The sequence below is a fragment of the Bufo gargarizans genome, chromosome 8, assembly GCF_014858855.1.
Source record: "Bufo gargarizans isolate SCDJY-AF-19 chromosome 8, ASM1485885v1, whole genome shotgun sequence".
In the NCBI taxonomy this organism is placed as follows: domain Eukaryota; kingdom Metazoa; phylum Chordata; class Amphibia; order Anura; family Bufonidae; genus Bufo; species Bufo gargarizans.
The window spans coordinates 33,599,964-33,660,911 of record NC_058087.1 but is presented as its reverse complement, the minus strand read 5'-3'; the positions used below and the strand labels follow the sequence as shown (position 1 = coordinate 33,660,911).

The window sequence follows — 60,948 nt, the reverse complement described above, 5'->3', positions numbered from 1 at the left end:
TTTCAGGGGGAGGATGACTGTAGGACAGGAGAATACAGTCTATTGCCCCCTGTTATCAGCCATTTCAGGGGAGAGGATGACTGTAGGACAGGAGAATACAGTCTATTGCCCCTGTTATCAGCCATTTCAGGGGAGAGGATGACTGTAGGACAGGAGAATACAGTCTATTGCTCCCTGTTATCAGCCATTTCAGGGGAGAGGATGACTGTAGGACAGGAGATACAGTCTATTGCCCCTGTTATCAGCCATTTCAGGGGAGAGGATGACTGTAGGACAGGAGAATACAGTCTATTGCTCCCTGTTATCAGCCATTTCAGGGGAGAGGATGACTGTAGGACAGGAGAATACAGTCTATTGCTCCCTGTTATCAGCCATTTCAGGGGAGAGGATGACTGTAGGACAGGAGAATACAGTCTATTGCTCCCTGTTATCAGCCATTTCAGGGGAGAGGATGACTGTAGGACAGGAGAATACAGTCTATTGCCTCCCTGTTATCAGCCATTTCAGGGGAGAGGATGACTGTAGGACAGGAGAATACAGTCTATTACTCCCTGTTATCAACCATTTCAGGGGAGAGGATGACTGTAGGACAGGAGAATACAGTCTATTGCCCCCTGTTATCAGCCATTTCAGGGGAGAGGATGACTGTAGGACAGGAGAATACAATCTATTGCCCCCTGTTATCAGCCATTTCAGGGGAGAGGATGACTGTAGGACAGGAGAATACAGTCTATTGCCCCCTGTTATCAGCCATTTCAGGGGAGGCTGTAATATTCTCCAATGAGTTGAATGATGGCAAAGCCAGGATCACAGCTTTACGCCTGATATCTGATATCAGCGGCTCCTCTTATGCTGCTGCCCTGTTCAACACTGAACAGATAGAGGACCTTCCAGTGTAATACAGGTCCGGCTATGACATGTCTGCAGCTTGCTATCATATGACTATTTTACAACTTTAATTGTGCAGTGAAGTCGCAGGTGAGTCACGTCGAATGAATGGAGTAATAATTCTGTGTGACCTGCGACGTGTGATACAAAATCTAACATGTCTGGATTCTTTGTGACTGTTGCAGTCAGTCGAAGCATGTTACATGTCCCAAGTTGCAGTGTAGCCAAACCCTAAAAAGTGCACCATATAGTCAGCCCCTTCAGATGTGGGCTGACGTCTTTTAGGCTACGTTGACATCTAGTGGTAAGAAACTAGAATGCAGCCATGCGGCTGGACTGCAAAGGACAAGCGGTCAATTCTTATTTTTTTTAAACTGGACAAGATAAGACTCGACCAGGCTCAAGGGGCACCAAATCAATCAAAGGGTTTTTTTCGGGGTGCAAATTCTTAGTCTTAAAATTTAAAGGGACATTTTATGTAAAAATAGAAATCACTGGCATCTATAAATATTAGGGCTCATGTACACGACTGTTGTTTGGATCTATATTCGAGCCGCAAAAAATGGCCCCCATCATTTCAACGGGGCCGCAAAAGATGTGCACAGAACTCCCTGTGCTGTCCGCATCCATTTCTCCGTTCCATTGGCCCCACAAAAAAATGAACACAGTTATTTTTTTGTCCGTTTTGCAGACAAGAATAGGCATTTCTATCATGGGCCACCCGTTACATTCCTCAAATTGCTGAACGCATGTGGCCAGCATTTTTGTTTCGGATCCGCAATTTGTGGACTGCAAAACACGGCACGGTGGTGTGCATGAGCACTTAAGTATATACACTTGAATGTTTGAATCAGACATGTTGGGGGGCAGTTTTTTCAGACTTGCAGTCAGCCAAGTTGCAGTTAGTAAATCTGGCGTAACCTAATTATCATAGCTAACCACGCCCACTCCCCGCCCCCACCTTTTCCAAAACGGGGAAAGTGGAGTAAAATTGTAACCCATTTTGCAATGGCAAAACAATATCTCCATGTAGTAGCAGGATAGTACCAATATAATAGTACCCAAATCGTAGGCAGTATTCAAATATTGCTGCAACGCAATTCACAAGTACTACAGGTATATGTCGCTGATTATCACCAGGTGGCTTTCATTTTCTACTGGGTCTCCGCCCTGGTAAATTTGGCCCCAGGCCATCGCTATTGGATCTTTTTTTATCTTAATGTTCATGTGTTAGGGCTCATTCACACGACCGTGTGCCCCCCGTGGCCATATTGCGGCCCGCATATGGCGGGTTTGCAATACACGGGGCACCGACCATGTGCATTCCGCATCACGGATGCAGACCCATTCACTTGAATGGGTACGCAAATCCGGAGATGCGGTGCGGAACGGAACTCCACGGAAGCATTACCGAGTACTTCCTGGGGTTCCATTTCGTGCCTCCGCACCGCAAAAATATAGAACTTGCTCTATCTTTTTTGCGGACCGGACGGATCGCGGACCCATTCAAGTGAATAGATCCGTGATCTGCATGCGGCTGGCCCACGGTTGGTGCCCCTGCATTGCGGACCGCAGTTTGCGCTCCACAGCACGGGCACGGGCGAACAAGCCCTTAAATTGTTATTCCGACATGGCGCCTTTCAGCGCTGCGTCTGCCGAGGCCTGCAGCCCTGCCCCGTCCAGGGAATCTGACTGTGCCGTGTTGTATGAACAAACGAGTTTTCACCCGTCGCAGATTCTATGCTCGTGTTGCTGGCCCTGTATCACCTCCATAGTTATGTGGCTGGGTTTGAACCCCACAGGCTTCGTTATGGGATGTATGAGGGTGCAGCCGCCATCTTATGTACTGGAATCACGTGGGGCGCCTCGTTCTCTAGTAAAGTGCGGTGATTCTAGGCTATTTTTCTTTATTTTTAAAAGTTTTGGTCACCGCCACATTCCACCTCCAGGAGCTTCTGGGACATCTCATTCTACATCCATAGGCATTAATATGGAGTCATTCCCCCTTTGCTCCTCGCGGAAGGCCCTTCCTTTTCTCCGGCCGTGTGGACCCCGCATCACGGAATTTAACCCAATCACTTGAGTGCTTCCGTGGGGTTTCTCACCGTGCCTCCGCAACGCAAAAATATAGAACACGCACTACTTTCTTGCGGTGCGGACGGACCACGGACCCATTCAAGTTGAATCGGTCTGGATCCGTCTGCAGAATTGTGTGGATGTTGCCCGTGCATTGGGGAGCGCAAGTTGCGGTCCCTAATGAATGGAACGGCTGCACAATGGCCGTGTGCATGAGCCCTTATAAGAAGACTTTCTACAAGATTTTGGAGGGTGTCTCCGGAAGATCATTTGTGAGGTCAGACCCTGATGGTGGAGGAGAGGGCCCGGCTCGCAGTCTCTGTTCTGGCTCTGCATTGGGTCGAGGTCAGGGCTCTGTGCGGCCAACCAAGTTCTTCCACACCAGACTCCCCCAAACCATGCCTTCATCGAGCTTGCTTGGTGCACTGGAACGTAGTCATGGAGGACCAGAAAAGGACCTTCCCCCAAACTGTTCCTACAAAGCTGCAAGCATACAATTGTCCACAATGTCTTATCTGCTGAAGCATTAAGACTTCCCTTCTCTGGAGGGGCTGAGGCCGACCCCTGAAGACCCCCATGCCCATTACTCCCCCTCCACCAGACTATAGCTGGCACAATGCAGTCAGGCGGGTAACGTTCTCCTGGCATTCAGCAGACTCGTCCGTGTGATTGGTCTCTCCACAGAAGATGTCTCCACTGCTCCAGAGTCCAGTGAGGGCATGCCTTACACCAGGGATGTCCAACCTGCTGCCCTTCAGCTGTTGCAAAACAACAACTCCCAGCATCCCTGGAAAGTCTACAGCTATCAAGTAATGCTGGGAGTTGTATTTTTGAAACAGCTGAAGGGACGCAGTTTGGACATCCCTGCCTTACACCACTCCATCCCACACTTGGCATTGTGCTTGGTGATGGAAGGCTGGCATGCAATGGACATGGAGACCTATGCCATGAAGCTCCTGTTAACATCAGAGGAGATGTGGACTCTGTGGTTATGGAGCCAGCAGACATTATGGCCGAGTTGCTGCAGTTTCAGCCACTTCACAATAATACTGCTCACATTTAACCACGGCATCAGACGGGATAAACGTCTGCGATTGGTGTTATTGCCAATTGCAACAGCAGAAACCAGTGGCTGCACTCTCGAGCGGGCGCCATTTGTAAAGACCGGACTTCCACATTACATGTACTATGGAGGTTCTGGAGGGGGTTAAACAATGTTCCTTCACTGAGAGCAAGCAGAGTTCTTGAAAATAGCAAGCAACTGAAACCCAAATTTTACTAGAAAGAATTACCGTAAAGATTTTCTGTATCAGGTGAAGATCATGTCCCCCTAGATTTTTTTGATTTTAATTTACACAGTAACACAGTTTGTAAGGCTGAAAAAAGACATTTGTCCATCCAGTTCGGCCCGTTATCCTGCAACTCCCTGGCATCAGAATGACTCCCTGGATCCCCGACCCCTCTCTAGTAGCTGTAGCCTGTAATATTATTACACTCCAGAAATACATCCAGGCCCCTCCTAAACTCTTCTAGTGACTCCACCATCACCACCTCCTCAGGCAGAGAGCTCCATAGTCTCACTGCTCTTACCGTAAAGAATCCTCTTCTAATTTATTTCACTACATTTCTTAACACCTGCCAATATTTTTAATGATAACTAATTAATGACTGATGTAGATAGTTTATTGCTGGTTTTATATTCCATTAGAAAATGTAGTGAAATAAAATAAATAATCCAGGGGGACAGCTGAAAGGGTTAATCCCATCTGGTGGTTTCACCTCTTCTGCTTGCCCGCTGCCTTCTCCCCGGTTCCAGGGGTGGGCAGTACTCATGTTTCTGATTGATAGATCAGATAAGGGGCGCGCTGAAGACAACCTTGTGCCGCTTGCCTGACGGTAGTCCTCTAAGGCCCCTTTCACATGGGCGAGTATTCCGCGCAGATGCGATGCGTGAGGTGAACGCATTGAACCCGCACTGAATCCGGACCCATTCATTTCTATGGGGCTGTGCACACGAGCTGTGATTTTCACGCATTACTTGTGCGTTGCGTTAAAAAAAAAAAAAAAATCACAGCATGCTCTATATTCTGCGTTTTTCACGCAACGCAGGCCCCGTAGAAGTGAATGGAGTTGCGTGAAAATTGCAAGCATCCGCAAGCAAGTGAGGATGCGGTGCGATTTTCACACACGGTTGCTAGGAGACGATCGGGATGGAGACCCGATTATTATTATTATTCTCCCTTATAACATGGTTATAAGGGAAAATAATAGCATTCTGAATACAGAATGCATAGTACAATAGCGCTGGAGGGGTTAAAAAAAATAAAAAAAAATGTTTTACTTACCTTAATCCACTTGCTCGCGCAGCCGGCATCTCTTCTGCATTCATTTTTGCTGTGTGCAGGAAAAGGACCTGTGGTGACGTCACTCCGGTCATCACATGATCTTTTACCATGGTGATGGATCATGTGATGGACCATGTGACGACCGGAGTGACATCACCACAGGTCCTTTTCCTGCACACAGCAAAAAAAATAAAAAAAAAAGACAGAAGAGAAGCCGGGCTGCGTGATCAAGTGGATTAAGGCAAGTTACATTTTTTATTTAATTTTTTTTAACCCCTCCAGTGCTATTGTACTATGCATTCTGTATTATTTTCCCTAATAACCATGTTGAGGGAAAATAATGCAATCTGCAGAACACTGATCCCAAGCTCGAACTTCTGTGAAGAAGTTCGGTTTTGGGTACCAAACATGCAGATTTTTCTCATGCGCGTGCAAAATGCATTACAATGTTTTGCACTCGCGTGGAAAAATCGCGCATGTTCCCACAACGCACTCGCACCTTTTCCCGCAACGCCCGTCTGAAAGAGGCTTAAGAGTTTGTTCACATGTTGCTGTTTCTTTGCTGAAGTTTATCCAAAGGCCTGAATCTTTTTCCAAAGTGTCAATAAGACAGCAGCACAAATCTGTGGCATGTGAATAAACTATATGGATAGAGCAATATGGGGCAGATTTGTAGCGGAAATTTCCCCATTCACCTGATTGGGGCTTGCAGAAATCAGATGAATAAAAAGGATATTGAATGAAATTTTTTTTTGCAATTTTTAGGAATAGGGCTCTTGTCACCCAGCAGTATTTATATTAATGTGTATCATATGTCAAAATATTCATCATATTCATTTTTTATAATATATATAATATTTTTTTTCTATTTTGCAAAGGTGTTTAAATAAAACCTTTTATATTTGATCAGGGGGTTAATTAAAACCACTTCTAAAATTGGTATCTGTAACTTTATTAAATAAATGCTTTGTCATGACAAAAAAAAAGACAAAGATCGAATGAGTAACATAAATTATACGATGAATAAATAGTATACAGCAATCTTCACTTCTGTAATAAAAAGGTGAGATTTTTTTTCTTTTTATTAAAGTACAAAATGTTAAACAGAACTTACAGTTTCCATCGTGTTCAGATTTCCAACTTAAGTTTTAAACTATAGATAGAGATTTTTGTCTTTTATGTTTTTTGTACACCGGTTAAATCTATGAATAACTGCAATGTAATGATGGAGCAAAAAAACAAAAACAAAACAAACAAAAAAACACATGAAATCTATACAGCAACCTGGAAAAACAACCATAGTGAATATTGCAGTACAAGGAAAAAAAATAAAAACAACAAAGAGTCTGGTTATTGAAAAAGGCAGAAAAGTGTTATGGATGAGTTGGCATCCAACACTGCCAAGTGATTGTGTTTTCACAAAAAACAAAAAAAAAACACTGACATGATATAAAGTCCACCGGCTGGAGAAATGTGAATGATTTTTTCTTTTAAAAAATAGTGCAAAAAACTCCTGAAGTAGTGGTTAAAAAAAATAAAACACAAAATAAAAAAAAAATAAAAAACACAAAAATGACATAAAAACAAAGGCTATATACCGCATTAGAAAAAAAAAAATATATAAAAAAAAAAAAAATCACTTTCACAAATTTTTTTTGCTACTCCACCTGGAAACATTCTTCAACTGGCTTGAGCACATTTAAAAATTTCGAAGAAAATATTTACACATTTTTATATATATTTCTTTTTTTAAAGATGCGCGACATCTATCTCATTGTTTACATGCTCTTTCCTCCCTACCACAGCTCATATTAAGAAAAAGGGTGACATGGCGCCAATTAGGGGTACTTGCAGTGGGCATCTGTGACAATTATTTCTAAAATAAATTTGCAATGACTGAAGTGCAAGAAGTCGCTGCGGGACTGGAATAAACTGCAAATTTTGACAATTATTTTGAAAGGACACAGTAGGTTCAGTTTTGCTGAGATTTTCCACTGGACATTTCCAATTCTAGTCCCTTTAGGCCTCATGCACATGACTGTATGCGTTTTGCGGTCCGCAAAAAAAAAAAAAAAAAAAAACACAACGGATGACGTCCGTATGGATCCATTGTAATAATGCCTATCCTTGTCCGCAAACTAGAAAAAAATAAATAAATAGGACAAGCACAATTTTTTTTTTTTTTGTGGGGCTACGGAACAGACATACTGATGCGGACAGCACATTGTGTGCCGTCCGCATTTTTTGCGGACCCGTTGAAATGAATCGGTCCTCATCCTATCAGCAAAAAAAACTGAACGGACAAGGAAACTAAATACAGGTCGTGTGCTTGAGGCCTTAGTAATAGATTACCAATGGCCCCTGGGTGGGTAAAGCCTCATGCACACGACACCCACAGACTTCTACATGGGCCCATGCACATGACCATTCGCTGTTTGTGGCCCGCAAATTGTGGATCTGCAAAATTCGGATACCAGCCGTGTGCATGCCGCGGAACGGAAGGCCTGGCTCCTAATAGAACAGTTCTATGCTTTTCCATAACGCGGACAAGAATAGAACATATTCTATCATTCTGCAGACAGCACGGAACGGACGAGCAATGTGGACAGAACAGCAGCCCCTTTGATTGAAAGGGTCAGAATCTGACCCACAAAAAAAATAAAAAATGCGTATCGGACGCGGTCCCAAGCCACCATTGTGTGAATGAGCCCTAAGGCTCTATGGTACCACTGTGTGCATTTATTGTTCTATGGAGGTGTGCTTGTTGCAATTTTGCAGAGGAATCCATAGCATTGCTTCTTTGGGAGGAGATCTAAAGGCTCAAAAAGTGTATGTTAGACCGCTTTGGCTTAGAGAAAAGGGGTGTGGATTGACAGGAAATGGGCGTGACTTAAAAGTGTCACTTTGTTGCAAAATCTTGGCACAAACCAAGAGGTGTCATAAAGAAATTGTTACTGTCTGAAGTTAAAAGTCAGTGTCTAAAAATGCGCCAAATTTATCATAAAGCAAGGTTGGCACATTTAGTCTAGTTATAAGAGAACTAAACGTAGGGCGGTATTAATATCTCCATAATAAGGTGCCATATGGCGGCACGTGAAGACATTTAAATTAGGCAAAGTATCTAGAGATGAGGCAGATTTATCATACAGTTTGGCACATCTAGTTAGAAGAGGTCTCCATTTAAGACTGCATTAATCCTTCTGCCCCAATATCTGCATACTAGTGCACCATATGGCGGCACATCAACAAATAGAATTCCTACAGCTCTGAACCTCAGGGACCATGCGGTCTGGTGTGAAGGCTTGGAGCCCATCTGCCATGTGCATGAGGACTAATACTATGCAGTAACAGACTAGGAACGGGCATACGTCAGTGACCACACAAAGTGATCGATTGAAGAGCAACGGATACGTTTTGATATGAAAATATGAGCAAAAGTGAATCTATGCTTTAACTCTATATTAGAAAAATATATATAAAAAAATAAATTACTATTTTTATTTTTAATAATGCTACTTTTTAAATGTAATTCTTATACTAGTGATTTGTAGAACCAATTGATGGGAATCTCTCATTTCTTCTAGATCATAGATATATTATTAATTTACTTATGTAAATATTTTCGATTCTCTTGAACTAAAGGATCAAAAAGCCCCCGACATTATTTTTAAAATGAATGTCATCACAGACCAAACTAACTATATTCCATTATTTTGAATACACTTACTAACTTGCTGCTGACAAAAAAGTTCATTTAAAAAAAATGACTTTTTTAAATTCATTTCTGATATTTTCTTTCTTCACTAATAAAACATCCAAAATTCTGGCATTTAGAAAGTGGCTGAAAAAAAATAAAATAAAAAAATCCCATCTTTCAGCACCCTAAGGCCTCATGCACACGACCGTTGTTGTGTTCCGTTCCGCAAAATAGGGTTCCGTTGTTCCGTGATCCGCTTCCGTTTCCGTTTCCATGTGTCTTCCTTTATTTTTGGAGGATCACCAGACATAAAGGAAGGTAAAAAAAATAATCTAAGACAGGTTTGCCATGCAAATGATAGGAATAAAACAGACGCGCGGACGACAATCTTGTGTGCCTCCGTGTTTTTTAGCGGTCCCATTGACGGGTCCGCGAACAAGAATAGGACAGGTTATATTTTTTTGGACGGACTGGAACCATGGATCACGGACGCGGATGGCAAACGGTGCACTATCAACGGCTCCATAGAAATTAATGGGTCCGCATCTGAAACGCTAAAATCGGCGGATCAGACGCGGAGACAAACAATGGTCGTGTGCATGAGGCCTAAGACTAAGCACCTAACCCTGCAGAAAAGCACTTTCTTTGACTAAAAAAATGGCAGCCATTTTCTGGAGGTTGTGATTTTTGGGATTTTGTGTGGTCTTGAATTATAATTCCCGACTTCAGGATCGCCCTAAAAAGTCCACAGAGACGCTGCATTTGCCTGCATACATGAAAACGTACATGAACCATCCATTAACATGACAGCCACCAGTGATGTAAAAACTGCTAAACTGTTTAAACAAAAATGGAAAAAAATAAATAAAATGAATATAAAAGACTAAAATGTAAAAAAAAAAAAATGCATGTGAAGTTTCAACTTTTGATAATTGTTGAGGGATGGGTAGATAATTCTTAATGATATTTTTGCCATGTTTTTTGGACATTTTAGTTATCCTTATGCATAAAGATGCATTAAAGTCAAAACAACAACATAAAATTTGCATTTTCCCACTCAGTACTGTAGATATACAAAAACATTTGTAAAATTATTCATTATGACCTCTCAGGTTATGTACTGTCAAAATATTGTGTACCTCATTCAGCCCAAAGGAGGTACCCGGCACCGTATAGGCTCTGACTTGTCCATAGCCATAATAGAGGTATGTCCGTGAGCCCATCGTGTACTCAGGGGCCCAAACATTGCGGCCGGCTCCATTGGATGCTATATTTCAGAGGGATTTTCCACCAGAAGGATAAGTTTTGGGGGAGAATATCTCTGTTATACCTGGCAATACAGAGGTACAATATGGCGACCGTGTGCACATGAAAGATTTCATCACCCTTCTCATCCATAACAGTGCAAGAGCAGAAGCAATGGGATTTTCTAAATGGGTAAAGCCAGCGGTTTTAAAGCAACACAGATCAAAAATAACACTTTGGATTTTTTGTTGTTGTTGTTGTTGCCAGGAGTAATACAAAGCTTTCAAGAAAGGACGCGTCACTCAGAGAATATTCATAAATTCCAAGGAAAATGAATGAACATCTATCAAGAGTCCCGAAGGCCACACTGGGCGTTGGGTTCAGTCAACGTCTTTTTTTGCAAAGTCCACATAATAACTCTTTGTCTTGCATTTTCCATATAGAGATTAAAAGGCAGCAAATTAAGGAATGCCAAGTGTAACCATCAGCAATTCCACTTAATGATACTGGTGCCAGTCACTTAATATCGAAACACGGTGACTTGACCACATGGAAAACTGAATTATTGAATTTTTTCTTTTAAACGTCCCACTCAGTCTCAACATCAATCTAAAGACATTCATATCAATTAAACATGTTCTCCATTTTGCTCTTCGGTCCATACCAATAGCCCATCCGGCAGTGTGGTATAATTATATACTTCTGTTCCTTTTTGAAACAAGTGGTAGATTCCATGAGGCTTGTCACCATGTTGGTCTGGTCTTCTCAAGCTTCCTGGCTTTTTTTTTCTTTATATATAGTTCTCTCTTTGTTCCACCTTTTTTAAAAAAAAAAACCCTAACGAATTCAGCATGAAGTGTCTCAAAAACTTCCCTATGGCTTTGTAAGACTTAGAAAAGTGGTATCTAAAGCCTTCATTTATTTAAAGCTCGAGTCGTTTGACCTTCTCAGAACTCACAAGCCAGCAGGTGACCGTCTCTGACTCGAGGAGGAACTGGGAGAAGATAGACTCAACGAAACAAAAAGTTGCAGCTTATAGCTTATCTTTTTCAACAAACTATTGAAACGTCATCAAGAAAAAACAAAAAACAAAAAAACAAACAGCACCAATATCTACTTTAGTGCCCGATCGCCCTTTAATAAGTGAAAAGGAACCTGGACCAGCGGGTGAAGCCTTCAACAAGAAGCTGATAAAATGGGCAATTTGAAAATGGGCAAAAAATAGTTGGCAAGATGCTTTGGCAGAAGAAGGGGAGAGGTCAGGACACAGTTTAACAATCTCTTGCTACTACAGGAATAGAAGCAAAAAAAAATATATATATATATATAGTTATAAATTAAAAAAAGTCACAGTTTTTTTTATGCAAATAAGGCATGGGATCTACTACTGTAAGGTAAAAAGCACTAAAAGAACCTGGAAGGATTCTCTACAGACCCAGCTGTGATCAAATATGTAAGTGACCCTGTCATTTTTTTTTTTTATGTTTTTAAATGGCACAAAATATAAAGAGGGTCTTTGTGAAGAGCACCAGGAGTCACCTATTCCATGCACGGTGTGACACTGAGTCATTCTACGAACAGATAGCAATGCTTTACATATGGAGTGCATTTTCACAAGTGTCCTGTGCCCGTCAAAAAAAAAATAAAAAAATGAAAGTAACAAGCTAGCATTTTCTAGAGCGTCAGTCCTCGAAAAACCAGCCAGAATATCACCTCCTCCTCAATTATCTTTTGCCACTAGTGACGTGGTTGAGATGCAAGATACCTGCTGGTTGTCTGTAGATAATGACTAATTGGTCATCCCTCATAAATCATTTTGGTGGTACAAGCCCATCGGGTTATAGGCAATAGAGTACAAGAACCATACTGAAAAAAATATTTGTGTGAAGGTACAGGTTTCAAAAATAATCTACATGTGCTTGGACTTAGTCAAAACCAACAGCGTGGAGCCAGCGTGAGCTTCTGGGACCTTTCCCCATTGTCAAAAATAAAGCAAAAAATAAAAAATAAAAGCAACAGAGCATCTTCCACGGCCGGGCCGGCTCAGACCTTCTATCTCTACTCTAGAAAAACGTTTCGCTTCTCTGTTACCTCAAGCTTTACACTGTGTTTCGTACATAGACATCCTCCTTTCCTCAGTTTCTTCATCATTGTCTTTTTTTATAGATATCTTCCAAAGCTTTCAAGATTTTTAATTTGTTTGCTATCGCCGATGAGATGAGGAAAAAAAAAAAAAAAAATAAGAAAAAGGAGAGATCCTTGTGGACATCCCAAGACAAAAGTAACAAAACAAAAAAAAAAACACAAGTGATCACGTCCATCCAGCCATAGGAGGTCAACGACTAGGGAATCATTCAATGTTGCTACTGTCGAAGCTGTGGCATTGCAGATCACCAGTGGCATAGTCACTACCTGGAAGCTTAAGTCCATACTTGTCCACGCACCAGCAGATTCCACGTTTACGGCCTCTGGAGGGTTTGCACTGTAAGAAGGAAAAACAACATTTCAATGTATGAACACAGGAGTCTGCCAGCGTGCTCAATGTGTTCATGTAGTGCCCAGCTCTTTCTACTATCATTATATGACATCCCACTGGCTACTATATTAAACAGTATTAAAATAGTATACAACTACTATAATTCTTCCTCCTATGTGCAAGAATATAACTACTATAATACTGCCTCCTATGTACAGGAATATAACTGCTATAATACTGCTCCTATGTACAAGTATATAACTACTATAATACTGCTCCTATGTACAAGAATATAACTACTATAATACTGCCTCCTATGTACAGGAATATAAATCCTATAATACTGCCACCTATGTACAAGGATATAACTACTATAATACTGCTCCTATGTAACAGAATATAACTACTATAATACTGCCTCCTATGTACAAGAATATAACTACTATAATACTGCCTCCTATGTACAGGAATATAACTACTATAATACTTCCTCCTATGTGCAAGAATATAACTACTATAATACTGCCTCCTATAGTAGGAAGGCGCAAGGGTCCGTCATTGACGGTAGGTATGTGTCACAAGGTTCCTGGCCTCGGTGGAGTAAGAGCCAGTTTTCATGTGTCAGCAGCAGTTTCTGTTTGACACCAAGCTATTTTGTATAGCTGTATAGCTGATCTGGGACGGCTCTTACTCTGAGTAGTCAAAGTGCTGGGTGGGTGACTACTCCGCACGTTCCAGGTTGGGTCTTGACTGGCCTATAAAAAACCCAGCCGGCAGTGTCAGCTGGGTGTGATTACCTCTCTCTGACAGAGGAGCGCTGGCAATCGCTGGATTGGAATCTGAGCCGTGTACTAGGCTGGAGGTCTGAGTTTGGGAAGTCTGCTCTGTCTTAAGTAATGCTGATCGGGTGTGAACTAACACCTAGGATAACAGGTGACTGTGTTGCTGTATGAACTATCTAGGTGTGAGCGAACACCAAAACTGCAAATGGACTGTCACACTGTTTTGTTGCCATAGGTGTGAATAAAACACTAAAGTTTTTTGAATTACAAACTGGTCTTTGCCTCTATACTGCGTCTGCTTCTCCTGTCTACTAGAGCGAATCCCCACACTATGTACAAGAATAAAGGCATTATAATACTGCCTCCTATGTACAAGAATATAACTACTATAAGGCTAGTTTCACACTAGCGTTCGTCGGTCCGCTCGTGAGCTCCGTTTGAAGGAGCTCATGAGCGGACCCGAACGCCTCCGTCCAGCCCTGATGCAGTCTGAATGGAGCGGATCCGCTCAGACTGCATCAGTCTGGCGGCGTTCAGCCTCCGCTCCGCTCGCCTCCGCACGGACAGGCGGACAGCTGAACGCTGCTTGCATCGTTCAGCTGTCCACCTGGCCGTGCGGAGACGAGCGGATCTGTTCAGACTTACAATATAAGTCAATGGGAACGGATCCGCTTGAAGAGGTCACCATATGGCTCAATCTTCAAGCGGATCCGTCCCCCATTGACTTTACATTGAAAGTCTGAACAGATCCGCTCAGGCATCTTGCGCACTTAGAAAATTTTCTAAGTTATTAATGCAGACGGATCCGTACTGAACGGAGCCTCCGTCTGCATTAATATGATCGGATCCGTTCAGAACGGATCCGATCAAGCGCTAGTGTGAAAGTAGCCTGACACTGCCCCCTATGTACAAGAATATAACTACTATAATACTGCCTCCTATGTACAAGAATATAACTACTATAATACTGTTCCTATGTACAAGAATATAACTACTATAATACTGCCTCATATGTACAAGAATATAACTACTATAATACTGCCTCATATGTACAAGAATATAACTACTATAATACTGTTCCTATGTACAAGAATATAACTACTATAATACTGCCTCCTATGTACAAGAATATAACTACTATAATACTGTTCCTATGTACAAGAATATAACTACTATAATACTGCCTCCTATGTACAAGAATATAACTACTATAATACTGTTCCTATGTACAAGAATATAACTACTATAATACTGCCTCATATGTACAAGAATATAACTACTATAATACTGCCTCCTATGTACAAGAATATAACTACTATAATACTGTTCCTATGTACAAGAATATAACTACTATAATACTGCCTCCTATGTACAAGAATATAACTACTATAATACTGTTCCTATGTACAAGAATATAACTACTATAATACTGCCTCATATGTACAAGAATATAACTACTATAATACTGCCTCCTATGTACAAGAATATAACTACTATAATACCGCCTCCTATGTACAAGGATATAACTACTATAATACTGCCGCCTATGTACAAGGATATAACTACTATAATACTGCCTCCTATGTACAAGAATATAACTACTATAATACTGCCTCCTATGTACAAGAATATAACTACTATAATACTACTCCTATGTATAAGAATATAACTACTATAATACTGCTCCTATGTACAAGAATATAACTACTATAATACTACTCCTATGTATAAGGATATAACTACTATAATACTGCCTCCTATGTACAAGAATATAACTACTATAAGGCTAGTTTCACACTAGCGTTCGTCGGTCCGCTCGTGAGCTCCGTTTGAAGGAGCTCATGAGCGGACCCGAACGCCTCCGTCCAGCCCTGATGCAGTCTGAATGGAGCGGATCCGCTCAGACTGCATCAGTCTGGCGGCGTTCAGCCTCCGCTCCGCTCGCCTCCGCACGGACAGGCGGACAGCTGAACGCTGCTTGCATCGTTCAGCTGTCCACCTGGCCGTGCGGAGACGAGCGGATCTGTTCAGACTTACAATATAAGTCAATGGGAACGGATCCGCTTGAAGAGGTCACCATATGGCTCAATCTTCAAGCGGATCCGTCCCCCATTGACTTTACATTGAAAGTCTGAACAGATCCGCTCAGGCATCTTGCGCACTTAGAAAATTTTCTAAGTTATTAATGCAGACGGATCCGTACTGAACGGAGCCTCCGTCTGCATTAATATGATCGGATCCGTTCAGAACGGATCCGATCAAGCGCTAGTGTGAAAGTAGCCTGACACTGCCCCCTATGTACAAGAATATAACTACTATAATACTGCCTCCTATGTACAAGAATATAACTACTATAATACTGTTCCTATGTACAAGAATATAACTACTATAATACTGCCTCATATGTACAAGAATATAACTACTATAATACTGCCTCATATGTACAAGAATATAACTACTATAATACTGTTCCTATGTACAAGAATATAACTACTATAATACTGCCTCCTATGTACAAGAATATAACTACTATAATACTGTTCCTATGTACAAGAATATAACTACTATAATACTGCCTCCTATGTACAAGAATATAACTACTATAATACTGTTCCTATGTACAAGAATATAACTACTATAATACTGCCTCATATGTACAAGAATATAACTACTATAATACTGCCTCCTATGTACAAGAATATAACTACTATAATACTGTTCCTATGTACAAGAATATAACTACTATAATACTGCCTCCTATGTACAAGAATATAACTACTATAATACTGTTCCTATGTACAAGAATATAACTACTATAATACTGCCTCATATGTACAAGAATATAACTACTATAATACTGCCTCCTATGTACAAGAATATAACTACTATAATACCGCCTCCTATGTACAAGGATATAACTACTATAATACTGCCGCCTATGTACAAGGATATAACTACTATAATACTGCCTCCTATGTACAAGAATATAACTACTATAATACTGCCTCCTATGTACAAGAATATAACTACTATAATACTACTCCTATGTATAAGAATATAACTACTATAATACTGCTCCTATGTACAAGAATATAACTACTATAATACTACTCCTATGTATAAGGATATAACTACTATAATACTGCTCCTATGTACAAGGATATAACTACTATAATACTGCCTCCTATGTATAAGAATATAACTACTATAATACTGCTCCTATGTATAAGGATATAACTACTATAATACTGCTCCTATGTACATGAATATAACTACTATAATACTACTCCTATGTATAAGGATATAACTACTATAATACTGCTCCTATGTACAAGAATATAACTACTATAATACTACTCCTATGTATAAGAATATAACTACTATAATACTGCTCTTATGTATAAGGATATAACCACTTACAGAAAAGGTTTATCTTTGCTACATTTTACGAACAGAATATTTTAATGCCTTACTTGTTTTCTCTTGAAGAATCCTTTCCGGTCACAGTTGGGGATATAGAAAGCTCTGGGGTACACACGATGAGACACTTTCATGTCTTGCATGACAGTTTCCATTTGTCTACGGCAGGGACCCTGGAAGGAAGGTGGACTATTAGAGAGTGCAGCAAACAGAGTAGACGTAGAACAGTTGATGATCGTTTATCTGTTGGGCACGCATCTTTATCCAAAGAGTTCACCACACATGGTGAGACCTGTGGACAGGTAGATGTCTCCTTATCCACTGGCTGTCCTTGGTCAGCAGCACTCACCAGTTCAGACTCTATGTTGTACTCAGGAGAGGAGATGGTCTGGGCCTTGTTCTCCACTGGTACAATCCTTGCGGCTGACTGCTTCTTCCACTGATAGGTGTTCAGGGCTCGGACTTTCTGCTCAGAGACTGCAGGTACTACTTTACGGGGATTTTGCTTTGGGTGGTAATGGTCGTCGGTGTCTGAAGTGGTCGGACTTTCCTCTCTTGATTCCCGCTCTGTAAGAAAAATGTAGTAAACAGTCATGATTAGAGTTTTTTTTAGCATATAGACCCATAACATCGTAAAAAGTTAGATAAACAGATATCAATATCCAGTCATGCTGTAAGACCACCTAGAGGAGGACACATGGTAGACTAATAGTCTCCCTAGTATCTGGTTGTTTTGGTTTTTGACCACTTTTCAGACCCCTCTCCGTGATCTAGATTAGAGAGACAACATGTAAGAATGTCCCCTGAATCTTCCTTGTCAAACTACTTGTAAGCTTGGCTGCCCGGCTGACCACAGCTTTTCCCTCAGAACCAGCAGCCGTTTGCTCGCTGATCCAGTCTCAAAATGATAGGGGTTATCTTGAATGCTTTACGTTAGTTTGTTGATTGATCAAAACAACCACATTAAAAGGAAATCCTTTAGTTAATACATTGATACTTAGTATCAGATACATCAGTCTTTCTTACCTCCCCATATGGGGAGCTCACGATCTAACTTTCTCACAAGTGCGCGATTCAGGGTCAACTTCTTGGAAGTCGGATAGTCTTGTAACACAAGTTTATAAACTTTGAAAGGAAACCCCAACATACTTAGGGGGAAATATAGAAACCCTGAAGCGTCCAGTGACCTGACTGGACTGAAAGCCCCGGACTGCATTACATCATCTCTAGGCAGAAATTTTTTTTATAAAAAAAACTGCAGCCGATGTTGATACCACTAGAGGGAGACAAATCCTAACAGTTCACACAACTCGCCCTCGCCCTCCGCACTGTATACACCCTTTGTCTCAACTTTCTGCATTTTTCCCTTCCTCCAGTCCTTTTAGTTTTTGGGAAAGTTAACTCATTGGGGAGAATCACAAATGCAGGAACATTCCGAAAACCATCTACAGCAGGTTGTGGGCCACAGACAATCGCTCATAGGATACTAGAGCTGAAGATATTCCTTTAGGTCTCACATGCTATTATTTTAGAGATCATAAAATTACAAGACTTTGCTACACTGTTCCCCCTTGCAACTGTGTGTTTTCTTGAACCTCCTTACCCCAACGCTCTTTGACACCAATAGTGCATCCTTCCATTGAACCTGTTGCCGAGACTTACATGACTTCCATATGAGCAGCTGATAAGATGATCTGCCCAATAGATTCAACCACTATAAAGGCCACTTATTAAAAAGCACCTGCCAACATGATCAACCCAGCCATGCTCCCTGGTAGGGTTGCTCCTGTTGATTCAAATGATACCAGTCTTGTGAAAATCCGTTGTGGGGTTCCCAAGATATAGACTTATTCTTGATACAAGTGCAGGATTCAGTGTAACAAAGGGCGGGGCCTGGCACCGCAGTGCACCTCAGTGCACCTCAGCTGGCCACGCCCCTTGGTGCACTGAAGCCCTCATTTGTATCAAGAGTAGAAGTCTTTTTCTCAGGAACGTCAAAACTGATTTTTACAAGACAGATATCATTTTAATCAGCAGATTCAAATCTACCATGCAATATCTCTGGTTTAATAGGCTTGACCCTGCTGACAAGTGCCCTTTAAGCCCACCACAGGAAGCTCAATTTTCCTTCCAACTACAAATGACCAAGAAGGGAGGATTTGTTGAGGACTTCCAACATTTGACACACATTGACACAGAATTTTGGAAAAGATACATTTCCTTAAGAGTTGTTCTATTTTGTGAATTAGCCACCTGAGCACCGCAGGACCTCCGGTGGAGTCCAAAAGTCCAACAGAAGTCATCCCCATTTGTACCCAGCAGGTAAGCCATTCAGGAATGTAAAAAAGGTGGAAGAACCCCCATAGGAGCGGTAAATTAAGGCCATGTTGGTGGTCATCCAAATTTCTAAGGAAATGGTTGACTAGAATCTTTAATTAGAAGACTTGTCAATCATTCAAACTTAAAGGAGTACAGCACAATAAAAAAAAAAAAAAAAGTCTATTAACAGCATCACACCTGTGCATGGGTTGGATCTGGTACTGCCGCTCAGAGCCACTGAAGTAACACCTCACTCAACCTGTGGTCAAGGATAGCGCTACTTTAGATAGAAAGCAGCCATGCTTTCCTAAGACAACCCCTTTATAATGTCAGGAGCCAGGCAGAATATCCGCGATGCTAGTTAAAGCCAAGAAGAAGAAAAAAAAAAAAAAGGAAGAAAGCCTAAGACCGGCGTCTCAAGGTGTCGACTAAAGCCAAATCTCCGTCAACTTTTTAAACCATATTTTAAGATTGGATTAAGAGTCCCGGCTGCTAGACCGGTATTCCCATCGTCAACTATAGACCCCCTCCGGACTCTCCATTCTCCTGTCACCATGACCTCGCGGTCAGCTATTCAATACTTTCTGAAAAGGCCGATGACATTCACACAGCCCCTTAAGTATCCAATTCTGCATCGCTACCCCCAACCACAAAGCCAAGCGAAAACAAAACACAATTACGGCCGCTCCATAGACCTGTAGGCATTAAGGTCCATTGTTCACACGGGGTCTGGGGTTTAGGACGGTGAATGGTGCAGAAGCCGCTGTAATGAAGATGACACTTGAGAAGGGAATGTTTGAGTAAACATTGGTCTGCATTCCCTCATGTCCACCTGGACTCCTCAGACAAGTCATCACAGCTGCTGCCCACAGGCCGGACATCTGCTCATCAGTCTGCAGCTACCTGCCTATGAAACGCGTGGGATCCCAAGGCGCATACGCTCTATGATGTCACCGTTTTTGAACGGTAGCAGAAGGCGACTTTTATTCAGAGCCTGTATGTATTGGGTACCAATGGAGGGGTCGGGGCGCCAGCAAATTTATGTCCGTATATTATCAGTAGCTGCTGTTTCTCTGGACTCCCCCATACACATGCATGCTCAGCTTCTGCAAGCATGTATCTTCAATGGCAAGAGAAAAGACACCTATTATATATTCAGTATAGTGGGCAGACTAGATGGGCCAAATGGTTCTTATCGGCCGACACATTCTACGTTTCTATTATCTTCTGCCATAACAAAAAGGATCAGATGTTAAACTTCCCCGATCCTCCTTTTTCTCCGACATCATCTGTCGGGGAGCCCCCATACATATTCAATAGTCAGCCGGTCCTGCTGCTTTTGATTGGTGGGAGGTTCTAGAGATCAGATAACTGCGATTTATTGGAAAACTTTGGCCGATTTCTGCTGGACCGGTCGACCTTCTCATGCATATTAGACTATCATTCAAGGTTTTTTCGGCAGATGGGTCAGAGAAAAAGGTTTGGACATTTCACCATGTCTGATACTCTTGTTTTCTGGGGAGATAACGCACCACCAGAAATGTCTGGCAGTGACTTAACCCCCTCTCTTTATTCAAAACACTTGCATGCTCTGTCAAACTGAGCAAGTATATGTATGGAAGAGTCAGAAGGTGGGGATCGTTCAGTCGGAAGCTATGGAACTAACAGGGACGTTCCAGCATTCAATGAACTGCATATTTCTAGTGGGTAGAGATGCCCATGCGTTTCAGATCCTGCAGAGTCATAGTAAAATGTTGCAATTTCTCTTGGATTTTTCAATGGGTGCTGAAACTTTGCTGCCGTTGTATCTCGTGCTTCTCTGCACTTCTGTGCGTGTGGAGAACTAGATGCATACTCCTCTATACACTACTGTATGTGCATTCAGGCAGGACTCTACATTGGCGGCAACCAGGATTATGAAGTAGCAGAAATCTTTGGATCGCAAGTAGCATGTGAACCCAACCCAAGCCTTGCCAATCGTTTCTATATATTTCAATATCTGGTCCTAAGGATCTGATATAAAGACACATTTGTTTAGCTCTCCACAAACTCTGGAGCTCCTGCCAGTTGCATCCTGCCTGGATTTCCATCCTCCCCATTGGTTTACCTTGATTTCAGCACCATACCCATAAATCCCGGCTGACGTTGGAGCGGTGCATTCACTTTAGGATGTTCTCTCTCTGTTTTATATTTGAGAACACTCCAGATTCCTTCTCTGAGGATCACAAACCCTTTAGTTTCCAGGGGGACTGCAGGGCCCTGGATTTATGACACCTCTGGGAGAGAATGGGTGAAACCACAGTTGGTCCTCTATTACACAACCGTGACCCCGAACAGAGACAAGTAACCTTGTTACACGTGCAGCCATGAGGCACACAATCCCCCCTTGTTCAGGACCTGGCCTCCATTCGCAATTACGTGTTGAAAAGCATGGACTGTTTGAGACATACAGGATTTGTCTAGCTTTACATGGGAGTCAGAGTAATAGCCTGTGTGTTCTGGCTTCTAACCAGTCCCGAGCTTCCATTTGTAAGATCGCAGCGCTGCTGAGCACCCCCCTTGCTACACCATTTTTTAAAATAGGAGGGAGTCACTTGGGCCAGACGCTCTCTAGAAAACCAAAGCACTTTAGGAAATCCTTAACCCTAGTGCTTCATTCCCTTTGAATCAAGTCCTCGATACTAGGCACGTAACGCGGTGGCCAAGTGGATTTACAGATGTAGCACAGCCATCTTCTTAGTGTTTTTAAGGGTGGTTCCATTCAGTGACTTTTAAAATACATTATTCTGTCATATCAAAGGGGATGGCCAACATAGATGGTGAAATCTAGAATGTGGCCAAATGGTCCATACAAAAAGCACTGGTAAACTCAGCTCTGCTACATCTTAACAGCTGGTTAGCACAACCAAAGCTTAAGGGGACGGATTCAAGGGTGCATACACCATGGAGATGCTGTGGGGTGCAGCTCAGGATGTATCATCCTGTCTTCAGTGGACGGTATGAAGACATGCAAGTTCCTCTCCCTTTCCATAGGTGCTGCAATGCTAGCAAACAAGAAATGAGAATTTGGTAAGTGTCACTCTGTCCTATCCTTTGAGTAATAGTAAGGATTAAGGGTATACAAACTTTGGCATCCAAACACGTGGGGCTCAATAGCCACATAATTTTGAGGGCAACACCCCAGTTGTACCTGCAAAATTGTTAGGCCATTGTCCATCACATGTGCATGGGAGTTTTGGCCAGTACTAGATGGGACTATGTTTGGATTTTATTTTAAGGTTGCTTCCCTTAGTCTGATAATTCTCCAAGTAAAAGGGAAAGTTTGTGTTCTTCCATAAAGAATTTCCAAAAACGTTCTCAACCTTCAAAAGTTCTTGACCCGATCCTTGCCTGGCTAACCTATGATGTTTGGTTCTCTTGGTTTCATGATGTCTACGTAAGGTGCAGCCACAAATCCACAGATAGTAATGGACTCCTATCTACCATATCTTTGATCTCCTGTAGAATTAAGCAGGGAAACCTAAAGACCATGCTGGTTCCAAAGTAGCAACAATTGTTCCATGTTCTATCCTGGCCAAGTTCACTTAGTGGCAAAATGAGGCCATAAAAAGTCAAGTATCCATCACTCATCTCACCACTTGAGAAGACTCAAGGCAAGAAAGTAAATCATAAAATGTGGTGCATTGAAGGCAAAATGTATCAGATCTATGAAATATCAGGAGACAGAAGAGACAAAACAACAAATCCTGACATCTACAAACAGCAGGCTGCTCTGTGCTGGAACAAAGGATGTGAACGAAGCCTAAAACAAAGGCTTCTCCTGGAGACAACACCAGTTCAGCCTTTAGGCTAGGGCTAGATGACGACAGAAAAGTTGCACAAATTTTTTTGTAATAATTGTGGCACTGTGACATGCATCATGCTGCGACTGAGACATGACCGTCGCCACAAATCCATCCAAGCTTTATTTTCATGTGACTGTTCTTTCACGGTCGCAGCATGTCACAGTGCGACACCATTGGTTATTATTACAAAAAATGCAGCGCAGCATTGGCGTGACACATGGCCCAATGTAGTTGAACCCTTTTTGTCGCCTTAGCTTCGAGATCTTAATTTCTCCAAACTAAATATTGACATGGCTCCCAATGGGGTTGTAACATGAGGGTCAACTCCATTGAAGCATCATCAATGTTTAAGCTGGCCACACAGTTTCAATAACTAAGCTAATTCAGCTGAAGGCTATCCCTAAGGAACTTCCCATATCTACATGACTGATCACAAAAACATATAGGGTTGGCTGGTCTTGCCTAAACTGATGGGTTTGGCCAACATAATCCTAACATATATGGCCACCTTTAGACCTGATGAGTATAGGAGATATGGAGGTCCAAAAAAGCTAAATAGGAGCTTATAAGGGTACAGTACATGTTGCTTCCTTTGCTGGCCGGATTAATTTTTCCATCACATTATACACTACTCGTTTCCATGGTTACGTCCACCCTGCAATCCATTAGTGGCGGTTCATGCTTGCACACTATAGGAAAAAGCGCCGGCCTCTCTGGTCTAAACTGTGGAAGCGCACAATCCGCACATAGGCTGGTGCTTTTTATTAAAATGTGCAAGCACGTCCACCACTCCTGCATTGCAGGGTGGTCATAACCCCTGGAAACGAGCCGTGTATAATGTGATGGAAAAATGAATCCAGCCAGAAAAAGGAGGCAAAGATTGCTACATCTGTATCCTTAGAATGCTGGGAACCTTTGTTGTAGCTCACAGAACCCACCAACATTATCTTTCATCTTGTTCTTATGAGGGCTCAAGAGTTTCATCAAATGTGGTTGGGGGCCACACTACTGTCTGAGGAGCAGAGGACACGCACCCTCAGAACTTTGCATTTGATACCTTTGCCATTACATTGCTCTATGGAGCTCTCATCACCTTAAATCTTGTGACTCTCCAATAAAATAAAGCTCAGGGCTAATCTATATACCCCCCCCCCCCCTTCCTTGAGTTAACTTGCAGATGTTCCCTGGCAGGAAGGAGTTTGCACAGAGTCCCCCTCTCGGTGCACTAGATTACCAGTGCAGTTTTTAAATAGCCTCTGTGACAGCTCGGGGGTCAGGTCACTGGGATGAAATCAAATAGACTCATCTCTGTATGTCGAATTTCACCATGGATATCAGCTGTGGAAACATGACCTCTAGGATCTGAGAGGCTCTCAAACAAAATCAGGCCTCAATTGTCTTCTCTGCATACACACCTGCTGCAGCTCAGCCCCCTCCACCCCCATCAACAAACACCCGCGCTCTCATGACCGCCATCCTGCAGCATAAGCAATAAGCCGTCAGGCTATTTATTGCCCCAGGAGCCCGGGGATCTCCAGTGAAAACCATTCCCTTCACGCAGAGGACGGAGCAGTTGCAAGAACCTGGAGCTCCTCAGCCGCCGGACCAGTCTGTTAAAGAAATAGTCCGATAGTCACATGGCCAGAGGGCGCTTTATAACCGTATCCATGGGGTATATATATACTGCGAATCCGGTTCTGTAGATGGCACTGTACACGGGGGCGGATTGGGAACTTAAAGTGGCCCTGGAAAAAAATAAAAATAAATAAAAGTGGCCCCATGTTGTAGGTGGGTTCACACTGACAGAAGACGGGCCGAAACAAGCAGAATACCGCGCCGGACAGTAATACCAGTTGAGTTCAGGAGAGCACCTGTGGCTGTTGAGCATCAGATCATTATGTACCTGGTCTGCGGCCATCAAGAAGGCTTGGTCATCGGCCCACCAGGAAATTTCCCTGTAGGATCTATGGCCAATCCGCCCCTGACTGTACACAATGCCCCCTACGGGCACTGAGGCCCAGGAACTGCAAACCCCAGACCATTTTCTGAAAATTTCAATGAATGATTTTAAAAAGGGAGCCTCTCAGGTTGGACCCCCCAAGGCAGCAGGTTATAGAGCAGGAGGAGCTGAGCAGATTGATATATAGCTTTCTGGGAAAAGATTCAGTAAAGCACTAAAATTTCAGCTCATTCTGGGCTATCCGTGATTGACAGCTCTCTCTGTATGCACAGTCATAGAAGGAAGGCTGTCAATCACTGACAGGACCGCCTCCTGGACTACAAAGCTCAGAATGAGCAGAGATGTAAACGTATACGTAAATTACAAGTTTTACTGAATCTTTCCCATGAAACTGCGCATCAATCTGCTCAGCTCCGCCTGCTCTATAGTATACTGCCGGTAGCTTTTACTGCAGGTTCCCAATAAAGGGGTTGAAGCTTCTGCTTTTTGTAAAGTACCATGTTGTAGACTTCTTCCCACTGGCTTAAAATCAGGAGTCTCCCAGTTTTTATTTGATTTATAAAAATCAAGTTATTGCCATTGCAGCTGGGGGCGCCATTGCATGGAAGCTTATGGAAATTATACGCTGCCAGTAGTGGTGGAAAGTGGTACTGCAAGTCATCTGCATGCAATTTTAGGAATAATAAATAAATCAGAATTCTTCCAAAATGTTAGATCTTCTCAATCTGGCCCTTTATATAGCCAGATAGTGTAATATCCTGAGGAGCAGCTTTTAACATGCCTATTGGAATTCAGGACATCCAGGGGTTAAATAGCAGCGCTCCACAGCCCAGTTTCCTCTTTGGAACTTAGCTCATTATCATATTTTTTTCCTGACGCAGCAGTTTCTGCACCTCCGCCAGCCCCCTCTCCCCACACCTCATTCTTTCAAGGAATGAAAAAAAGAAAAAAAAGCTAGTCTGCAGACTGTTGAGCCTCCACGCCGTTCCCCTATTTAATGCAACCAAAACAGGTGTTGGCTCCCCTTATATTCTGCAGACAATAGTGGTGACCCACTACCCCCCCTCCACCTCACCAGCTGATCCTGGATGCTAGGGAAGCACATGGCCATGTCTTGTAGACAGTAGTCATGCAATGTCCACGTTGCATCACAATACTATCCATAATTCATACCACAGACGGTATGGGCGGAGGTGGAATAAAGAGGAACTATCCCTTTAAGAGATAAAATGTGACCTCTCTGTGGCTAATGGTTATGTATCAAGAGGATATGACTCCATAATATAGTACCAGAGGCCAAGTTATGGAAAATCTGTACATACAATATTCATGCTATTAATACTGCCATACAGCTATGGTAGAGAAGGGGTTAATAACAAAAATACAACAATGAAGATCCAAAAGGAAAAAAAAAAAACAGGTTAAACGCCTTCTGTGTAATCTTCCCATCAAATCTTCAGTTTTGGCAAGAACTTGACTAATCCTTGATTACTGATACAAAGTATGAGCTCCAGGCGATATTTTGTGTTATTCAATACAAGCTTATACTACCGCAAGAAAAAGAAGAATATAGGAAAGAAAGTGGATCCCGGTGAGTGGAGAACCTGGCCGAGATCACCTGTAATCCAGGATCCAAGAACTGACAGCCTGCTATAATACATACCGAGACATGAAAGGCCATCAGATAGGGGGTGACAGTACAGTAGTTATATTCCTGTACATAGGAGCAGTATTATAGTAGTTATATTCCTGTACATAGGAGCAGTATTATAGTAGTCATATTCCTGTACATAGTAGGCAGTATTATAGTAGTTATATTCTTGTACATAGGAGCAGTATTATAGTAGTTATATTCTTGTACATAGGAGCAGTATTATAGTAGTTATATTCTTGTACATAGGAGGCAGTATTATACTAGTTATATTCTTGTACATAGGAGCAGTATTATAGTAGTAATATTATTGTACATAGGAGCAGTATTATAGTAGTTATATTCTTGTACATAGGAGGCAGTATTATAGTAGTTATATTCTTGTATATAGGAGCAGTATTATAGTAGTTATATTCTTGTACATAGGAGCAGTATTATAGTAGTTATATTCTTGTACATAGGAGCAGTATTATAGTAGTTTTATTCTTGTACATAGGAGCAGTATTATAGTAGTTATATTCTTGTACATAGGAGCAGTATTATAGTAGTTATATTCTTGTACATAGGAGCAGTATTATAGTAGTTATATTCTTGTACATAGGAGCAGTATTATAGTAGTTATATTCCTGTACATAGGAGGCAGTATTATAGTAGTTATATTCTTGTACATAGGAGCAGTATTATAGTAGTTATATTCTTGTACATAGGAGCAGTATTATAGTAGTTATATTCTTGTACATAGGAGCAGTATTATATTAGTTATATTCTTGTACATAGGAGGCAGTATTATATTAGTTATATTCTTGTACATAGGAGGCAGTATTATAGTAGTTATATTCTTGTACATAGGAGGCAGTATTATAGTAGTTATATTCTTGTATATAGGAGCAGTATTATAGTAGTTATATTCTTGTACATAGGAGCAGTATTATAGTAGTTATATTCTTGTACATAGGAGCAGTATTATAGTAGTTTTATTCTTGTACATAGGAGCAGTATTATAGTAGTTATATTCTTGTACATAGGAGCAGTATTATAGTAGTTATATTCTTGTACATAGGAGCAGTATTATAGTAGTTATATTCTTGTACATAGGAGGCAGTATTATATTAGTTATATTCTTGTACATAGGAGGCAGTATTATAGTAGTTATATTCTTGTACATAGGAGCAGCATTATAGTAGTTATATTCTTGTACATAGGAGGCAGTATTATAATAGTTTTATTCCTGTACATCTAGGACAGTGTTATAGCATTTATTTATTTTTTTACAGTTAATGCCATATTTGTAAAAAGACCTTTCCTGAAAACAATTATTGGCCAATCAATGCTGGATTATAAAATTCATAACCAGCTCTATAATTTACATCCAGAAAAATGTCCTGAAGACTGACAACAAGAAATAAATGTATCACTTTGCTTTGGGGAACTCAGCTGCAGCGCTGCCCCTAGTGGCGAGACTGCATAATGCAGGAGAATTGTTCCAAAGTGTAGAACAAACTACTGGACTATTTATGCACATGAACAATTAACCTACCAAGCTGCAGTAATAGGTGCGCCCTTTAAAGAAATAAACAGCAGTTTACATGTTACAAAGCCAAGTCGACCATGTAATAAGGAACAGGCTACATGTCCAGTCCTGTGAATAATACAATACACAATGGCGGGATGTGAGACAGACCTGAGAGTTGTCAGCATTATCCCTGACTGATACTATTCTGCTTTTTATTATAAATACAGAGTTACATAAGCAATTCTGTGCCAGCTATACCTAGCAAGAATTGCCGGGCTTTGCAGGGCGGGCTGCCAGCAATAACGTAGGTGGAACACTTGTAGCTGAGAGGAGTAACCCTTTAATTACTGTACAACCACATGTTGCCTACCAATAGTAGAGAAAATGTATCTGCCGCATCAGGGGCGGACTGGGAACTTAAAGTGGCCCTGGAAAGAAACCTAAAAAGTGGCCTTGTTTTGTAGTCAGGTCGAGACTGATGGAAGGCAGGGCCAGCAATACCATATTGTGGCAGATAATACCGACCCAACAGAGCCAAATACCACAGTGCATCACAAAATACTGCCGCCAGCAGCGCAAAATACATCCCCAATAACTTCCACTGCGGCCCAGGAGGCTCCCTGGTCATCGGCCCACCGGGAAATTTCCCTGTAAGGTCTATGGCCAATCTTCCCTGTGCAGCATGTAAATAATGGGGGTCATTCACAAAGACTGGCTTTTTACACCGGCCTTTGTTTCCATTTTGCGCTGGCAGGGGATGCGTCTCATCATAAATTAGGCGCATCCTCCTCCTGTCATGAAAAACTGCTTCATTCTCTGAGTGCAGTTTTTTTTGGCTACTTTTATGCCAGTAAATATGCTGGGGCCGATGGCGCGGCCCCAGCCCCCGACACACCCTCGTCACTCCCTCTCAGGTGGCAAGGATGGAGTAAAATGCCCGTACGACACAATACTTTCACCTGGGCATTTAAAGAGTCACAAAAAGGGGTCTTGCGACTTTGGCGACTTGTGCATCGGCATGTTAGTAATTGACCCCCAATATGTATCGATTCAGTTATATATCACCAATGTGCTGTACAGAGAATGCATTGTATATAAAGGGAAGTATAATGGAACATTGTTGCCAGGACAATTGCACAGTAACAAGGGTAAAGAAGTACAAATAAAAACAATGTTGCAGTCGCACCCACCATATCACCTAAAATCTGTTTTTGGACCCAAATCTCTACTGCTGTGGGACAGAGGGAACATATCAGGTAGGTCCAGCCATTGGGCACCTCTTGGCTTTGCAGAGGTCTTTGTTATTGGGGCGGGGGATTGAGGAACATGGGTTTGCAGTAGGTTGGACTTACAGTAAGTATCATGAGCCAATTTTGATGGGGCGGGGACCCACACAGTAGATGATTCCTAGGCAAGGACCCTGATAGGCGTGGACCCTCCTTTCCTCCAGGGGTGCTGACAGTCCAGAAATGGGACTTCTCGCATTAACAGGTTATTAACCAATTCTTTGCCCCCTCTTCATGAACCAAGATTTGTCATTTTTTTTCGTCACCAAAATGACCCTTGGCAATGACAGGTTGGCTATGGAATGCATACGTTGTAATGTGCTTGTCTGCTTTGAGCGAACAACATTCCACAGGTCTGAGGTTTATGGGTCACAAAGAGTTAATCTAAGTCCATCACCCCAGGGACTGGGATGATTATTAGCACTGTATAAAAGTCTGACAAATTCATCATGTGCAAGTGGTGACAGCGGTGAACACTCCTTTCAGTCTGACAGACAGTTAAACATTGCTAAAAAAAAGTCCCCCCCCCCCCCAAAAAAAAAACCAAAACAAAAAAAAACAAAAAAAAACAAACATTCTCAGTCTTTGCATTTTGGGAATGGGGGACGACGACGACGACGACGACAACATGCAAGCTAATGCTGCAAACTGGGAGCCACTCACCATCAGCAGACATCTAGCAAATAATCTACATTGCAAATATGAAGCATGCAAAGCAAAGTGAGGTCATTACCTGGTGTGTGTGTGTGTGTGTGTGTGTGTGTGTGTGTGGGGATTAACCCTTCAACCTCCCAGAGGGGACAGTACATGGAGCAACAGAAGGGGGCGGGGGGCACCCTGGGAGATTCTGCTACCTCATGAACTGGAGGAAGGGGATGAGAAGGTTGTGGGAGGTTACAGGCTGGTATCTGTATGGACACCATTGCAAAAAAATAAATAAATAAATCTAAAGCAGTGTCTTGATTGACAGCTGTCAATCATTGCAGCCCAGCTAAACACACAGCCATGATTGACAGATCTGATAGTGCTGAGACAAAAAAAAACAACAGAAGAACCCAACAGCCCAGGTAAGAAATCCAGGTGCACTTACCTATTTTGACCTGGTCCCTGTAGATCTTCTCATTGAGGCAGACCCCCCTACCATGGAGTAGGGCATGCAGTGGCTTTTCTTCCCCTTGCTTGGGAAGACACCGGAGCCCCCCAGCACAGCGCTCTGTGTAGACCCCACAGGACTGTCCCTCCGCCAGGGCACAGGTCATACAGCAGCCACAGCCTGGCTCCTTCACCAGCTCGCAGCCCACAGGGGTCGGTGGGCACATGGACATTGCCTTTTCATCACAAGGCTCACAGTGCACGAAAGAGCCCAGACACTGGCAAAGCCCAAGGCACAGGGTCAGGATGAAGCAGGCAGACAGGATCATTGTATAGGAGATCTGGGGGTACAAAGTGCTCAAAATACAGAAAATAGGGGGGGTGTCCCTGCAAAATAATCCAAAAAAACAACAACAATGGCAACCACCAGCAATGCAGTCCCTTCACTGGCACAACATAGGGATGCACTGTAATATTGTGTGCAAAAAATAAATAAAAAAAATGCAAACTGCTCACACCCAGGTGGCTGCTGCTGTCCCCATACACAAAGCAACAAGCACTGGGATAATACCTGTTGCTGCAGCCAAATCTATGGTGCAACCGGTTAGAAAAAGAAAATGTATGTGTTCTAGATGGTGAAGCTTCTCTCCTTGTGTTTCATGCACAGTAATCCAGTAATATTGCTGCAGAAAAAAGTGTCCTGCAAATCCTGAAAATTCCTGAAATCCTGCAAAAAAATAAATAAACAAAAATAAAATATAGATAGAAAGAGAGAAAAGCCTTTATCTTTTGCTAAACCTGCAGCCTGAATAAATCTTTACTGGGCAGAGGATTCCCCAAAAACGTGAGCAAAAAGGGAAAAAAAAAAAACAAATTGCAAAAAAGTCAGAAGAAGGAAAAATAGTTTGTAAATCTCCCAACAGTTGTGCCCTGCAGAACTTTCTAAAGAGACTGATTACTGAGAAGCAAGCTGTCTTTTAAATAGACTTCTCCTGGCTGCCTGCCAGCCTTAAACTGCAATTCGATATCAGGACAGCCAGGCTGAATAGCTGCCAGTAACCAGGCAATATAGTGGAGCATAAAATGACCAGGTCTCTCATTGTGGATTAACCCCTTCTCCCCTGCAGCCAACAATGAGACTACAGGCTGCTGCTGGCAGACTTCAAGATCTTTAACTTCTCATTCTTTTGACCACCATATTTTTCAGACCCCTCCTCCCTTCTTTTTCTTTTTAATGTCTCTTTACTTAAGGGTGGAATTAAAGTTTCTTAGAAATCACAGAACTGTTTTATGGGAGCAGAAAGTTTATCCCCCCCCCCCCAAACTTGGAAATCCTGAGTGCAATGTGTTTTCCCCCCTCAGCAAAGGAATGTGAACATGTGGACTGGGTGGTGGGAAGGGGTTAACTCCAGGCAGAGCTGTGCAGGTTTCATTGTGCAGAGCTGCAACGTTTTGTTTTATTTGTTTCTTTTTTCCGTCTGTGAGTTTTCTTACTTTGTATCCATTTGTTTTGCCTTCTGCAGTTTGCTATTGCTCTGGGGGGCAGAAGGGGTTAAAAAATCCAAAAATCCCTTGTGATAAGCATTCCCATAGCCGGTGGGCATCTGAAAATAGTGCCTTAATGTAGCATTATTGGCAGAGGTGCTGGGCAAGGTGAAAAGTACTGGGCTGGCAGTAAAAAGATAATGCACAGAGCAGGGTGCCAATTTAGGTGGAGGAATTAGCCCAAGTCCTTTTATGTGGATCTGCTGCTCAGTTACAAGACATAAGGCTCCTTATTCCTGAGGTTATTAAAAACATGGTGCGGCAAGTTCCAGAAATGAAGCAGGTTTGCTCTTAGGGCTGGGGGTGACTTTGACAAGTGAGTCTGACAGACCCCTGGAAGAAGGAGCTTGCACAAGGCGGCCGCACAGTCAGTTTGTATCAACGCTGCCCCACACTAAACAATGGGCAGATGCCCCCGCCGCCATGGTCCTGGATTCTGGACAATGATGCTTTGTGGCAACAGGGGCAATTGCTGGGTATTTCCCCTCTAAGGCACCTCGCAGAAGATCGTGTGCGGATTAGGTCCGTATGCGTTGCGAATGCGTTCAGTGAAAAAATGCACGATTTTGCGTTCAGTTGTTCAGTTTTTATCGTGCGTGTGCAATGTGATTTAATGTGTCTTGATAAAAAACTGGAATGTTTACAAATAACATCTCTTAGCAACCATCCGTGAAAAACGCATCGCATCCGCACTTGCTTGCAGATGCGATGAGATTTTCACGCAGCTCAATTCACTTCTATGGGGCCAGCGTTGCGTGAAAATCGCAGAATATAGAACATGCTGCGATTTTCACGCAACGCACAAGCGATGCGTGAAAACCAACGCGCATGTGCACAGCCCCATTGAAATGAATGGGTCCGGATTCCGTGCAGGCGCAATGCGTTCGCATCACGCATTGCACCCGCGCGGAATACTCGCTCGGGCCTAATTCCACTTATTGCCATGTGGAGGGTGGGCAGAAAGAACCACATGAGTGACCGTCCATCCAGAGATATCACCATAAACCAAGGGGAGCCCAAAATAATGGACTTTCTCTTTATAGGGGCTAAGAATAGTCACCCATCACTGTGACCGGTTCTGTCCAATATCACAACCCAAACGAAGGACTCCCTTAGAGCGACAGATCGTCCTGGGGCTGGGAGACCTTCATCCATTGCCCAGTCTGCAAACTAAGGGTACTTTCACACTAGCGGCGGGGGAGTCCGGCAGGCTGTTCCCGCAGGTGAATGCAGTACTTTTAGTCCGGCTGCCTCTGTGCTGCCGCCAGAATTCCGCCCCCGCCCTCATTATAGTCATTGGGAACAGAGCGGCAGTCTGGGGGCACACATGAACTAGCGACAGGACGGATCCGACAGGCTGTTCACCCACCGGAACTCTGCCCCCGCCCCCATTATAGTCAATGGAGACGGAGCGGCAGTCTGGGGGCACACATGAACTAGCGGCAGGACGGATCCGACAGGTTGTTCACCCGCCGTAACAGCCTGCCGGACTCCCCGGCCGCAAGTGTGAAACTAGCTTAAGCTCTACGCCTCTAGTGATGGCCTAATTCACATTTCCGTTTTTCACAGACGTGTGCTATCTGCATTTTCCATGGACCGCACATGTGCCCATTGATTTAATGTGTGTGTTCACACATCAGTGCACGAACGTAAGAGCTCCGTGCCCACAAATAGTAGTCCGCAATGCATGAGCACTGGCCACGTGCACTCCGTGGTGCAGAGGTGAACCCATTGACATGAATGGGTCAGCGATCTCGAAAATACGGCAAAAGATAGGACGAGTCTTATTTTTTCTGGTTCGAAGGCACAGACCCGAAAGTCCATGGAAGCGATTTGTGTTACTTCCGATCCGTGCCTGCGCTCCGTAAAGAATAGGAAGTGTCCTATCTTTGGTCGTATCTTGCGTATCGCGGACCCAAGTCAGTGGCCGTTTGCGGTCTGCAATATGGACCTGCACAGCTTGGGTGGATATTGTGGACTGCACATGCCCATTGAAATCTATGGATGAAAAAACACTGACGCAACACGAACGGCATCCGTGTTCTGTCAGTGTTTCATGGACCATTGGTAGGGGATCCTCTGGAAATGAATTTTCCGCCTAGCAATGTCCGTGGAATACGGAGGACATACAGAGGGCTACAAACATACACATGGACAAAACGCGGATCCACAGATTTTCCATGGGCGTCAAACAGGGAAATGTGAACTAGGCCTAAGGTCCATCCCTCCATCCACCAAAATGGAAGGAGCTATAAACAGATGGTCCCCAGTTCTGTCAGGTTTTTTTTTTACAAGACTGTTTCTCAGCGCTTCGTTTCTTTTGTGTTTTTTTTTAAATCCCCATTTATTAGGTTAGTGTCCCTTTAAAATACACCTGTCAGGAGCAGATGCACTTAAAGTAATGGACATCTGTAAGACTTTGCTAGGTCTACACGACGACATTTGTGGCGCGACAATAATGTGCGCGACACATAGGGCACAACTACACTGCAACATGTGTCGTTAGTCTATGGTCTCGCACTATGACACCCGACATGCTGCGACTGCGGATGGACAGTCACAGAAAAATCCATCTTGAATGTTTTTTATAGACTACCATTATAAAAAATGTCGCGTGACAAAAGACGTCGTGTAGACGTAGCCTTAGTTAGCAGGGTGGGGTGACAGCCTTCAGGGTTGGGGGTCATTTACTCACAGCACTACTCCAATTTTTGGATAAAAAAAGTGGCATAAAAAAAGTCAGTTTTGTGACTTTTTAAATGCTTGTGAGACAATATTTTGTCTTATGGCTTAGTCATGTTGGGACGTGTAGTGTTCAATGTATAGAGCAGCGGTCAGCAACCTCTGGCATTCCAGCTCTTGTAAAACTACAACTCCCAGCATAGCCCATCCACTTACATGGTAGTTCTGAAAAAAGCCAAGCAAATGTGCATGCTGGGAGTTGTAGTTTTGCAACAGCTGAAGGCACACTGGTTAGGAAACACTGGACTCTAGGGCAGGCGTGCTCAACCTGCGGCTCTCCAGCTGTTGTAAAACTACAACTCCCACCATGCCCTGCTGTAGGCTGATAGCTGTAGACTGTCCGGGCATGATGGGAGTTGTAGTTTTGCAACAGCTGGAGAGCCTCAGGTTGGCCATCCCTGGTCTAGGGGCTTTCTTCTTAGAAGTAGTCTCTAGTGGCAAATGGATTATCTCCGACAAGAATCGATCTTCTTGATGTCCCGTTACTGTCAGCGTTTGCACCCTCTGGAGAATCTTCTAGTCTGGACGATCAGTCGAACCCTAACTGGGTAAACTTGGTGTCAGGAGTCTTTGATTTAAAGCTTTTATCATAAATAAGGTACCATATGTGATCTATGAGACGGAGAGCAGAGTCCCCGGAGGACGTCGATTAATGTAATGACTGCACCAAAATGCATATTTTTGGTTTTCTTGATGACTGTGATCCTTAAACCTTGACTTTTGTTGTGGCTGATATAGGACATTGCTCATCCGGACCCCTCATCTATCTCCGCTGCCGAGGAGTAAAACTTCCTGAGATTATCTCATTATATGTAATCTGCAGCCTCCTCGGCGCCTCACTTTAAGGCCTCTTGCACATGACCGTGTGCTGTCCGTGCCTGTGCAGTCTGCAATGCACGGGCACCGACCGTGAGCCAGCTGCATGCGGATCTGTCCGTTCCGAAAAAGATAGGACAAGTTCTATCTTTTTGCGCAACAGAAGCACGGAACGGAACCCCACGGAAGCACTCCGTAATGCTTCCGTAGGCTTCCGTTCCGCATCTCCGGGTTTGCGGACCCATTCAAGTGAATGGGTCCGCGATCCGTGATGCGGAATGCACGCGGTCGGTGCCCCGTGTATTGAGGACCTGCTGTATGTGGGCCGCAATACGCCCACGGGGGGCACACAGTCGTGTGCAAGAGGCCTAAGGCCTCATGCACACAAACGTATATTCTTTCCGTGTCCGTTCTTTTTCTTTTTTGCGGACCGTATACGGAGCCATTCATTTCAATTAGTCCGGAAAAAAACGGAAGTTACTTTGTGTGCATTCCGTTTCCGTACGTCCGTATTTCCATTCCGCAAAAAAATAGAACATGTCCTATTATTGTCCGCATTACGGACAAGGATAGGACTGTTCTGTTAGGGGCCAGCTGTTCCGTTCCGCAAAATACGTAATGCACACGGATGTCATCTGTATTTTTTGCGAATACATTTTTTGCAGACTGCAAAATACATACGGTCGTGTGCATGAGGCCTAATGCAGACTTTGAGACATAATTCATATACTGTATACGTGCATTAAGCAGAAAAGCTAAAAGTCCAGAGGAGTCTTCTGCTTAATCATGGCGTCAGTCACAGCCGGGAATAATACGTGTATGGTGGTTAATGGGAGAGCCCAGACTGGGACATCATAGGGCAGGGGCTTCTATTAGCGCAACGTTGACGTGGCCATTTAGTGGACAGAACACATCAGTGGCAAACTTTTTTCTTTTTTTAATGAAAGAGAAATACTTCCTTAAACAGCGCCTAAATAATTCTACCATCATGCCGCCGTATGGTGCCTACGTACTAGTGCCACACCTAACAGTGCTAATAAAATAGTGCTGCATAATACCCAAAGAAAGTCTAAAATAACACTGCAGTGGTCAATAGGACATATGTATAAAGCACAGCAAGGACAGGGAGGTCGATACCGCCAAGAGGTGGTACTCCCATGGCAATCTAGCTGTGGTCTAGCTTTGCCCATAGATCATGGATGGTGTGAACCTGCCCATCTCAAGAGGAAAGCAAAAGGAAGGGGCAAATTCCTGTTCCAGGATGAGGCCATACGGCAACGGGGTCAATGCCTATTCAGACCACCACGTGTTGGCTCCCGGCATATGTCTATGATTTACGGTGGTTCCCTGTCCATCCCACAAGTTCATCCCATAGACCCTGGCATCTGCCCACTTTTTCTGTTGCGGGTGTTGGCACCTAGGGCTCCCCTAGCCCAATCCTGAGGTCCTCGAGCCTGATGTTATTGAGCGTTTAGGAAGTTTGGTCAGAACTTTCTCATTCTGGGACTTTGCAGCTATTTCTTTTTCTCCCTCTGAGCTGCATTTCTCGGATTTCAGCACTAGACGGCAGTCTTATCTATGCTAAAAGTTTTCCAAAAGCATCTTAATCCAATGCTATAAAGTTTCCGCTGTAAACTTTTCTGATCGTTGCCTAATTCTGCAAGTCTCTTATCTTAAAGGGTAAGACCAGATTCTGTATGCGGCGGATGTGAGGTGCAGTGTATGGTTCTGTGACCGGCCCGCTATTATCTCGTGTATTTGGTGTGCTAATCTATGAAGTGTGTCCTTACCGCTGCTGCTGATCTGGTTACCAGCGTCATTCATCCGCTCACTTTATCGTTGGGCTGTTGATGTATTTTCTTAGCCTATGTGCTGCATTGTCGAGGATCCATGCAATGATGTGGAGATGTGTCACCCAAACATCGGCTCCGAGATTACAGTATGCGTGGACGAGCCCATCAGTACATGTCCTTGTCCCACTCAGCAGCGCACACGATGAGAGCATCGGAGGAACTGTACAGTCAGTATGAACCTCTAAATCAGGCACTCAGTGGAGCAGATAATTATATCGTGTCCCTGATGGACAGAGCCTAAAGATAAATCACTCACCTCCAGGGTTCTGAAGGTATACAGCCACCCAAAGAAGTGTCTGCCATATGGAAATGAATCACAGTGTTCAGATGAATGTGCAGGTGCAGTCATAATTGAAGGGGGATCAAGGAATAATTCTATAAATGTACAGTATATGATCTATGTAGAAATTAATACCACATCTAATATACAATTAAATATAAGGAGCTCAGCAAATATATTTTAATCCAAAAATATCTGGGCCCATCAACCACAGCAAGGTGACCTCAGTGCGGATGGGATATGAACAGTATACCTAACCCATCTAAATTCAAGAAGTATGGAATCTGTAAAAACCTTGCGACTGCTACCATTGTTGCCTCTCTGGGTGAGCAGGGCATGACCTGTTGCGTCACTCTGTGTCAGCGAGCCTTCTACAAGCAAGGAGAGCAGACTCAGCTATACGCGACATGCTAATTAAAAACAGCATAGAACTGCACATTTATAGAATGCTGCTATGCCTTGCTTTCCCTCTGCACCTAGGTATTCATCTTAGGCTAGTTTCACACTAGCGTTAAAATCTTCCGGCAGAGGAACAGCCTGCCGGAGTTCATCGTATCCAGGATAGCCAGATACTGCCTTTCCCTGCTGAAGCCCATCGACTATAATGGGACCAGGTTGGGATCCGGCCTGTCTCTGGCATTAGTGCCAGGTGCTTACAGTGGTTTTTGTCTTGCTGAATCTCAATTCTAATTTTGGAAAGAGACCTGTCCCTGCCGGTCCCATTATAGTAAACGGGGTCTTGTGGTACTCTAGCCCCTCCTGGCCATGCATGCGTCAGGATGTAACGACTAGTTCTGTTTTTGTTCTTTGAGTTTGTAGAATGTATCTGAGTGGTTGCCTCCATTTTGGTTGCTGACCAATAGAAACATAGAATGTGTCGGCAGATAAGAACCATTTTGCCCATCTAGTCTGCCCAATATACTAAATACTACGGATAGCCCCCGGCCCTATCTTATATGAAGGATGGCCTTATGCCTATCCCATGCATGCTTAAACTCCTCCGCTGTATTTGCAGCTACCACTTCTGCAGGAAGGCTATTCCATGCATCCACTACTCTCTCAGTAAAGTAATACTTCCTGATATTACTTTTAAACCTTTGCCCCTCTAATTTAAAACTATGTCCTCTTGTAGCAGTTTTTCTTCTTTTAAATCTTCTCTCCTCTTTTACCTTGTTGATTCCCTTTATGTATTTAGCAGTTTCTCTCCTCTCCCCTCTGTCTCGTCTTTCTTCCAAGCTATACATGTTAAGGTCCTTTAATCTTTCCTGGTAAGTTTTATCCTGCAATCCATGGACCAGTTTAGTAGCTCTTCTCTGAACTCTCTCCAAAGTATCAGTATCCTTCTGGAGATATGGTCTCCAGTACTGAGCACAATACTCCAGATGAGGTCTCACTAGTGCTCTGTAGAGCGGCATGAGCGCCCCCCTCTGTCCACTGGTAATGCCTCTCCCTATACACCCCAGCATTCTGCTAGCATTTCCCGCTGCTCTAAGACATTGTCTGCCTACCTTTAAGTCTTCTGAAATAATGACCCCTAAATCCCTTTCCTCAGATACTGAGGTTAGGACTGTATCACTGATTGTATATTCTGCTCTTGGGTTTTTACACCCCAGGTGCATTATCTTGCACTTATCAACATTACATTTTAGTTTCCAGATTTTTGACCATTCCTCTAGTTTTCCTAAGTCCTTTTCCATTTGGTGTATCCCTCCAGGAACATCAACCCTGTTACAAATCTTTGTGTCATCAGCAAAAAGACACACCTTACCATCGAGGCCTTCTGCAATTTTGCTGATAAAGATATTGAACAATATGGGTCCCAGAACAGATCCCTGAGGTACCCCACTGGTAACAAGACCATGGTCTGAATATACTCCATTGACTACAACCCTCTGTTGTCTGTCCCTCAGCCACTGCCTGTCTACTGCACCTCCGCCATCTATTAATTTAGTCACCCAATCAGAATAATCAATAAGATTAGTTTGACATGATCTCCCTGAAGTAAACCCATGTGGTTTTTCATCTTTCAATCCATGGGAATTTAGATGTTCCACAATCCCTTAAGTATGGTTTCCATTAATTTCCCCACTATTGATGTCAGGCTTACTGGCCTATAGTTGCCCGATTCCTCCCTACTACCTTTGGGCACAACATTTGCTAATTTCCAATCTTCTGGGACGACTCCTGTTGCCAGTGATTGGTTAAATAAATCTGTTAATGGTTTTGCTAGTTCACCGCTGAGCTCTTTTAATAGCTTTGGGTGTATCCCATCAGGCCCCTGTGACTTATCAAAAGATTCATTAGTCTTCCTTCCTAACTGAGGTCCTTTTCCTTCATTTTCCTTTGTAAAAACTGAACAGAAGTATTCATTGAGGCAGTCAGCTAGTTCTTTATCTTGTCATCTCAATGGTTTAATGAGCGCATCGCGCATAGCTGAGTCTGCCCTCCCTGCTCAGAGAAGGTTCACTGGCACAGAGTGACACAACAGGTCCTGGCCTGCTCACCCAGAGAAGTGACAATGGTCGCAGTCACAGTGTGTATGTGGCTTCCGCTCTCCTTGAATATAGATGGTAGCGAGTGCTTTGGGGCCCACAGTGGCAAGGGGGCACAGGCCTTTAGTCCCAGCTCTCCCCTGGCAGACTAATATATATATATATATGTATATATATATATATATATATATATATGCACATATACAGTGGATATATATATATGTATATATATGTACAGTGGATATAAAAAGTCTACACACCCATGTAAAAATGTCAGGTTTCTGTGATGTAAAAAAAAATGAGACAAAGATAAATCATTTCAGAACTTTTTCCACCTTTAATGTGACCTATAACCTGTACAACTCAATTGAAAAACAAACTGAAATCTTTTAGGTGGAGGGAAGAAAAAATCCAAAAATAAAATAATATGGTTGCATAAGTGTGTGCACCCTTAAACTAATACTTTGTTGAAGCACCTTTTGATTTTATTACAGCACTCAGTCTTTTTGGGCATGAGTCTCTCAGCATGGCACATTTTGACTTGGCAAGATTTGCCCACTCTTTTCTGCACAAACACCCCAAATTTGTCAGATTGCGAGGGCATCTCCTGGGCAAAGCCCTCTTCAGATCACCCTACAGATTTTCAATCGGATTCAGGTCTGGGCTCTGGCTGGGCCATTCCAAAACTTTAATCTTCTTCTGGTGAAGCCATTCCTTGGTTGATTTGGATGTCTGCTTTGGGTCGGTCTCATGCTAATAGATGAAGTTCCTCTTCATGTTCAGCTTTCTATTAGAAACCTGAAGGTTTTGGGCCAATATTGTCTGGTATTTGGAACTGTTCATAATTCCCTCTAGCTTAACTAAGGCCCCAGTTCCAGCTGAAGAAGAACAGCCCCTTGGCATGATGCTGCCACCACCATGCTTCATTGTGGGGATGAGGTTCTTCTGGTGATGTGCAGTGTTGTTTTTGCGCCAGACATATCTTTTGGAATTATGGCCAAAAAGTTAAACCTTAATTTCATCAGACCATAACCGTTTTTCCCACATGCTTTTGGGAGACTTCAGATGTGTTTTTGCATAGCGTAGCCTGGATGTTTTTCTTGGTAAGAAAAGGCTTTAGTCTTGCCACTCTACCCCATAGCCCAGACATATGAAGAATACAGGAGATTGTTGTCACATGGACCACACGGCCAGGACTTGCCAGATATTCCTGCAGCTCCTTTAATGTTGCTGTAGGCCTTTTGGTAGCCTCCTAGACCAGTTTTCTTCTCGTCTTTTCATCAGTTTTGGAGGGACGTCCAGTTCTTGGTGATGTCACTGTTGTGCCATATCTTCTCCACTTGATGATGACTGTCTCCACTGTGTTCCATGGTAGATCTAATTCCTTGGAAATTCTTTTGTACCCTTATCCTGACTGATACCTTTTAACAATGAGACCCCTCCGATGCTTTGGAAGCTCTCTGTGGACCATGGCTTCTGCTGTGGGATGCGACTAAGAAAATTTCAGGAAAGACCAACTAGAGCAGCTGAACTTTATTTGGGGTTAATCAGAGGCACTTTAAATGATGGCCGGTGTATGCTGACTCCTATTTAAAAGGATCGTGAATGTGATTGCTTAATTCTGAACACAGCTACATCCCCAGTTATAAGAGGGTCACATTAAAGGGGGAAAAAGTTCAGAAATTATTTATCTTTGTCTCAATTTTTTACATCACAGAAATCTGACATTTTAACAGGGGTGTGTAGACTTTTTATATTCACTGTATATCATAAGACTGCTCTACTAATGGGTGATGACAGCCATTAGCAAGGGCTGAAGGACCTATGATGATGTCACCATCATGTGATCACTGCAGTATGGACAGAGCTCAGCAGTAGAGGAGTGGTGAGAAGGACCTGTGATGACATCACCATTATGTAATCAGTGCAGGATGGGCAGAGCTCAGAAGTAGAGAGGTGGTGATAAAGGACCTGTGATGAGACATGTGATCAGTGCAGGATGAGCAGAGCTCAGAAGTAGAGAGGTGGTGAGGGACCTGTGATGAAGTCATGTAACAAGAGGGGACCGAGCTTTGTATGGAGGAGAACAAAGTGAAGCAGGAATTCAATGTAAGAGCCAGGGAAACGCTAGAGTTGTAGTTTTCTCCTTTTATGCTTCCTCCTTCTAATGTACTCTGAAATCACATAATAACTGGGATGTGATACCCTCCTTCTTGGGGTATGGTGTCCTCCTTCTTGGGGTGTGATGTCCTATTTTTGGGAGTGACATGTTGTCCTTCTGGGGGGGGTGATGTCCTCCTTTTGAGGTGTGATGTCCTCCTTCTGGGGGTGTGATGTCCTTCTTTTGGGGGCATGATGCTGGTCTTCTGGGGGTGTGATGTCCTCCTTTTGGGGGGGTGATGTCCTCCTTTTTGGGGTGTGATGTCCTCCTTTTTGGGGTGTGATGTCCTCCTTTTTGGGGTGTGATGTCCTCCTTCTGAAGGTGTGATGTCCTCGTTTTGGGGTTGTGATGTCCTCCTTCTGTGAGTATGATGTCTTCCTTCTGGGGGTGACATGTTGTCCTTTTAGGGGTGTGATGTCCTCCTTTTGAGGTGTGATGTCCTCCTTCTGGGGGTGTCATGTCCTTCTTTTGGGGGTATGATGCTGTTATTCTGGAGGTGTGATGTCCTCCTTTTTGGTGTGTGATGTCCTCCTTCTGAAGGTGTGATGTCCTCCTTTTGGGGTTGTGATGTCCTCCTTTTGGGGTTGTGATGTCCTCCTTTTTGGAATGTGATGTCCTCCTTGGAGTATTATGTCTTCCTTCTGGCAGTGTGATGTCCTCCTTTTGGGGGTGTGATGTCCTCCTTTTGGGGGTGTGATGTCCTTCTTTCTGGGGGTGTGATGTCCTTCTTTTGGGGGTGTAATCTCCTCCTTTTAGAGGTGTGATGTCATCTTTCTGGGGGTGTGATGTCCTCCTTTTAGGGGTTTGATGTCCACCTTTTGGTGGTGTGCTGTCCTCTTTCTGGGGGTGTGATGTCCTCCTTCTGGGGGGTGATGTCCTCCTTTTTTTGGGGGTTGGGGTGGGTTGATGTCCTCCTACTGGGAGTGTGATATCCTGCTTATGGGGGTGCAATTTCCTTCTTCGTGGGGTGTGATATCCACCTTTTGGGGGTGTGATGTCCTCCTTCTGGGGGTGTGTGGGATAGTTTCTGACCGGTCCTCATTACTTCACTGCATGGCGCCTGCTGGGGAGAGCAGGATATGCTCCGATCATCAAGAGAATTATAGATTTTTATTTTATTTACACCACTGGAGGCCTTCACGTCATATTAGGTGAAGCACTACTCCTTTAGGGCATTAAGGGGGAGCACTACTGTGTGGGAGCACTAAGAAGACATAACTACTGAATAAGGTGTTTTGGAAAATGTGGGCGGTCTTGACTAGCCATGGGAGGGAAGGTGGCTGGAAAGCTGCTTGTGGAAGGGGCCCATTCAAAAATTTGTTGTGGGGCCCAGGCTTTTGTAGTTATGCTCCTGGTGATACAAATAGAGTTAATTGAGGTCACTTTGCTGTGGTGGATGGGCTCAGATATTTTTTTATCAAAATATATTTGCTAAGCACCTCATGTTTAAATTTATAGTAAATGTGGTATTAGTTTATACATAGATAATATACTGTACTGGTATATAATGATGCTAAGCTATGCTTTACTTCAGTTGTGACTGTGTGGACCTGCATATTCATCTCACCCTGCAGGATGTACTGACTAATTATGTTTCTAGTCATGCTGGTATAACCTGGGCATCTCCTGTATATAATTATATATGTACAGCTGGTATAAGTTATACATCATCTTGTATATAGTGATATGGAGCATGCTGGTATAACCTGGGCTTCTCCTGTATATAATTATATATGTACAGCTGGTATAAGTTATACATCTTCTTGTATACAGTGATATGGACCATGCTGGTATAACCTGGGCATCTCCTGTATATAATTATATATGTACAGCTGGTATAAGTTATACATCTTCTTGTATATAGTGATATGGAGCATGCTGGTATAACCTGGGCATCTCCTGTATATAATTATATATGTATAGCTGGTATTATTTATACATCTTCTTGTATGAAGTGATATGGACCATGCTGGTATAACCTGGGTATCTCCTGTATATAATTATATATGTACAGCTGGTATAAGTTATACATCTTCTTGTATATAGTGATATGGACCATGCTGGTATAACATGGGTATCTCCTGTATTTAATTATATATGTACAGCTGGTAGAACCTAGGCAGTTCTGGTGGGCCCAGGCTCTCACACAATAATGGGGTCCTGCATGGATTCTCCTTTCTTGGATTTGATTGCAGTGTTTTATCGGGTCTGAGGGGAGTATACAGTTTCTTTTTATACCCTGGAAAAACCCTAAGAAGATTTGGTAAGAAGAAACCACAAGAGCCGCCGTCTGCTTTGCCTTTTGTAATGAAATTTCTAAAGAGAAGTCGTAGCTGTGAACCAGACGGACAAGTGTAAAGTGAACTCATCTGAACGTAACTTCTAATAAAAGTCCCTTAGTAAATATTGTTCCTCCATTGTCCTTCTTATTCCGTATCATTTCAATTACTCATCGCTTCTATAGAGCAGGAAATATAGCGCCGAGCCAAACACACCAGGAAGACAACGTGGCTGACGCACAAGGCCTTTATTTCGGGCAGACAGTGCGGTCTACAGGGACACGGAGTTTGTCAGAAAATCTAGATGCTGGGCAGGGGTATCTAAGTCCATCTGTACCTTCTTGAACAGGAATGTTAATGTTAAACATGTGTATCTAAGCCTATAATGCCCTCTGTCTATTCTGGAAGAGTATTAATATTGAACAGGTGTATCTAAGCCCATGGTACCCCCCCTGCTCTTTCCCGATGAGGAGTATTAATGCTGAGCAGGTGTATCTCAGCCCATGGTGTCCTCTCTGCCCCTGCCAGATGAGGAATATTAATACTGAGCAGGGGTATGTAAGTCCATGTTGTCCTCTCTGTCTCCTCTAGAAGAGGGAAATGAATGGTGAGCAGATGTATTTAATTAAGCCCATGGTTTTCCTTCTTACCCTTTTTGAAGAATTTTTTCATATGAGCAGGTGTATCTAAGCCCATGGTGCCCCCTATTATCTTCTAGAAGCGGAGTAATAATGCTGAGCAGGTGTATCTAAGCCCATTGTTTTCTCTCTGACCCTACAGAGGGATAGAGTAACAGCATTTATACTGCATGGTATACATTTTTGATAACTGAGCCTATAGTTGCCACTATACTGGAGCATATGTCACAGCCTTCCATCAAAGGTAGAGAGATACGCCTGATGTTATGCAGAAACAAAAAATGTGGGTGAACAGAACTAAAGGCCATTGAGTCCTTCTAGAATGGGAACAAAGAGTTGGACAACTGTAAATATTTACATTATCTTCTCTATTCACAACTAAAATTAAAGTGGGAAAGTGGTTTTCTGGAAACATACATTGAGGGGCTAGACTCTGGATAGGCCATCATTGTGTGATCATGGGGGTGTGACCACCAAGACCCCCGCCAACCAGCAACAAGCCATTTACCTGAATGCAACTGAGCTGAAGACCTAATTGCAGTGGAGCTAGAATGAACTCTGAAGGGGGGCAGAGCTCCATCGTTCTGCTCATCCTTGAGGACCCCCACTAATTGCATTATTGGAAAAATTCTCCATATTAGCATGCAGTTCTTTCAAATATTTTTGCTGAAAAAACGTAACGTAGATGGATCCGGTAAAAACATGGATGGAGCCGGACAAAAACAAATTTCTTGATTGATTCAGAACATAGTAGAAAATTGTTAAAACCACTGTCACTTATGTATTTCGGGCATGCAACCCCTTCCTCATAGCTTGCTATGCTCCATATAGAAAGTAATCATGTACAAGTGAATACCACGTGTGCTCGAGCGCGATGCTCGAGTCAGTGTATTTAAATGTAATTTAGCCTGTATTTCTGAAAAGTTTCTGCTGGGATTTGAAACCTTCTACATTAAAGGCAAGGAGCTTAACCACTCTGCTATAAAGCTGAATGATAAACTGTGTCAGAAAAACCTCTGTAGAGCACCCAAGCATCCCAAAATGTTCTACTCGAGCACCAGAGCGCCCGAGCACTTTGGTTCTCAATCAACACTAGTCGTGTCCTTTGTGGCACCCCCTTCAGATACCACCTCGGCTTGCCTCTGTTCAGCTCTTTGTGTTGTTCATAAGAGTTCCCTATGTTTATGAAAGACCTCAGAGTACTGGTTCTTCTTGTGGAGATCTAGCCGACGTCGGCACTCTTACATGCAATGCGGCGGTGGGAAAATAATAAAAACAAAAATATAAATTTAAAAATGGGTTGTAATCTGTGGGCGAATTTTTTTATATTGTTCACCTGTGGGCACCTTTCTCGCCTGCACTGGGTCTTCTGGCCTAAATGCCAACTATGAAAACACTTGAATAGTTCCCTGAAAACGAATATCTTCTCTGCTGCTGTATCAAATGATAGTTTATGACTTTGCCCTGTTTGAACAGTGACGTTATCCACATGTCACAGATATGTCCAAGACAAAAGACGGCGTCTGGTGTTCTGCTTTTTCTTCAAGGTTTTCCTTAATCCTTTGGCTTCCAATATCTCTGCGCTGATGGATTTTTGTATCTAAAAATAAACTATCCTAAAAGTAACTGAATATAATTGTATCTGAATGAGAATATGGTGGGAAGGGATGGTTTGGGGAAAGTTCTCAGGAATAGACTCATAAGCAACAGTGACTCTCTTTCTGTTTGTGTATGGGAAGTTATGTTGAAAAGCTGAACTGTGAGTTATAGTCTGGTTGTGACCAGTTCTAATATACAGTACGAAGCCAATATTGTCCTGAGGTCTGTGTAAAGTGAAGTCTTCACTGTCCAGGGGTCTGTGTGAAGTCAACACTGTCTGGAGGTCTATATGAAGTCAATACTGTCATGGGTTTGTAAGAAGTCAACACTGCTCAGAGGTCTATGTGACGTCAACACCATCTGGAGGTCTGCATGAGGTCAATACAGTGAGAATTAACACTATCTAAAGGTCTATGTGAATTCAACACTATCCAGAGATCTGTGTGAAGTCAACACTATCTGGAGGACTGAATGAAGTCAACACTGTCTGGAGGACTGAAGTCAACACTGTGAGATTAAACACTGTCCAAAGTACTATGTGAATCCAACACTGTCCAGGGTTTATATGAAGCCAACACTATCTGGAGGACTGAAGTCAATACTGTGGGATCAACACTGTCTAAAGGTCTATGTGAAGTCAACACTGTCATGGGTTTGTATGAAGTCAACACTGTCTAGAGGTCTATGTGAAGTCCACACTATCTGGTAGTCTCTGTGAACTTAACACGGCCTAGTGGTCTGTTGTGAAGCCAACACTGTCTGGAGGTCTGAATGAATTCAACACTGTGGGAATGAACACTATGTGAATTCAACACTGTCCAGAGGTCTGTGTAAAGTCATCCATGTCTGGAGGTCTATATAAAGTCAACACTGTCCAAAGGACTGGGTGAAGCGAAGCCAGTAATATCACAAGGCCTGGGTGAAGTCAACACTCTCTGGAGGTCTTGTGAAGTCATTACCATCCAGAGGACTTGTGAAGTCAACACTGTCCCAAGGTTTATATATATAATTTAAAATTAAAGAGGATCTATAGGACTGATGTATTGATCACTTATTCCTAGGATAAGTCATGGATAGCAGATCAACATGGGTCCCAATCCTGGAACCCAACTGATCAGCAGATTTGCAGTAGCTATGGAGCTGGAAACAGGCACAGAAACTTGCACAGCTCTGTCCATTGTGTAGTGGTCGGGGGTGGTTACTGCAGCACTGCAGTAACCAGCTGTCTAGAAGTCACAAGAAGTACCCATCATTAACACTATCCAAAGGTCGATGTGAAGTTAAGACAGTACGGAGTGAGGGTTTAAATCCATTGTATTCGAAAGACTGTTCAAATTGCATTATGGAACATTTAAGTGATAAGCTACAGCACCTACAGCGTACTGCAACCACTAAGCTTCTGTGCCTTACATGAGTTACTAAACCAACAAATGTGTTACTGTTTTAATCAATACGGTCAACAACTCTCCATGGACCTAGCTACCTTTCTATGTAAATATATATACTGTTTATCTATGGTTTTGCTGGCTCCATGAGTAAATAACCGCACCAGGACGACCTGTACCTTCATATTCTAGTCTTCTGCCAAGTCTGAATTAAATCTTTAAAAAAAAAGACAAATCATTATCTTGCATTCGTGGTATTTCCCCTATACCGCCGCTCCAGAATGCTGCTCCTTTTGTGAAAATGTACAAAACATGGACTAAATTCATTGAAGATTTACACCCTCAAAGTCATGTGAATTAACCCCTATAGTGATCATACAATATTCTTCCAGCGATGACACAACACATTGCAACATCACTTTATCTATTCCAAGGAACTTTGGACAACAAGTTGTGTGCTGGACCGAGAACTACGGGAGACATGAATTCAGCTGAGAGGCAGTGAGGGTCAGAAAGTGACATCATGAACAATGAGGAAGAAGAAAATAAAAATATTCAGTCAGCGTTATTGTAAAATTTCTACAGTATACTTGTACATAGGAGGCAGTATTATAGTAGTTATATTCTTGTACATAGGAGGCAGTATTATAGTAGTTATATTCTTGTATATAGGAGCAGTATTATAGTAGTTATATTCTTGTACATAGGAGGCAGTATTATAGTAGGTATATTCTTGTACATAGGAGCAGTATTATAGTAGTTATATTCTTGTACATAGGAGGCAGTATTATAGTAGTTATATTCCTGTACATAGGAGGCAGTATTATAGTAGTTATATTCTTAACCAAATCTCTTTTTATTGGTCATGTCATGAAAAAGATACAGGCAAGTTGAATAATGGTACAATTGACAATGCACATCATATAAGGCGTAACATAACAAATGCCGATAATGCACATTACAGTAATCCTGTGCCACGGTCTGTATCCTCGTTAAGAGGTAAGTATGACATCTCTATCCACACAAATAGACATCTGCAACTTGAATCCAATAGAGATCTAATATAACAGTAAAACATATAAAAACAAATAAAAACATGAAGACAAGGGTAAGAAGGGAAAAAAGGGGGGGGGGGGGGGGGGGGGACCGCTCTAGCTGTCAGGAAACCTGAATTTCTTCCAAGGAAGCCACACCTTAAGGAACTTTGTTCGAGTGTGGGTCTCCCAGTGTGCCAGCTCTTCAAATCTATAAAGTTGGTCCACTTTTTCCAGCCAACTCGAAATAGTGGGAGGCAGAGTCTGCTTCCACAGCAAGGGGACTAAAAGCCTAGCGGCGGTAAGCAATATAGTAGGTAAATCTGATTTGGTTGGGGTAAATGAAGAGTTGGGGCACCAGAGTAGGATCAGCTTTTGATCCAAAAATACAGAAGTGGAGCAGATTTTGTTAATTAAAATCTCCACTTGGCTCCAGAAGGGACGTATACTAACGCAATCCCACCAAATATGTGAAAGAGAACCGATGCCCGCCCCGCACCTCCAGCAGACCTCAGGGATTTCCGGGTTGAGCCTATGAAGAAACTCAGGAGTCTTGTACCATCTGGTCAGCAACTTGTACGAGTTCTCCTGAATTTTAATGCATCGGCTAAAACCATGAGAGTGGGCCAAAATAAAAGCTCTCTCTGGTTCTGACAATTTGAGGGATAGTTCCTTCTCCCATGAGCTCAGGAAATGAGAGTCAGAGCAAGTAAAGGATAGTAGTTCCTTATACATCGTGGAAAAGGGTCTGCTGGAGGGCCGGGCCAACATCAGCTTCTGCTCCAACCAAGTGGGGGAGGCCAGATGAGACGTTTGTAGTTGCAGGATTCCTATGTCTCTCTTAAAACTATGGAGATGCAAGAAAGCTACTGATTTAACTCTAGGTAATTCAAGGATCCCTTTCCAATCCAACCCACCCTCTGCTGACACCACATCTTGTAGCTTATGATTCTTGAGCAGTGCCCAAACCCCTGTGACCCCAAGTGTTTCGGGGTGAACATAACTTTGTAATAGATATAATGGGAGCTCAGGACTAGGGAAGTGAAGCGTCTTTGAACTGTAAAGCTTAGACCAGGTGAATAGCACCCCTCTCCATAGTAAAGGCAGTTTAGAAGCCGTGGGGGAACATGGGCGGACACCCCACAGAATTAATTTCTCATTATCAGTGAGTAGCTTTCGTTCCAATTGTGAGCAGATGGTCATAGGCTTTCCTGAGAGGAGGCTCACTCCTCTGCACATAAGGTTAGCTTTGTAGTACAAGTGGACATCAGGTAACCCAAACCCTCCAAACCTCTTTTCCCTTGTTAAAATGGCGTAGGCCACCCTGGGGGACCGGCCTCTCCAAAGAAAGAGGGACATCATCCGGCGTACCTCCGTGAAGAATGACTGCGGTACCCAAATCGGTAGAGTCTGCAGAAGGTACAGGAACCTAGGGAGTATATAGGTTTTTAAATAATTCTTCCTCCCAATCCAAGAGATGAAAGGCATTTTTAGTGAATGGAGTTGTGTTTTAACAGCTTGAAGTAAAGAAAGGTAGTTGGAGGGAAATAATTCCTTAGGGTCTGCAGTTACCTTGATACCTAAAAAAGGTATTTCTTTAGAGGCCCACTTAAAAGGAGTAGAATCCTTTAAAAGCTGCACTATGTTTCCAGAACAGGACACATTAAGAGCTATGGATTTGGAATAATTGACTTTAAAATTGGAGATGAACCCAAAATCTTCAAAAATGGTAAGCAGTTTGGGGAAGGATACCCTAGGATTTGAAGTCATCACCAAAAGATCATCAGCAAAAGCCGCCGTAATATGGTCTTGAGACCCAATGGTGATTCCCTCAATCTCAGGTGACTGACGGATTTTACTCAGCAGAGTCTCCATCACCAAAACAAAGAGAGTCGGGGAGAGTGGGCACCCCTGACGTGTACCATTGGAAATGCCGAATGTTGGGGATAAGGTCCCATTGACTTTGACCCTGGCAGAAGGGGCTAGGTATAATGAGAGAATGGCAGAGATGAATTGTTCTGGTATACCAAACTTCGACAATGTCCTGGCCATAAAAGCCCAGCTCACCCTGTCAAACGCTTTTTCTGCGTCGGTGCTCAGTAATGCTACCGGCAGCCCTTTAGTTTGCGCCCAGGACATCAAGTGCAGCAAACGAACTGTATTCTCATTGCCCCGTCTGCCAGGGACAAAGCCAACCTGCTCACCGTGTACTATGTCAGGAAGCAGTAGCTGAAGGCGTTGGGACAATATCTTCGCCCACCACTTAACATCCACATTCAATAGGGAGATGGGACGGTAGCTACCACATTCCAGAGGGTCTTTATTTTCCTTATGAAGGATGGTGACATGGGCCATTAAGGATTGTGGAGGCAAAGACCCCCCGTTTAGTAAATAATTGCAAAGGGATTTAAAATGTGGGAGCAGTATATCCTTAAAAGTTTTATAATACGAGATGTTCAGGCCGTCAGGACCAGGGCTCTTCCCTGAGGGGATGGATGATAGAACTTTAAGTATCTCGTCGTCTGTAATTGGAGAGGTGAGCTGGGAAGCTTGCGTGGGGCTTATGGAGGGGAGATCGAGCGTTTTAAGGAATTGATCAGTCGCAGCCGCTATAGACTCCGGAGTGGCTTGGTTCGGAGGTGGTAGATTATATAGATTAGAGTAGAAGGCGCAAAACGCCTTTGCTATTTCGGGTGTAGTCTTGTGCACTTTACCCGCCGCATCCCTAATTCCCGGGATAAAGGAACTTGCTTGTTGCTGTTTACAGAGCGCCGACATCAGCTTATTTCCCTGATCTCCATGGGCATAGGACCTGAACTTAGACCGAAATAGTAACTTAGCCGAAGTAGCGTTCAATAGGTTTTTAAGGTCATTCCTCGCTTTGTATAATTCCTCTGCCACTTGGGAAGCTTGGGACTGTTTGTGGGTGAGCTCCAGAGCTGTGATACGGGACATTAACAGGTTCTGAGCCTGGGATCGCTTTTTCTTCACATAAGAGCCAAGAGCAATCAATTCACCCCTAATCACGGCCTTATGTGTCTCCCATACAATGGGGATAGACGGGGGGATGGGCCAGATGTATTGATCTTGAAAAACTCAGACAGTGAGGCTGAAAGTTTGGATACGTGGTCAGGGTCTTGAATGAGTGTATCATTTAGTCGCCATGTCCAGTCTTTCCTTGGGAGGCCGGTCAACGAGAGGGTTAGGAAGATTGGGGCATGATCTGAGAGTACAATGCTCCCTACTCTAGCACTGGAGACTAATGGGGCGTGGGCGCCTGAAAGGAAAAGATAGTCTATCCTGTGGTAGGAATTTTTTGCATGAGAATAAAATGAGTAATCCCTCCCTGAAGGGTGCAATGTGCGCCACATGTCCAGTACCCCCAGTCTCTTCAAGGAAACCTTAAGGCGCCTCAGGAGCCTGTGAGTAACAGACGACCTGCCTGATGAGGAATCTAAAGAGGGCTCCAAGGCTACATTAAAATCCCCGCCTAGCACCAGCAATCCCTCAGTAAAGGAGCTCAACTGTCTAAGGGTCTGAACGAGCCATGGGACCTGACCCCTATTGGGGGCGTAGATATTCGCCAGTGTGACAGAGGTGTCAGCAATGAGGCCCTTTACAAACAGAAAGCGCCCCTCGGAGTCTGCAGAGGTCGCCCTCTGAGTAAATGGAATGCTTTTGTGTATTGCAATGCTGACCCCTCTGCTGGCTGACGAATGAGTGCTATGGTACCACTGGGAGAATTTAGCGGATGGCAACTTCGGAATCTTCCCTGTTTTAAAGTGCGTTTCCTGAAAATAAGCTATAGAAGTTTTTTCCTTTAGCAGGAGTGATAATACCTGAGATCTCTTACATGGCTCGTTCAGACCCCGGACATTCAGTGATGAGATAACAAAGGAAGTCATGGTGACCTATTACAGAGTGAAGAGAAAAGCATTAACCATTGGAAGCACACAACCAAGATACATGTGATTAAACCTGACTGAGCGAGGAGGGAGAACAAGAGGGAAAGGACAGACAGACAAATACAGTGGGGAGGCAATTGAACAAAAAAGTAAAAGAAAAACACATGCCACATAAAGAGTCCCACGGAACACCTGACATGTAGTGGATCCATTTGCATCGCGGCAACCAGCCGGGATCCATCAGGGGGGGGCTCCCATAGGACAGCTGAGAGCCGCTGAAAGGCTTTCAGAGGGGGGTCAACCATCATATGGTGAAGAACCGGAGAACCCCAAGTCTAGACCCAATGGGGTGAGGTAACTATGCGGGTGATAGGATCACATCCAGGACAACCTCAAGGCGATTTGCAAGTGCTAAAGATCACTCTTATAGCATCGGCGACCTCTGTAGTGAATAAGAACCCCAAAAACTGCAAGGGGTAATAAAAATAAACTCAAAACACAGGAATCTCCTTCTGCTATGCAGATTGAACTCGGAGAAGCAGGGGCACAGCCCTGCAATGTAAGGCACAACTCAGCTACTGTGCAGGACAAGGGAGAGAGTCCTTAAAGAGACAACAAAATATGGCGAAACAGCAACCTCAGGTAATCTGCCGATCTCTCTTGGCCCTTCCAGCTTTTCCAGGGGACACTTCCGTCCAGGCATCCAATTTCGGTGGAACGGGCAAAGGGTCGCCTTGATCCGCGGGCATCCAGGATGGGATCTCTATGGGAGCCAGTCCCAGCGGGCCCCAGATAGATTGCAGGCCGGCCGGCTTGCGTACAGTAAGCTGTTTGCCATTTTTCATTATGGCCAGGCCGAAAGGGTACAGCCACTTAAACTGAGTGGCTGATGCTCTCAAAGCGTCCAGTAATGGCCGGAGGAGGCGCCGCTTCCCCAGCGTTGTAGGCGCAAGGTCCTGGAAGAACATAAGGGGGGCATCGCCATACCTCAGATTTTCGGCCTCTCTACCGCTTCTCAAGATGTCGGCCGTGTCGATAAAGCTGAGCAGGCCGCAGATCACGTCGCGCGGCGGCTCCGTGGGTTTAGGCCTTGGGCGCAGTGCTCGGTGGATGCGCTCCACCACTATGGTCGCTGCTCTTTCCGGGCCCAGCAGCTGCGTGAAGATTTCAACCGCCACCTTGCGGAGGGCCTCTGCTGCAATGGACTCAGGCAGGCCTCTAATCCGTAGGTTCTTGCGTCGGCTCCGATTTTCTTGATCCTCTATACGGAGGTGGGCCTCATTTATTAAGTCTTGATGCCACTGCAGGGCTTGACAGGTCTTGCCTTCATGCTGAAAGATGGCGTCCTGGGCAGTTTCGAGCGCCATTACTCTGTGGCCAAGGCCGCGGAGATCTTCCTTTATGTCGCCTAAATCTCTTTTCAGAGGGGCTAACGCGGCGTCCAGAAGCTCTTTGAGCACTTCTTTAGAGAGATGCGTGCGCCGCCGTGGGAGTCGGCACTCCGAGGCCTCCGATGCGCTGCCCGCTTCGGACGGCTCCTCTGCATCTGAGGGCTGAGGCGCTCGCGGCGCCATCTTGGGAGTATCACTGGCGTGCTGCTTCGCCTGCTTTTTTAGATATTTCTCCATGTCCGGCTGCTTGGAGCGAGCAGGAGTCGATTCCAGGAGATCCCTGCTATGATCTCTGCCAAGTTTCCCCATTAGGTGTGCAGTATTATAGCGTCTTAAGGGGTTAATGCTCCAGTGTGTGAGAGGAGCTCAGGAAGCTGCTGCCATTCAGCTTCACATCCAGGCTCCGCCCCATAGTAGTTATATTCTTGTACATAGGAGCAGTATTATAGTAGTTATATTCTTGTACATAGGAGCAGTATTATAGTAGTTATATTCTTAACCAAATCTCTTTTTATTGGTCATATCATGTGCAAACAGAAATACACTGATACTAGATCCCTTTTACATCAATACACATACAGGGAGCTTCAATAACGTCAGAAGTAAAATACATCTTTTCAGGCACTTTCAGCAATCCGCTCAAAGCAGAGATGAACAAAGACCTCTTCAAAAAGTGAGCACATGGACCGTAAACCAAATATCACAATAGATATAAGTCAAAATAAATGAAAGTGAGAAGGACTGGAAGACAAACAAGAGGAAAGAGGGGGAAAGGGGTGGGGTGGGGTGGATTTTTCCCAGGGGCTCCATGTTTTCAGAAACTTGGCACGGGTATGTGATTCCCAATGGGCCAACTCCTCGAACCTGTATAGCTGATCTATTTTCCCCATCCACCTCATAACAGTAGGAGGCTCGGTTTGTCGCCATAGAAGGGGGATTAAGAGCTTGGCTGCTGTAATAAGTATAGTAGGTAAATCTGACTTAGCTGGGGTGAGCGACGTGTTTGGGCACCAGAGTAAGATCAACTTGTGATCCAAGACAATGGAGGTAGAACAAATCTTGTTCAATTCTTTTTCTATCTGTCTCCAATAGGGGCGAATATTGGGGCAGCTCCACCATATGTGCGAGAGAGAGCCGATGCCCGCTCCACACCTCCAGCAGACCTCAGGAATCTCCGGGTTAAGTCTATGAAGGAACTCAGGTGTTTTATACCAGCGGGTTAGCAACTTATACGAGTTCTCCTGAATTTTAATGCAACGGCTAAAGCCGTGTGAGTGGGTCAGTATAAAGGCTTTCTCTGGGTCAGACAGTGTGAGGGATAATTCTTTTTCCCAGGAGCCTATGAAGTGGGGTTCAGAATACGCAGAGGATAGTAATTCTTTATACATCACTGAGAAGGGTCTGCTGGAGGGTCGAGCGGACCTCAGCCTCTGCTCCAGCCAGGTGGGTGAAGTAAGGTGAGAGGTCTGCAGCTTCAAAAGCTTAATATCTCTCTTAAAGCTATGAAGATGAAGAAATGCTATTGATTTAACCCTAGGCAATCCGAGGATCCCCTCCCAGTCCAGCCCTCCCCCTGCGGACACCACCTCCTGTAAAGTGTGATTTCTGAGCAAAGCCCATACTCCCGTAGCATTCGATATCTTAGGATTGATAAAGGACTGCAGGAGATGTAGCGGAAGGTCGGGGCTGGGGAAGTTAAGTGTCTTGGAGCCATACAACATGGACCAGGTGAGTAGCACCCCTCTCCACAATAATGGCAATTTAGAGGCTGTGGGGGGACATGAACGAACACCCCATAGTATTACCCTTTCACGGTCTGTAAGTAAAGCTTGTTCCAAGCGCGAACAAATACTTCCAGAGCGGTCTGAAAGGAGGCCCAAACCTCTGCACATAAGATTTGCTTTGTAGTACCCATGAATATCAGGTAGCCCAAATCCCCCAAACCTCTTCTCCCTAGTCAGAATGGTATAGGCTATTCTAGGGGACCGACCTCTCCAAAGAAAGAGGGACAACATCCGGCGAACTTCTATGAAGTAGGACTGCGGAATCCATATAGGTAATGTCTGTATGAGGTACAGAAATCTAGGAATTATATACGTTTTCAAGTAATTTTTCCTTCCTATCCAGGAGATAAATGGCATGTTTAAGGATTGTAATTGCGTCCTGACAGACTTCAGTAAATGCAGGTAATTAGACGGGAACAGCTCTTTGGGATCCACTGTAACACGGATGCCAAGAAATGGTATTTCTTTCGGGGCCCACTTGAAGGGAGTGGAGTTTTTCAGGTGTTGCACCACCCCAGCAGGGCAGGAAATATTGAGGGCCATGGATTTGGAGTAATTAATCTTAAAATTGGAAACAAAACCAAACTCTTCAAAAATAGCAAGCAATTTGGGGAAAGACGTCTTAGGGTTTGAGGTCATCACCAGTAGATCGTCCGCAAAGGCAGCAGTCAGGTGTCTCTGAGATCCTATGGTGATTCCCTCAATCCCAGATGATTGGCGAATTTTGCTTAAAAGTGTCTCCATCACCATTACAAATAGTGCTGGAGAGAGTGGGCATCCCTGGCGTGTGCCATTTGTGATGCCAAATGATGGGGAAAGGGTCCCGTTGACTTTGACCCTGGCAGAGGGGGCCAAATATAGTGAGAACACAGCAGAAATGAACTGCTCCGGTATTCCAAATTTGGACATAGTTTTAGACATGAAAGGCCAGCTCACCCTGTCAAAAGCTTTTTCCGCATCCGTGCTCAGTAACGCTACCGGCACCGCCTTAGCTCTCGCCCAAGACATCAAATGCAGTAGACGAATGGTGTTCTCTGTGCCCCGTCTGCCAGGGACAAAGCCAACCTGCTCACCATAGATTATATCTGGGAGTATCTGTTGAAGACGCTGGGCCAATATTTTCGCCCACCACTTGACATCCACATTCAATAATGAAATAGGTCTGTAACTGCCGCATTCAAGGGGATCTTTATTCTCTTTAGGGAGAATGGTCACATGAGCCATCAGGGATTGTGAGGGTAAAGAACCGCCCTGTAGTAGGTAGTTGCATAAGGAGTTAAAGTAGGGGAGGAGTGTGTCTTTAAAGGTCTTATAGTATGCAATGTTTAGGCCATCGGGGCCGGGGCTTTTTCCAGATGGGATAGAAGATAATACTTTCAGTATCTCTTCATCTGTAATCGGGGAGGTGAGTTGGGAGACCTGAGAGGGGTTCAGTGATGGGAGATTAATCGAGCTAAGGAAATCATCTGATGCCTTGGCAATCATATCAGGAGTTGCCTGGTTCGGAGGGGGCAAGTTATATAAACCGGAGTAAAAGGCGCAAAAAGCCTTCGCTATCTCAGGTGTGGTTTTACGCTTGATACCCGCTGCGTCTTTAATGGCAGGAATAAAGGAGTCTGCCTGTTGCTTCTTACTGAGCGCTGTCATTAGCTTATTTCCTTTGTCACCATGGGCGTAGGCTTTAAACTTCGCTCTAAACAGTAATTTGGCAGAGGTGACATTTAAAAGGTTCTTTAAATCATTCCTAGCTTCATATAATTCAGTAGCTACCTGGGAAGCTTGGGACTGCTTGTGTGAGAGTTCAAGGGCCGAAATACGGGACACTAACAGGTTCTGGGCCTGGGAACGCTTCTTCCTGATATGAGAGCCAAGTGCAATCAGCTCCCCCCTAATCACAGCTTTGTGCGTCTCCCAAATAATGGGGATAGTTGGCGCAGACGGGCCGGATGCATTTATCTTAAAAAACTCTGCCAGTAAGGCTGACAATTTGGAAACACTATCAGGGTCCTGAATAAGTGTGTCGTTCAGTCGCCATGTCCAGTCTTTCTTTGGGAGGTCGGTCAGAGATAAGGTCAGAGAGATTGGCGCATGATCAGATAATACAATGTTCCCAATTTTAGCACCAGAGACAAGTGGGGCATTAACTGATGAGAGAAAAAGGTAGTCAATCCTATGGTACGATGCTTTGGCATGAGAATAAAAGGAATAATCCCTTCCGGAGGGATTCAATGTGCGCCACACATCCATTACTCCCAGTCTCCTCAAAGAGATCTTGAGACGTCTCAACAGTCTGTGCGTAATGGATGACCTGCCTGCAGAGGAGTCTAGAGACGGTTCAAGGGCCACATTAAAATCCCCCCCTAAAATAAGCATTCCCTCTTTAAAGGCACTCAACTGCTTGAGGGTCTGAACGAGCCATGGGACCTGACCCCTATTAGGGGCATAAACATTCGCCAGGGTAACAGAGGTGCCAGCAATCAGGCCCTTGAGGAACAGAAACCGCCCCTCAGGATCCGTTGAGTTCGCAGCAAGCTGGAACGGAAGATTTTTGTGCACTGCAATGCTGACCCCCCTGCTAGCCGACGAATGGGTGCTGTGAAACCACTGGGAGAATTTTGCAGTAGACAGTTTTGGGACCTTCCCAGCTTTAAAATGTGTTTCCTGCAAGTAAGCTATAGAAGTTTTATCTTTTTGCAAAAGCGACAATACCTGAGATCTCTTACATGGCTCGTTCAGACCCTGGGCGTTCAATGAGGATACGACAAAGGCAGTCATGACAACCTAATATAAAGTGGACGAAGAGCATATGCCACCTGAGGAACACATAGTGCAAATACACAATAAAACGTGATAGAGCATGGAAGGAGGACAAAAGGAAAAAAGACAGACGGACAGACAGGGGGAGACAACAAACGGGTAATAGAGCAAATTAAAGACAGATAAACAAACATTTGAACCGAGCAATCAAGCTCGCATTGTGGGAGTCCCATGAGACATCTGATGCAAGCTAGACCCTTTCTCATTGCGGCAGTAAGCCGGGATCTAACATCAGAGGGGGGCTTCCATGGGACAACTGAAAGCCGCTGAGAGGCTGTCAGGGTGGGGGTGAACCTCATATGATGAGGAGCTGGTGAAACCCCATAACTGGACTAACTGGGGTAGAACAAAACATAGCCACAAAAACCGTCCGAACCAGGACATGGCTACACGGATTCAAGTGGACGGTAGGCCATCCAGTCAGCTGTGATCTTCAGCCAATGAACTAGGCCACTATGAACCACTGAGCAGGATAGCGTCCATAACTCAAAACAGAACTTCTCCATTCGGAAACGATCACAAGATCTGGAGACAGAGGCATACAGCCCGGTATCATGCTGCACAGCTGCATCTGCTGTACGAGGGGAGATGAAGAGCCTTATGCGGGCAGCAGGAGGCTAAGGCTTGCAGCTCAGGTGACTTGGCGGCTTTTCTTGCTTCTCTCCGCTTTCCCTGGGGAGACTTCTGACCAGGTCTCAACGCTTGGAGGGGCAGGTAAGGGATCCCCCTGGTCTGCGGGCATCCATGACGGGACATCAATAGGCGTCAGGCCCAGCGGACCCCAGATGGTCTTTAGATCCGCCGGTGTGCGGACCGTGAGCTGCCTGCCATTCTTCAAAATGGCTAGGCCAAATGGATATAGCCACCGGAACTGTGTGGCGGATGCCTTTAAGGCCTCCAGTAGTGGCTTGAGTATGCGCCGCTTTGCCAGCGTGGTGGGCGCTAGATCTTGAAAGAACAATATGGCGGAATCTGCATACCTCAGGTCTTCAGCTTCTCTGCCGGATCGGAGTATGTCCGCTGTGTCCACATAACTCAGCAGACCGCAGATCACATCGCGTGGTGGGTCCGATGGCTTCGGCTTTGGCCGCAGTGCGCGGTGAATGCGCTCCACCACCACCGTGGCAGCCCGGTCTGGGCCTAGTAGCTGGGTGAAAATTTCAGACGCCACCTTGCGAAGGGCCTCGTGCGCAATGGATTCCGGCAGGCCTCTGATTCTCAGGTTCCGGCGTCTGCTCCGGTTCTCCTGGTCCTCTATCCGGAGTAAGGCTTCATTAAGCATGTCCCGGTGCGCCTGTAGAGCCTGGCAGGTCTTTCCTTCATGCAGAAGGATCGCTTCTTGTGAGGTTTCCAGCGCCATCACTCTGTGGCCTAGGCCCCGGAGGTCCTCTTTAATATCCTCTAGATCCCTCTTCAGGGGAGCCAGAGCCGCATCCAGAAGCTCCTTAAGAACTTCCTTAGACAGGTTTGAGCGCCTCCGCGGCAGTCTGCATACCGATGCCTCCGATGCGCTTCCCGCTTCAGACGGGTCTTCAGCGTCCGATGGCTGCGGCGCTCGCGGCGCCATTTTGGAGCTCTTGGCGGGACGCAGCTTCGCCTGCTTTGTGAGGTACTGCTCCATATCAGGCTGCT

At 44.0% G+C, this 60,948-nt stretch overlaps 1 protein-coding gene across 1 annotated transcript; it reads right to left on the bottom strand.

Annotated features, from left to right (window-relative positions):
• Window positions 1-9,498: 9,498 nt before the first annotated feature.
• IGFBP5 (insulin like growth factor binding protein 5) lies at window positions 9,499-31,525 on the bottom strand. Its single transcript, XM_044303663.1, has 4 exons — window positions 30,594-31,525; window positions 17,279-17,496; window positions 16,983-17,102; window positions 9,499-12,733 (listed from the first exon to the last, which is right to left on the bottom strand). The coding sequence occupies exons 1-4, from the start codon at window positions 30,922-30,924 to the stop codon at window positions 12,602-12,604; spliced, it is 801 nt and encodes a 266-aa protein (XP_044159598.1). The 5' UTR covers window positions 30,925-31,525; the 3' UTR covers window positions 9,499-12,601.
• Between the last annotated feature and the right edge of the window lie 29,423 nt (window positions 31,526-60,948).

What these genes read in the sequence shown, in the direction of transcription:
- IGFBP5 (XM_044303663.1), bottom strand. Translation starts at nt 30,924, where the DNA reads ATGATCCTGTCTGCCTGCTTCATCCTGACCCTGTGCCTTGGGCTTTGC. An exon ending in CAGGGACCAGGTCAAAATAG is followed by an intron (nt 17,497 to 30,593) that starts GTAAGTGCACCT and finishes TTTTTCTTACAG; the next exon opens with AGCGGGAATCAAGAGAGGAA. An exon ending in ACAACATAGAGTCTGAACTG is followed by an intron (nt 17,103 to 17,278) that starts GTGAGTGCTGCT and finishes CCTTCCTTCCAG; the next exon opens with GGTCCCTGCCGTAGACAAAT.